Source organism: Netta rufina (assembly GCF_964035555.1).
Source record: "Netta rufina genome assembly, chromosome: 25".
Classification (NCBI taxonomy): domain Eukaryota; kingdom Metazoa; phylum Chordata; class Aves; order Anseriformes; family Anatidae; genus Netta; species Netta rufina.
The window spans coordinates 2,318,464-2,369,335 of NC_140149.1; the positions used below are offsets into that span (position 1 = coordinate 2,318,464).

At 43.2% G+C, this 50,872-nt stretch overlaps 1 protein-coding gene across 6 annotated transcripts; it reads right to left on the reverse strand.

The window, feature by feature from the left end:
- Positions 1-3,350: 3,350 nt before the first annotated feature.
- On the reverse strand, positions 3,351-44,783 carry ZBTB44 (zinc finger and BTB domain containing 44). 6 transcript variants are annotated; one of them, XM_084301611.1, is made up of 6 exons: positions 44,678-44,783; positions 24,859-25,928; positions 20,196-20,280; positions 14,362-14,471; positions 11,752-12,052; positions 3,351-9,636 (listed from the first exon to the last, which is right to left on the reverse strand). In XM_084301611.1, the coding sequence occupies exons 2-6, from the start codon at positions 25,874-25,876 to the stop codon at positions 9,354-9,356; spliced, it is 1,797 nt and encodes a 598-aa protein (XP_084157737.1). In that variant the 5' UTR covers positions 25,877-25,928; positions 44,678-44,783; the 3' UTR covers positions 3,351-9,353. The 6 variants fall into 6 exon arrangements, with proteins under 6 accessions (XP_084157737.1, XP_084157736.1, XP_084157733.1 ...); XM_084301610.1 differs by having other exon boundaries at positions 14,362-14,474; XM_084301607.1 differs by having other exon boundaries at positions 14,362-14,525.
- Between the last annotated feature and the right edge of the window lie 6,089 nt (positions 44,784-50,872).

The window sequence follows — 50,872 nt, forward strand, 5'->3', positions numbered from 1 at the left end:
TGCACCCCAGTAATACACAGGATATAAAATACACTGTGCTGAGTCAGAGAAGCAACTACCAGAAGTTCACAAAATGGGTAAGCTGTTAAGGGACAATTTAAACACATTTCTGGAAAGGCCGAATATTTAAATGCTTAAGTGGACTGGGACTGTAATTTACCTTGCTCTTCTGAAGCCAGTGGACTGTTACCCTTCAGCAATGTAGTAGCAGACCCTGAGGCATTGTTTCTTCTTCTATGCATGTCAAAATGCCTTCTTCATTTACCTACATAAAAATTATCCTGGAATTGAGTCATCTTCACTTGCCTGTAAACACAGCATAGTATCCTTGCTCCTCTCCCAACACTTCTGTTCATTCTTTGACTCGGAGGTGTACTTACCTGGGAGACGTCTCCCCTGTCTGCAAAGAATTCAGATGATCCATTTTACCACTAGTTTTCTGTTTTTCTAGAGATTTGAGTGTCAGGGACATACTCACAGATATCTTGGGTTCAAGATAGTTTGAAAGCTATACTGCACTGCAGTCTATCAAATAATTTAGGACTGTATTTTTTTTAGTGTAAATGAATACTGCCCGTATTTATTTGATGTTACTTCATGCTTAACAGTAATCTGTAATTGACATTGGCTTTTCTTAGAAATGGTCTGGAAAATGTCAGTCTACGTGAAGAAAAAAATAAAGAGAAAACTATACTGAAGTGCCATTCACATTCCCCTCCTCCAAAATAAAAATATCTCAAGACCACAAAATATGTCTGCTCCCTTACGATGAATATCTTGGCCATAAGTCCTGCCTTTCTGTTTAGGGATGAGCACAGGATCACATGAAACCATGCCTCTGCTTTTCACCCCAAACGCAAGAGAAGTGTGTAAGGACCAAGAGAAAAGCGAAGCGAGGTTCTTGTGGAGTGTCAGGCTAGTAACCTGTTCCAGCCAACTGAGAATCAACCAAGAAAAGCATAGCAATACCGGCTGTAGGGAAGCAGCAAGGAAAGAGTTGGTCAATCGATGTTTTTATATGCTTCTTGTTCAAAATTCTTTCTGAATGAGCACATACAGATTGTGCGTGCGCGCGCGTGCGTGTACAGGGGAACAAGCAGTACTTTGTGGGAAAAAAACTGTTATCTTCTAAATGATGGAAGTATTACAAAACACAGGACCTAAGCATCTAGTTTTATACAAGCATATGGAAGACTGGGAATGCAGTTGAGCCAGATGCAGCGGATGTATTCTCAGAGATACTCCCACGTAAATCCAATCAGAACTATGAAGAACAGTTGTATCCAAAACAACAGGGGATCTAAGAGTCGGTGACAGCAGCATAGCCACACAAATTAACATACAGTTGGGCAAAGGAGCTCTCTTATGCTGAGATTGCTAACTTCAAAATTCTGATAGAAGGTTTAAGTGAGATATACAAATAGATGCCCCATGAGCTGCTCTCATAGCTTCACCAGGAGACTGACTGAGATGAAGACAGCTCAGGATCAAAGATAAATGCAAGCCTTTAGAGTAGTTTTTGAACATATGGTTTTCACTGGGAGTTTGTGGCGCGTTTCTAAAGGATTTGTGAAAGGCAAATACAAAAATCAGGGCTACTATCAGTAAGTGCTTGTTGGCTATACAAGTGGATCCATATCTTCCCTGAAAAGTGTTAACATATCCAAAAATCAGAATAATTGAAAAACTACTCAGAAGAGTTCTGAGCTGTAACTGATGTACACACTTACCCCTGCTCTGCTAGCTCATGGTCTCACAGCAATCTGCGCTCTAAGAATGGTGATGACAGACTTCTGCTCTGAACTCTGGAGATGCTGCATGCACGAGCAGCTTGGGAAAAGCGCTTTATACATGGTCCAAGGCAGGTTCCTCTAAGCAGCTCCATTTTCACCAGGGTATCACATACGTAGGAATGGTGCAGTAAGCCCTGGGAGAGCGCTGTTCCCTGCTCTACTACGTTCTCAGTAGCTATGAATTCAATCTCATCTCAGCTGCTTTCCTTTGTGCAAAAGAAAGGGTACTTCATTACTGTCAGGAACAAAATGCTTAAATGCTGTAAGTAATCCACAGAAAATCTTTGATAGTGTACACTTGCTTTGTTAAGGATCTCTAAAAGATGCTTCATGCTAAACTTAAACATATGGCTGTGCTTTGCAAAAATCCACTTCAGTCATCAGGCTGAACCTCGATATCCATCAAAGGCATGCGGTTTAACAGTCCTGCCTTAGCTTTATGACAGTGTATGTTCATATACAGTCATACAGGCTTTAGATTTGTAATGGTCTGCTAAACATCACTGCATACTCCGAACTGCAGGCTGTCTTCAAAGCAAATGAATTCTTTCTTTTGCGGGAGAACAACGGAGTCAAAGCCTGTACATTTCAAACTTTAATTCTCTCCAAAGCTTTCTCCAGATACATTCCCTCTTCCAATTATGCTTTTGATAAAATACTTCTGTCCCTATACAAGGTCCTGAGGAACGCGAGAAATTGGAATTTATAACTCTCAACCCTCTCTATCCAAGGTTCACTGTGGCTGCTTACGCTGCTCTGTGGAATGCTTTTCCATTATTGATTTATTTATTTATTTTCACTCCCATGTCAGATGCTGAACACAATTTGACTCCTAGCGCATTAATCATGTCAGCCTGCTTGTTATTCATATAGGTTAATGGGCAGAGTTATAATCATTTCAGCCAAGTAATTACAAAACTTCCATTTTCCTACCTGTGCCCTAGCTATGTGTTGATCCAGCCGGCATTCCTGCTCGGTCAGACAGGTGGGTCTGTAGGAGGCAAATTAATTTAATTGCAAGGGTTGCCAGAAACAGCAGAGGTATATTTTAAATCCCATGACTCTTGGCTGTTTTATGACTATTTTGAAGCGCATGGCTGTGATCACGATGACTCTGTCTACTGTCCTTTTTAAACATCTTCTCCTTTGACTAATTTGATTAGCCTCATTCTTGGCTGGCTTTCCATCAATAAAGCCCCGCTCAAAAGATGGCCCCACCGCTTTTGCAGAATGCAGCCTAAAAGAGAACATTAACAAAAGGAAATGTAATAGACAATGGAAAATTAAACAATATTTACTTTACTCTTAATACTCTTTACTCATATAACTCCTCCAATCGTTTATTAATGCTTGGTCTGTTTTAAACTACCTTTCCTCCAAAGACAGCTTGAGCAACTGTGAGTTCTCCTCATATTCAACTATTTTGAGACTAATTATAAGCAAAAGTTATGAGAGAATGTAGCTCTAGCAACAGGACTGCACCTTCTTACACAGGGTCAAGCCTTTTGTACTATAAGACAAAGTCTGGTGTAGTTAAAGAACGACACAAAGCAAAGATTTACTCCATAAAACATTAATATTTTAATGAAAAATCTTAGCTTCATGTTTCTATCCAAAGACACTCAAAACTAGTTTTTCTCCCCCCTTAATTTTGACCTATAATGGGACCAGTTTGGATAATTTTTTTTTGTATTTTAGAACATTTTTTTTTAAAGATTAAACAACCAGGCTAGCAAAAAGGTACCCAATACATACTTTTCTTATATCAAACAAGCTAGTATTTCAATACAATGTAACTATACAGAATATATACAGTACACATATGATCACAAAGCAAACACTACAGGCTCAGAACAGATTTGAAAAAACATGATATTCACATTGATTACAATAACTCTAAAAATGATTGTAACGTTGAAACGGCACTTAGTTTACAAAAAAAGTCACAAAAATATATATAGCCACCAAGAACTATGGTTCCTGAAAAATACTAATAGCCAGATAGTATTATATAAAATGTGAAGTGTATTTAAACATCGTATACATTAAAAAACAAAACCAAAACCAAAAAACAATTCTGTTAAGTCAATAAACATGCCAAGTAATCTAGCTGTGGCCAGCATCAACAAGAGAAGCTGTACTGTGGATGAGATGACGACTGGATATACGGCTGGTGACCGGAGACTGGCACAGTTAAGGGGGTTTCACTGTTACTAAAATGCACAAAGAAGCCCAACAATAATTTAATTCACATTTTTCCTCCAGCTTTACTCTTTCCCTCTTCGGGGTTTCACCACAGGGCAGCACCTAGAGCAAAGGCACTGCAGGAACAGGGCAAAGAAGCTGTCCAAGAAATTTGTGTAGCCAGGGCTATAAGTCAGAATATCAAAAGCATGCATCAGCGAAATGAATGGTTAAACAAAATCACTCCTCTGGGGACTTCAGCAACCCTCAGGAAGACTGTAGGTACAGTTGCCACACAGGCTGGCAGCACCAGAAACTAATTCGGCTCTTTTTTATTTATTTTTTTTTAGTGCAACCAGATTTGTAGTAGAGACCTGTGGGGCACTGAATTACTGTGATAGCACACATTGAGTTAACAAAAACCCAGAGCAGTAAGTACTGTTGCATTAAAAAAATTTCACATTTGCTTTTTATGGTACATTTCCTCAAATACTCTGAACCGACTCTCCTCACTAGGGACCTCTGATGTGGCTGAGGCACAGTCTGGCCTTGAACCCTCTTATCTGTCATCAAGATGCTATGGAATTTATTATGTCCGTAATTGGAGATGAGAACCCTCCGAAGCTGGGTTTCACCTTGTACGCAAAATTCGAACTTAATCGAGCTGAATGAAAATTAGCTATTTTCCTTATTCTGATGGTGTGGAAGTTGCAATGGATCCAGGAGCAACGGGCGCTCCCACATCTGCATTTTCTCCATCCCTGCAGGGTGCACAAAGCTCCCGTTCTATTTGCATATAAAATGCTTCATGGTGCGTCTCAGAGAGAGACTGGCAATAGTCTCAGTGCTCTTATATCCTGGGGCTGGAGGGGGAAGCCAGCAACCAAGAAGCAACTGAAGCCCTCATATAAAAACTTTAAACCATAGCTTAAAAACAATAAAATTTTATCCCGTAAGGGACATATAGGGATCATAGTCTTATAAAATATATTTTACTGCATTGGCAGCTAGTACTTTTTAAAAAAGTTTAAATTCACACCTTTTAGACTCAAGATACATGTGAACCCAGAACCATTTTCAATAACCTAGTCTACTAATCTCTCAGTATGAGAGACTTGACTACACTATCTGCGAGCCTGACAACTGAACTCAAACTGTAGCAAGACAGACAAACCATCAGGAACACACATCTTTTTTTAATGTGGTGTAAGAAAAGTGACAAGCAGTTCTGACAGGGAGCTTAATTTGCTGAATGTGAAGGCATCCCCATGGATTTCCAGGGGAGTTGTGCTATATGTCTGCATCAAAAAACAAAACAAACCCTTACAATTTGGCCAAATCTCCCACACAGCTAAAATCGCACTTCTTTTTTCTTCTGCTTATTGTGGGGAAAGAGATAGCTTCTGAATGTTATCCCCTCTCCTGAAACACCACATTCAGTCAGCAAAAAAAAAACAAAAACAACACAACTTTCCCCTGCTTTCCCGTTGTTCTCATCAGACATACTGCACAGTATGCAAGGGATAAAGATCCCGATCAGACTCCAAGAACACGGGACCCCAGCACACGGCAGAATCTTGCTAGTTCTGTGGTAGTGAAGGCACTCTACTTGCAAAATAAATGGGTGAGGAAAGGATTTTCCACTGAGTGCAAAGAATGGTGCTGCATAGAAGGATACACAGAAGTAAAACACATTTACGTCATTGTGAATGAACGTGGAGACAACTCACTGGGGCAGAAAGTGCCGCAATGGGTCTTACAGGTGGGTTTTTGGAAGAAATTCTCAACCACTTAGAAGGGATGGGAAGATGGTGAAAGGATCGGAGCATCTCGCAATACACGCTGGGAGAGCTGGGACTGTTTTGAACAGAAGGCTCGGGGGACCTTACCGATGTGTCTAACTAATGGATAGGAGGATGAAAAAAAGATGGAGCCAGACTTTTCTCAGTGGGCACAAGCTGAAATACAATAAATTCCATTTAAACACGAGAACATTTTTAAAGTGACGGTGGTCAATCAGTGGAATAGACTGCCCAGAGAAATCACGGAGTCTCCATCTCTGGAGACATTCAGAACCTGACTGGACAAGGTCCTGAGCAACCTGTCCTTGCTGTCTGCTGCTCTGAGCAGGGGGTCTGGACCAGAATATCTCTAGAGGTCCTTTCCAATCTTCCAATCTCAACTATTCTGTGATCCCAGTCATGCACACCTATAAACGCAAACTGAATAACTTAGGGTAGGTTTTTTTTTTTTTTTGAGGGTGGGGGTAGATGGGGGGAGTGATATGAAAATGCAGTCCAGGGTTCAAAATGCTCTGATAATGTATTGAAAGAACCTTTAGGATTAATCCCAAGTGCAGTTTAAGGCAAGTTTCTTCTAGTTTAGTTAGATATCTTTCTAATTGGAATCCAAGTATTAGCAACAGAGCTTGTTTTATGATGTCCTATGTTTTTACATCTCTCCTGTGAAGAACACCAGCATTCCAAAGAACTGAACACTTCCAACAAGTTAGGGAGGAGAAATAAAAGGGTATTTGTATTTAATTTGTGGTAAGTTCTATGGAGAAAAGAGATATTAACAAGAAACAATTACAAACAGGGAAGTTAACAAATAAGCCTAAAACAAACAAACAAACCTGCTAAGAACTCTATTGCCCCTGCAGTGAAATGAGATTGAAAAGTGAGAAAAAAAATATCAGATGTTACACAGAGATTACAAGGCTGAAAAGATAATGTGTAACACTGCAATGGAAAACAAAACCCAACACTTGTCTTGTACCAAGGTGTTAACAGTTAATGATACTCATTTCTTCTCAAGGAAGAACAGATTAGAGCTACAAAGTTGTTTTTCGTTCTTTTTTTTTTTTTTTTTTTTTTTAAACTTTTAAATTTTCTCTTTGGTATTCAGAAGGCAGTTTGCCTTCTGACACAAAAATTTAAGTCTTTTAAAAATCCAATATCCAGATATGTCTGTTCTGTATTAGCACATCTCCTCACCAACAAATTTCTTAGCAAAGTAATGGGTGAAAATTACCATATTCTAATAGAAGATTATGCCCATCTACATCTGACCTTTGAATATTACACCTAAACAGTCTGAAACTGTTTTCGTGTAAGTATTTCTTGCTACAAGAATTGCAAAGGATTCTTATATACCTGGAAAGATGAATAACACTTATCACAAAAAAGAAAACCCTATATTTGAGTTCAGTGTCATAGCCCTATAAGTCAAGAGAAAACTCAGAAAAAGGCATCTCCTTGTCTCACTGGCTTTTCAGTTACAGAAATCAGAAGTGGAAGAGAACTGGTCTTTAAGTTCAGCCCATCAAAAAGACACTGGACCGACTCACAGTACAGTATCCCTAAAAAACAATTTCTCTTTCAAGCCCTTTAAAGAGGTACAAAAGGTAGACAGCAAAACTGAATTGTAGCAGAGAACTTCTTTGCAGCATGTTTATAAAACACCCTTCGAATCTGGTGGTGAAACTTCACTCCAGTAACTTGGAAAGGATTGAAATCCTGACTGTTTTCCCTCTATTTAACTAGTATGTTTTGTACCTAAAACACAGCAGAGAAGATTTGTTAAAGTCACTGAAACCCTTTAAGCTCTTTCCAAAGGGCAATAAGCTTTTTTCTTTACAAAAGCTGGCTATTAGTAGAAACAACTCAGACCTACAGAGTATCAGAGCCACCTAAGCTAACTGAATACAAATTGATCTTGCAAGATAATATGACTTTTGTGTCTTCTGTTTCTTCAGGAGCAACCTTTCTCTATCGGTTTCATTTCCTCCTCGTGTTTGCATAAAGCAAACCCAGATAGAAAACAGTAATTTAAAGTCAAGATTCAAAACTAAAGGAGTATATCATGCCTTTGGAATACTAAGATCAAGTAATACCTACTCTCTCAGCATGTCATCTGTAGGCTATAGGCATTTGGCATCAAACACCGATTTCAGAAGCAATTAAAAAAATCAAAAACCTCCTAATGTATTTCCTAATTTAGCTTTCAAAGCAGTACTATAGCCCGAACAGCCTCAACAAACAAGAATCACTGCTCTGAAAATCCCACACCCTAAATTTGAAGCTTTTTCTAAATATGGAAAAAATGAAATTGCAAATCTTTCAATTTATTGCTTACTTGAGCTGTGTATGTAGCTGGAGTAATGGCCTTTAATAAACTGAGTTGGCAAGGATTTAAAATATTTTGAAACAGGAACAATTCATCACCACTATATAGGCTTTCTGTAAACAACCCCCTGTTGGGTTAGAAAGTTGGCCTCTGAAGAGAATAAATTGCTTGTTTTGTCCAAAAACAGACTAATAAAAATCTCAGAAACTATACATGCATATGTATAAACAAAAAATGTGCAATAATGCACAAAAGAGCTCATTTTTTTCCCCATCTGTAAACTCCCTCTAGTTAGCTTTTGGAGATTAGTAAAAATACAGTATTTATGACAGGGGGAAGTGACCAGAACTGCAAACAATCTGGCCAAGATTTAAGAATTTCACTTCGGGAAAACCTTCATTTTCATGCATGGTTTCCCTTCTACAGAAAGATACAGTCATGAGATATTTGTCAGGCTTGTGTGGATATACACTTCTCTATCCTCCTCAGTTCATTATGCATCACTAGAATTTTCCTGGCCATAGTATTTCCATGCCTAACCTGAAACAGGCAAATCCAGACAGGCTATTTGATCAAGCAGTTTCTAAAAGGACTGGAATATAAGAAGTAGGAATACCTGGCATGACATCACTTGGTTTGTTAAAACTGATTTATCTGAGATGAAAAGGGACAATGTGTTTTTAAGAAGTGTGTGACTGTTAGTTTCAAAAATGCTTACCATTTCCAAGAAAAGGGTTACAGTAAGCGCTTTGAAAAACAGCAGACACAGTGATAGGAAGTGTCATTTTTTATGCAGAAGATTAAAGCATCCACTCAAAACTAGTCAAAGATGTTCAATAATGATTTCCAATGCATCCTTTTGTTTGTCACTTTAAAAAGGTTTCCTCTGATTTCTTTCCCTTAACCAGAGGGTCTGCAGAAGCAAGAGAAACTTAATGAGCTGTTCTAACTGTGGAAGAAGAAATAGTTAAAGTGATCTGAATCAGTTGTTCTTCTTTAGAAGTGTATCACAGCTTCCATGATGTTCTGACAAGATCTTTTTGTGCATTCAGTCTTAAATATTTTCACAGAAGTGATCATTCAGTCATGAAAAATAATGTAACATCTGTTGCAGTTTTCTGTTTAAAGCGTAGCTTACAAAGTAAAAAAGGGAAAATCTCCCCACTTTTGTTTAAAAAAATTAAATTAAAATGTACAGGACCAAACACAGGCACTTTCCAAAGAACAAAAATGAAACCAAACCATGAATTATTCAATAGTAATAGATGACAGCTCCGGTTTCGGAGGGTCACCTGCGGTTGCCTCAGCAGTGGCGTTAGTCTTTGGCTGCTCTGGCACATCTTCTTCCTTCTCTGCCAACCCACCCAGAGACCCCAAGGGGAAAGTGCTTTCACAATTCTGAGTTGACGAGACCTGTGAAATGACAGGCATTTGGACAGAAGAGTTGCTTTCAAAGCCATGCTCCCCTAGCTCATACTGCCCGAGGGTCTCTTCTTGTTCCTGGTTTAAGTAGTCCGGTACTAGGAAGTCACTAGAAGAGGGGCAAAGGACAGAAGAGAAACGTCACTTCTCACACAAACATTGGAGGTATCAGTTTCTTTGCATCAGTTACATCACACAAGCTACATACTGCATTTAATAGAGAGCAAATACTCATTTCACACTGTTCTAAGATCATCACAGCATACTTCACTAAGCACTATAACCTGGCTCTCATTAAAACACACAGAAAATTTTATTCAACAGCATCTATTTTGCATCGCTGTGCATCTGTATTTCTTACACGGTAACTTATTATGTAGGTTGTACCACCTTGATGAGAATGAAAGTTAATGACTGGAACATCAAATGGCACTAAAAAGATCACTGAAAAAAGGGAGCACTCAACCTTAAAAAATAGAAACAAAAATGAGTTCAGCACTGGCAAAAATGTGGGCCTTTTCCACCCCTGAGATAAGATCCACCCAAGAAACAGTAGGAGCACTCAAGAGTGGACAGGCTATAAACAAAAGTTTGAGGCAAGGAAGCACAGGGTCTGCTGCAGGTACAAGGAGGCTTCCAACTACAGTGGTGTTTTGTGACATGGACACATCATACTAGTGTGAAAAGAAAAAGAACTTCATTTCCTCCCCTGATCCACACCATTTTAGTTCCTTCTGGACAACAATTCTAAAACTTACTCTTACCAACTGCTGGTTGAGTGTATCCAAAATCTACCAAACTCTTAAGTAGTATTTGCAGAGCACGAGCAATAAGGAAAATAAATTTTCTTTTCAAATGTTCAGCACTAGAAATGTAACTTTCTACTGAAGCAAGTTATTTTTTTTATATCTATATATGCATTTGTATGCTTTGCTTCCTTTTTGTAATCCATTTAAAAGCAGTAAACTTATTTCAGTGGCAGCAGCATTCACTGCTTCAAATCCAAATTAACAATCAACTATGCTAACTCTAGTGTTTGTAAATTCAAACTAAAGGCAGGCCTACAGACAACTAAAAAGCTTGTACTTCTCATCTGTTTGATGGCAGCAATAAAGTGCTTACCACAATCATGGCATCATCTCTTAAGAGTTTTCACTCTAGTTTTGGCACAAGCCCTATGAACAAGAACTGCGTAAACCCACAGATTTGAAGCACTTGTACTTTTAAACATTGTGCTGGAAAAACAGTGACTGGCTTTCCTGGTTTGTTTTGTAATTCTTTCATCTTACATCACTTCTAAGATAATCAAATAGGAAAAAAATGCTGAAATGTTTTGTAGTGGAAAAAGCATAATGTCTAGAAATCATGAGGGATAGCCTTGTAGATGCTGTAATGTTTACAATATATTTCCTTTGCACTTCTGAAGACAGATGACTCACACACAAAGCTGCACCTTCTCTATAAATTTAAGGGCTATCTTGATCCAATTCCCTCATCCACTCTCCTGTTTTGCTATATCAAATTCCAGTGGTTACAAACATTTATTTAAATAGGAGAGCACAATGCTAGCCTGATATCACAGAACACAGGTAGCACTTTTTAATAGTCCTTAGTGAAGTGCATTTATGAAGCATGCCAAGTCTTCTGGGCCCTGATAAACAATAAATATATAATTGGCTTTTACTATTTCAAGACATCACACCCTGTTATTCTGTTCATTTAGCAATATGTTACCTAGAAAATGAAAAATATAAGAGAAGGTATGGAGTCATGCAATCTTTCCACAATACCTACCAGCAAACAAATACTTAAAATGAAGTCACAGGTCTATTTCTTATGTAAACAAACAGGCTGTGTACAAGACTTTGGATATTACATCATTTACAGAACTCCACAGATAGCAAAGGATAAAATACTGTGGCTTAACACCATTAGCCTGTCCATAGATACTACTGAAAAGAGACATTAAGTAGCCTAGAAGCAGCTTCTGCATATCACTGGATTCTTCAATGCCCTCCCATAGAGTTTATACACTGTAAAACAGATCAGATATAACAGATAGTAGTGCAAGAAATAATGTGACTGGAATTAGCTGACAACCTGATGAGAGGCACAGCAGGCTGCCCTGAAAGCAGGAAAAGATGATTTAGGAAAAAAAGGAAAAAGAAAAAAAAAAAAAAAAAAAAAGCAAGTTTCCCTGTTAGGTTTTTGCTGTGCACCTCACCTGCTCTGGAAGTAGTTTGCTAGCTCTGATGCTTCATGGTTCAAGCTCCTCAGGTGAACGATTAAATTTCCAGAGTTGGTGAACATGGCGCCACATGTTTTGCACTCGTAAATCCGAGGCTTGCGGATAATATGCCGGGAAACCCGCATGTGGTGTTTATATTCCCCGAAGGAAGTGAAAGTGGCACTACATATCTGGCACCGGAAACAGCGTTTACCTTCGTGCTTCAGGCGATGCATCTTTAGCGAGTAAGCTCGGGTGAACTTTTTCCCACAGCGGTCACACTGAAATGGTTTAATGCCTGCAGAAGAGAAAGAAAAAGATGTTCACCTTTTGTAATGAGAGGTCACTGGAAAAATCCTTCCAGATTTCTAACAGCAAAAGGACGGCAACTGTGGCCAGTCACAGAGAAGTACTGGTTTAGGAAGAAACACTCTGGTTAACTTTAAAATGACAAAACAATTAGCACATAGCTGCAATTTCTCAGAACCAGTTGCCAATATATTTCATAACACTGTAACCTGTCTTTAACGGTTACATTTCTTCTTTTTCACACTTTAAAATGAACATAAGCTTCCATGGTCTGGACTATGGCTAAGATCCTGAGCCGTAGCCAAAAAGTATCTGATGCAGCAGTCACCTCAAACCATCTCTGAGTTCCTTTGATCTTGGGAGATTCTTGTGCCAGACTGGTTCCCAACAATGCAATTATCAGACTACCCTTAATTGCAATGTCTTTTTCTTGCTGCCTCTGGCCTCAGAGAAGCGTTCTGGCAGGGGGGACTTTGTGCACAGGGATGCCCCTGTAATGGTGATAAAAGGGTAAAGTAGCAGCCTTTATATTGTGTGGGAACCCTTATATACAAGAATTTTCAGCAACTTTGCATGACAGAGAACTCTCTACGATGGTTTAAGTTCATGCCTCGCTTTTTTGTTTTTTCTTGTTTTAATTTAGACATTCTGATACTAGTTCACTTTTCATTTAGTACAGGCACTAATACAACCCTAAGCCATGAGCTCTGCAACATGCTGCAGTGCCAGAGAGTACGTAATCACACCCAAACACAATTATTACAACATAAGACTGAATCACCAAAAAGTTAAGTTTAATAAAAAGTCTGAACTCCAGAAAGTGTAGAAATCCAAACGTGAGGTCAAGAATCTGGAATATGGAGCTCTATTCATAATAGGGCTGTCAAGGAATAAAAAAGGTTTTTTCAAAGGGCTGAATGTGCATCAGTCCGGGCTGCTAATTCCACCAGTCTTTCACTCTGCTTTCCTTATGTTCAAAGTGGGAGCTGAACTTTTAATTGGGGCTTTTATACTGAGAAAGCTGTAGTTAAGGTTACACTGAAACTCCCTGTTAAGCATGTGAAAACAAGTTAATATTCTAGAATATCGTCTTGTGGAGCTGAAACTTTTCATGCTTTTATACTGTTCAAGGGCATCTATTTTCTCAGATAGTTTGAGGAAAATCTCTTCGGCCATTTTGCTTATGTGAAAACACTTTTAATGCTTCCAAGGTCTGAGAGCTTCTTTTGCACACTAATTACTCTAAAACAGCTATTCAAATCTTTTCCAGCTTTGTGCAGGGGCTGCCAATTGACAGGTCAGCCAGAGATGCTTTGCTGAAGCTGTCTGCTGTCAATTATGACTTTAGCAACCTTCTTCAGATAATTTCACAACTGATATGCTCACACAGTTTGCTTTTTTAAATATTAAATGCATATTATTACTGCTAGCCTAAACACAGTCTGGTCATTTTGCCTGACGGTATTTGAAAAATAACTACCAACAGTGAAAAGATTATGTCTTGACATTTGTGGTTGCTCTGCCCTAAAATGGTACAGCATCTGAGTGCAGGTAAGTGTCAATCTCAAACTAGGAGATGCTAAACTGTTTAGTGCAATAACCCTTTAATACTCCCTCCATTCACTAAAATATCAATGCTCTTGATGGACACCGCTGAAAAGTCTTGAAAAATACTGATAGCAAAGACATTAAGTGTTCATAAAAAAAGAATGTAACTGTTTGAGGATCAAAACTCAGAGGAGACATCCATATGCTACCTACTACTACTATCTGTGGTAACTGTATTGGTTATCAAACCAATTCAATTGTCCTGCAATCCTTCCAAAAGTTCTGAGATCCAAAAGCATATGACATTCTTTCAATGCAAAGACATGAGATGGTTCATATTTTTAATGGCTGCAAGTCTTCTCTACAACACAGCAGACAATTATGACATCTAAGAGGAAAAAAATCAATCTACGTCACTTCTTTAGTATAATAAGAAAGCCAAGTATACTTTGAGATTTCACCTCAAATCTTTATAATGAAAATAATTTATTCTGATGACTTTCAGGCAATCAGATTTCTTTCAGTCCACACAAATGCTAATTATCCATGAGCACAGCTATCGGTCAGATCAGATGTATCAAAACAAGCATTCAATGAGACATACCTCTCTACCCAATCTTTCTGAAATCAATTCTCTAGCACCTGGCAGGTGATTAAAAAAAAGAATTTCATTACTGTATTTGCTGCACAGAGAGCAAACCTCTGTGAGTCTATAAATTAGCGATTCTTGCAAGCAGAAACATTTCTTACCTGAGTGGATAAGCATGTGTTGTTTTAAGTTCTGAATGCGAGTGAACCGGACCCCGCAGGTTGGACACTGAAAAGGTCTATCTGGACCATTTGGGCTGGGTCTCTCTGTGCTGCTGGTAGAAGGAGCAATGTAGAGTTGGTAGGGATACTGAACGTTCTCCAAACTACAAAGAAAAAATTCACTGATTTATAAGCAAGCTATAGAAAAAATTAAGAACCCTTGTCCATGGAAATCTGAACCTTGAACATTTGAGAAGGAAAAAAAAAATTGTCCTTTTGTATTTCTGTGGAGATTTATATTTACATCGAAAATGTCTTCCTCTAAAGGGACATGTCTGATCTGCATCTTAAGTTTTATATACACTGACTTTGAAAATCTGAACAGACACAGAGTAACTTCTGTTTCTTTAGGCAACAGGTCTCAACAACAGCTGCAAACTGAATATAATTTTCCAGGCATGGGCATTTTATCACGCATATCGATGATTTACAAGAAGCCAACAGTCCCTGAGGAAGAATTTAAAGAACTGAGTAAATCGGAAAGAAAAGGATTATTTTGCAGTTTCAGTAATATTTACAAAGGAAATTAAAGCTGATTCATTTTTCATTTCAATTCAAGTTCCATGAACAAACATTAGTATCCACAATTACATATTTCTAAGTTTAAAATATTCATCTAATTAATCAATACGTGCTCCTTGTCTGATTCAATCAGCTCTACCACAATAACTCAAGCGTTGTACTTTAAAAAAAAAAAAAAAAGAGCACAGACTATATTAAAGGAACAATTTAACTTTCAAAGTAATTCATTTAAAACTGACTAATTGCTCCTACAGAGCCTCTAGCTGCAAACTGTGTTATAATACAAGTCCTCTGGCAAGACATTTGTTTCACCAAAGGGCATAGAGAAATAAAAACAAACGGGCTGGTACAAACAGGGTAACAATAGGAGTTTGTATTTACCTGGGATTCCCCTTTCTTGAGCTTTATGGTCTCTATTTTTTGTCAAATAGACATTTCAGCTTGCTCACAGCCTGATGGCAGATCAGACGTCACTGGCAGCAGGGATCTGCTCTGACCCTGAATCTTCCCTGCTGGTGACAGCTAGCATGGCCAGAACAATGCAATTTTACTCAACTCTTATGTCTTAAACGCGTGGTGAATAAAGAACAATGTCTCCCATTGAAGACAGGCAGAAGGTCTCCCTAGCTGAACTAATCCTTTGGCTGGTACTTCCATCTCCAGCCCACATCACTGGTTTCTCGGCTCAGTTGAATTTGTGGACTTGTAACACACACTGGAACCAAGTGCACAGTTTGCACAACTACATCTGCTTATCTGCCACACAAAAATCTACACGATCTAGGATCCTTTCTTTAAAATCAACACCCTAACTGTAGGTACTCTGGAAGTAAGTGTCAGTACAGCTGTAAGAAATGGGTATCTGTATTCTGAGTACAAATGAGGGGTTTCAGCAGCAAAAGTTCCAGTTATAAATTTGTCTGGTGAGAGAGAGCATCAAGCATCTCTTGACATACACAAGATAAGAGCTTGTTGTGGAGTTTGGTAACAGTTTGTAAAACCAATGAGGATTTCTGGCCTTGCATGGAACTGGAGTAATATTCACTCTGAAACTCAGTACCGGGGATTTTTACAGAATTTTCCCCACACGTGAGGAGAATATTACCCCAAAAGCTGTATCTTATCCACAATAATGGAAAAGCTGGGACCAGGGAGCACAAACCAGACACACCAGGTCACCTCATGTATGGTGAGGGCTGAGTAGGCCCCGCGAATGGGCCAAGCCTTCTGGGCAGGCCTGGGCTGCACACACACGGCACATTTCTGCTCTAACACAGACTGCCCACCCTGTTATTACAAGCCTCCTGAGAGCTGGGCTATTTTATTTTTTTAAACTGGACAAGTAATTTCATTGTCCTTCACTTCTTTTTATACACAGTTGTGTCCAAAAGAGCTGTGGAAAAGACAGATACTGGCAAACTTGTTGATCTCTGCTCAAGGGAATATTTACAAGAGGGAAATTGCCAGCTCATATCCTAGGCCTGACAGAATATAGTTCACTGCCACTCAGGGGTCCAAAAATGATGCCTCACCACATGCATTTGCAACAAAGGAGGTTATTTTCAGGCATAGGTTCTGATTCGTCTAGCCAAATTTCTGCCATAAGCACTGGCACTCCTGCTCCTCTTTGTGGGCACTAGAAAAAGGACAGATTTTACTCAGATGTGGAAACACTGTTTTTACCTCCAGAGCTGGTACAACCATACGCTTTCCATTTTACCTATGGAAGCTCTATCAGCATACATAATCAAATAGCCAAACTGATTTGGGCCCAAGATGGACAACTTTCCCCTCATCTGATATTTGACAAATATCATGCAATTTGGCTAAGGGGTAAATCCCTTCAAAAAAGGTTTCCTTGTGCTCAGCTGATTGGAGAACTCATAATTAATATTTACACAGCTACGTGCCAACAGAAGTGACAGCTGTGATGCACAGGGCTGCAAAAGGGATCACTAGATGGGCAGCAAGAACTCTTGCTCTTAAATGTACATACAGGTATACACATGTAGTGTGCTCAAACAAGAATTAGGTTTTGTTCTTTGCAACAATATTTAAGCTGCTTTACAGAGAACTTCAACTTCTAGTGACGTGTTTCTCAGGTCCTTCCTCCCTCATTGTGGCCAAACACGCTTGTGAAGAGGCAAAAGTACATTGTGCTCCTAGAGCTTTCTAGGGAGATACTCAAACACTGCAGAAATTAGGAGCCACTGCTCTCCCTTTGTTTTCAGCTTTCTCGGGCCAGCTCATCCTCAAAGCCTGTACTGGTGCCAGCTTCTCTGCCACTGAAACAGAAACGAGATGTGCTATGGGGACAATCTTCCTAGAAGAAATTTAAAATAAAGATTTGGTTTTCTATTTAAAAACTTCTTAATGAGAAAGGCTGGTTAAAGCAGATAAAAGGCTCTCCAGCTACCAGTGACTGGCATGTTTTTTTTTCCATTCTCACACTGCAAGCAGCTGAAATACCTATCAGTCACATAAGAGTGGACCTTAGCACAATGAAGAAATTACATTTAAAACACAATCACATTTTGTCTCCCCTGCTTCTTTTTCCTCATATACACTCAATTTTCCATGACTTTCAATTTGTGATAATGTGGCATTTAACAGCTGAGATTTATCTAACATCTGACAGAATTCCTGTAAGAGCTGAATTAAAAGATAGGTTTAGAATGTTTTAGCTGTAACGCTAAAAGATACGACCTGCAAGTTTTTCTTCTTTTCAGCAACAGATTATACACATATTCAACAATGTAGAACTAAACGCTGATAAATGTAAATGCTGGGATGCTCAGTGAGCCTAAAAATGTCCTCTATTTGTAAATAACAAGTGCTTTAGGAAAATGGGAGTTCTCATTATAATGGATCTCAGAGATCTTTTATAATTGAGCCTTTGCAACTCCTTTGTAAATGCAGCCACAAACTGATACAGAGACTATCTGTTAAATCAGCCAAGGCTGTGTTAGGCATCTTTATTAGAGAAGTGTGTTACAACCCAGAAGTGAAATATCTGAGAAAGAACATAACACATCACTGTGAAACAGTAGCTTTAATATTTACCAGATTCCTGCCTGTCTATTAAACTGACTACAACTGCACGTGACCTGCTGTTTAAAAAACACTGGTTATGGAGGAGAACCGATTTATTATGTTTGTTATGTAACAAAGAAAGTCAAGAGATAAAACATCCTAAAGTCTGAAATATTTACAAGTGTTTCCACAGTGATAAGGACAGTGTATTGGAAGACTTTTAGATTGACTAATCTTTTGCTTTGCTTTATGAAAATAAAATACATACAAACTCAAATATGTATATTTCAATATAAACTCGCATTGTCTAATCACAACTGATTTTGACACTATGAGAGTCTCCACTCATAAAACAATGTACAACAACTGGACTTAAAAGTAAAGGTCCATTAAAAAGCTACCAAACAGCAAGTGAGGAATTTTTTCTCCATTTGTATGTTTTATTGATCACGTTTCCATTTGATTCAGCTAGAGTTACATGTTTGATTATATTAAGAATTCTGTAGTATCTCATTTTATGCACCCAAAACTGTGCACCCGAATTGCTGCACAGTGAATGACAGGCCGTATTTATCTGTTGATATGCCCATCCTGTGCTTGAAATGGGAATTCAGGAGTCCCTTGCTTGAAGGGCTGGCACTGCATTTCGCACGTACATATGAAAGAAAACTTCTTATGACTTTGAAAGCCTCATTTTACCCATTTAACTGATTCACAAATTAGGTAAAGTCTTGGAACTTTCATTTGAATTTATAAAATAAATCACTTGGCAGAAAATCTTAATTCCGCAGTCTAAAATTTTCATAAATTCCCATAACTATTAGTTCCCTTACTGTTATATAAACAACGTGCAAACTCTAGTTCATTTTGCTGATGGTTCTGTTACCCTGAGATTAATTAATTTCAAACTTGAGCGTAAGCTAAGGCAAATATTCTTTCCTTTTCAGCATGAAACAGACCTTTTTTGCAGAATTTTTCAGTGTGTTAAAGAGATTATATGTATATTGAATTTTCTGTGCAGATTGGGTAGAGTTCTGTAATGTTATGGGAATATTCTGAAATAATCCACTGCTGAAAATATGTATGCCACTTGGTTTTAGAATTATAGCTTTAAAAAGGAAGGGATTAGTTCTAATGCAACATGTGCTCCTACTACCAATTCAAACCCAAAGTGCTGGTTATTATTTTTACACTAAGATTTTCTAGCAGATGGATAAAATCTTCTCTGTCATACACAAAATCTTTTACAGGCAGTTATTTTCCCTTCAAATTTAATCCTACAATGGGACAGGTTTCAGATGGAAATGGCAGGAAAGATTTTATGAGCTATGAAAGCGCAGCTCTTCATAGTTATCTCTACAGGGAGTTTCACTTGACACAGTTTCTGGAACAACTCCCAAAGATTCACACTTCTTCCTCAGACCCACTTGTCTAACAAAACACTATGCAAAAGCTAGCTTGTCAATACTTTAAAACTTTTCCTGAGGAACAGAATAGCTATCTATACACCATACTTGACACAAACCACAAAAGCAAAGAAATAAAAGTCAAACCAATCGCGTGCACCCTTGTAAACATCTTGCAGGTGCGTTGCTTTGCTCCAACAGAACTACCATAGAGCTTCGAGCAAACAGACCCATCTGAGCTCTGCTTTCTTTGCCAGCCTTCCCTTTCAAGGGATTCCCATAATAAAACACTCATCTCAACACAGCAAAATTCTACTACACGTCTACAATTACCAACACACAGCGTCTTGGTGAAAAGCTACGTAGGAAGTTTGGGAGAAAAGACAGAAGGCTGCTCTGTGGCTTAGGACAACAGTAATGTCAGGGGAAGCCACAGCCAGCTATCTCATCTTATTGCTTTTGTGGCTTTACGTCAGCTTCGGCACGCATGCAACCACACCTGTTTCACAACAAAGACTTTTTTTTATTTGTGAATAAAGAGCAGTGATGAAGAAACAGTAAAAACATGAGTATCTTTCTTCACCAGTGTAGCCTGGAAATAAGACAGGAAATGAAAAGCAACAAGTAAGCAAATTCTGACTTTCATCACCTACATTCTTCTAAAGCATCTGATCCTTCAGGCACTGATTGTACTTTGATCAACACAGAGAATTATACGTACAAACAGCTAAACATTCTGGGATTAAGGCTGGGTAGGTTAATTACAACATACCACTTGCTGCAGAACAGTTTGCACACTACGTTGGTACATACCGATCATCATCATCTGCATGAGCGTTAGTGCCAGAGGTACTTTGGAGTGTGGGTAATCCCTCCGTAACCCCCTCATCTATTGAGCCTAGGCAAAGAAAAAAGGGCAACTTAATGCAAATACGTGTTCAAAAAGGGTTTGGGGGGGGCAGGTAAATACACATACAGCTTGCTTTCCCAAATCTCGGAGAGACACTGCTTCCTGGGTGATGAGATATTAAAATTGTCTTGGGAAAATCATTTAGAAAACCCAGAAGCAACGTGTTCCAATTCAATTTCTCCTCTGCACCGATTAGCTAGTAAACGGACAACTCAATAAAGGGCAAATATTTGGCACACCTAGAAAATGAAAAGAATCTATGTTAAATGCAGCCAGAGTTTATAAAACACATCCAGTACTAACACTGCAAAGCAGAAATGTTACTTTCACCTAAAGGGCATATTTCATCAGATTTCAAGACTTCATGAGCAATACAGTTCAGTTTTTCTACTTTACATGGCTTTTGTGTTCCAAATCTTCCACATACGTATCTATTCAATTGATAATGCCTTCATTTATTGATAAGATGCTGAGACGGGAAGAGCCCCCTGAGAAATTACAAATGCAACACAAAGGAGCCTAAACATCTGTCTGTACGAGAGATGTACACACAAAACCATTGAGAAATTCTGTTCAGAGCACCAACATTTGGACAAGTGGGTTTTAGAAACAGAACCTAAGGTAAATGCAGCACTAAACCAAACCTTTATGACTTTATTCACCTGAAGTGTCTGTTGCTCAGACAGGCCTCTCTCACCACCACTTGAAGTCTGGCATTCAAACCTCGTTTAGGCAAACTAAGCAAGGACATTTGGGCCTGATGTCACCATAACATACAGGGAATTTGGCAGTATAACATTCAAACATTTCTAAGAACTTGTAGATTCCTCCCCCAGACATACCCTTTGATAAAACCATCCTCTGGTTTGGTTATGTGCGCTCATTTAGATAAACCGCGTTTTGTTCTCCTGTAAGCTGCGTGCAGGAAGCAGGCTGGATCTCCTCACGTTCCTCCTATTCCTCTGACAATGTCTATGCGTGCAATGCGAGGTGAGAAAACTAAATGACTGAACTCCACCAAATTTCAAAAGGATCAGGGCTGCTGTCATTCCTCTCCAAAACAGGGATTCCCACATTTATGATCAGTAACGTGTAATAACTTGGGAGCGATGCAGAAGAAAATTCGTCTTGCCTCCTCTTCCCTCTGTTGAGACAGAATACTAAGCACTGCTCGAACTTTTCTGAAGCCAAGCAGCCTTTGGGTCTCTACCACTGAATCCCTCTGAGATGACAACAGATGGGAAGGAGATTTTGCTCTTTGCACCTAGGTTCTGAGAATGAGCACAGCTTAGGATAGTGCTCAGAGCTGCTCTTGCTGCTAGGGTAGCTCCAAGACAGAGGTTCATGAGCAGTCTGAATTCGGGAACCCTTCTCTAAAAGCACACTAGGAAAATAAAGCATCATTAGGTCTACAATGACAAGTGTCAGACAAAATGGAAAACTGAAAAGAAACAAAAGCATGGAAAGAAAAGCAGCAAACATGTTTATTTTATCAAAAAGAATGAGAGTACTTTCTCCAGAAAAGGCTCTCCTCCCTATAAAGGACAGAGTGTTCTACAAAACCTTACTGAAGTAAAAGATGATTGTCTTAAAGTACCCAGTGTTATGGCACCAGTGATGGGAGGAAACAAGCATCTCTAGCAGTTTCAAAATAACACTAATAGAATCAAAAATTTTAATTTTGCTATGAACTGACAAACTAGGGTTGGGAAATTTGCAACTCTGCAATCTGTGAAGTTACAAGAGTTAATCCCATTTTGATTGATCCTTCTTTCTCATGCTACGCTTAACTGAAAGTCTACCAAAAAAATAATCCCAATTGCTCCTCGGTTTAATTTTATGCCTTCACCTCTCAAATGGAAACTGTGCTAATAACTTAGAAAAATATCTTCTCATACATAGCTATTGTTGTTACTGTAATGACTTATTTATCGAGGCCCTGCTTCACGTCTCCTTCTGTATTATAAAGTGCCTCCAAATATAATAAATTGCAAATGAATGATTCTGAAATTGTCCAAAGAGTGAAGAAGAGCTTTTTGCAATATCAGAAATAAAGGCAAGAATGCTTTTATACAAATGCGCTATAAAACACGGAGATAAATATATGCAATTATACAAGAAAAATATCTTCAGGAAAGAGAAAGCTGTACTTTAACATATCTTTCTGCCTTCATTTGCTGTTCCTATATTACTGCATGAAGAAATACATCTCTGGGAGGTAAAAAGTGCTCTCTGAGCTACAAAGCATGCCTTATCATATATTTGGTACATAGGAACTGTGCAAAAAATGAGAGCATTGTTTCTCTTTATAGGAAAATGTGAATAAAAACTATTATCAGGATAGTTAATAATGTTATGCAAAGAGCAGTACACATTAATTCAAACATATTCAAGGACAAAGAACAGATTTGCACTTTGAGGATTTGGGGCTGGCTAGTATACTGTTTTTCTCTACGTAGCCCTTTAAGGAAGAACATGCTGTGCTAATATCCTCAGTAACAGACATTTCAAGTTTAAACATTATCATCACTAAGATCCTCTGCTCCATGCTGTACAAATGGTCAGCTCATGACCTTCGTGGTACAAAAACTAGAATAGGAACTAGAAAATGGAAGATTTTCCATCAAATGTCACGCAGCTTCCAAACAGAAACCTCTTGAAGATGGATGTGCAAAGTTGCTTGTCAACAGAAATCATTTCACAGCTGAGGAAACTGGCTAAAGCAATCTTCAGCAAGAGGAAGATGCAGCAAGGTGCCTGGGTATTACATACAGCATGTTTCAAAAGGAGATTTTATAGCATTGTGGCACCTCTCTTTCTACAACCGATTTCTAATCTCCCATTCTCAGGTCCCAATTCATCCAAACCCATTCTGTGCAGTTTTGCTGACATTTCAAACTCCAAGAGACGCCCTCTGAAAACTTCTGTAGATAATATGCTACTCATTTGTAATGTAGTTCATTCATTTGATCTGCTTGGATATGATATTTATAGTCTCCTTTCACTTGATATGCTGTTTGTAACTTGCCCTTATCATTATTTGTACTTGTTCTGTTTTGTCTGGGATGGTACAATTATGTTGATGTAATAATTTGCATCTCCGATCATTTGGCCATAACAAGTTCTCCCCTAAGTTCCTACTAAAACGAGTTAAAATCAGAGTCAAATTAAACCTGCTTGAACAAGGACCACTTTTCCTGGAAGCTGCCCAGCAAGCAAACTGTTGCTTTTAATCTGTGCACTATTTTGGCAAACTACATCCAAAGATTTAGAGGTCCTTAAGTTAAGTTGGCTCCTCAGAAAAGGCAAATGGCATTGCCTTTGGTAAATAAAACATTTTCATTTGGAAAAAGAATTAATGATGCATGATATCAACACATGAACTCTATAAACTGATGAACAGAAACAACAACATCAAGTCTTAAAGGGCTGGACACAGGGAAGATATTTTCATTTCTTTTTAGTGAGTATTACCCAAGATACTTTAACAACACAGACCGTATCTACTGTAAACTTAAAATGGCCAGACCCACTTTCTGCAGAGAAGAAAGTGATACACCGAGCAAAGAAAAAAAAAATTGTGCAGGCTACTAGGCTACATTTATTTACTTTGTTTTAGTTTATTTACTTAATTAACTGACGTAGCCTTTCATGTATACATTACGTGAATGAAGCAGGCCAGCACATTCTTCATTCTTATGGTTTTCAAATAAACCAGGCTTTATTAAAAATCTTTCAGTAAACAAACTCTACCAAACACAGGTCAAGCCACTTAACTGAAGGCAAAATAGCTGACTAGGGCAAAATTTTGGTAATTAAACTAGAAATATTGCAAATTGCTGGCCTTCTGACTTACTAAAAGCCATTCAATACATTATGTGCAAAGAGAAAAAAACAACCTTTAAATATTAGCTATTAATAAGCAACAGCCTGCTAGAAAAACCCAAAACTGGCTTCAAATTGTCCTTTACGGAAAAGGTTTCTCTCAGCAATTGGCAGCATTTGAAGAAGCAACTTGAGAACCAAGCCTCACAGAAATGGAAAGATTCTCAGTATTATGACTGTGTGGTTTTGCCTTCGTCTGGGACATTAAGATGACAGTGTTCCACCACTTATTTTGCAAATCTTCTTACAAAGGCTCTCTGTCATGGTTATACAAGATTTTATGTCTGATGCAAAGTACCATTCTGTCCCTCTGTGGCTACAAGCCATAAGTCTTTCAGATTTGGTGTTACAGCGTAACTGGGATCGTGCCTTTTGACACTACTGAAAACAGAATTATTTTTCCCAGCCAAGCAACCAGAAGTAAAAAGGGGCTATCAATCCCTTCTGAATAATCAGGAGGTCTACCAGCAGGCCTACCTTCCTCAGTTGCGTTCCAGTTGTTTAAATAGCTCCAAGTCCTGTCCCTTCACCAGGGTTTATATGTAACATTTCATTAAACAGGAAAAAAAAAAAAAAAAAAAAGCAGTTCCACAAAAATAAAACACAAACGCATTTCCTCCAGTAAAATCATGAGTGCACACACATGCACTTGCACATCTATAACCCCAGAAACGGCCATACCTATAGAGGAAGACTGTGGGCTGATCAGGAGATCTTCCTGAACTTGCTCGCTTCCTGGGACCGTCTGCTGATCGCTCAGGGAGCTCTGGGACGCGCTAACAGGCTGCGATACCTCCTCATGAACCTCCTCATCACTTAACCTCTCCACTTTGACACGCACGTCTTCCTCGATCACGAGGGGCGAGCTGGCTTTCGTGCTCTCACACGTCACGTAGTCTGCAATTCTTCTGTTGGACTCCGAGGGCCCAGGCATTTCCAAAGTCCTAGAGTTCTCCACCTGCTTCACCTTCTCAGACTGAAGCCTTCGATCAATTCCAAAAGGAAAAGTCCAGGGAAAAGCTAAGGAGGAGTCTACAGGCTGATTTCTGGACTCCGGGTAAGAAGTTGAAGGATTCAGCACTTGAGGGGAACTTGTTTGCGTGTTACACTTGAGGGGGCTCTCAGGAGACATGACGATGTAACTTTTGCGCTTTCTTCGTGACTCTCGGCACACGGGAATGGTTCTTTCCACCACGCTGCACTCCGAAGACACCGGAGACAGGCTGCCGTCTCGCGAAGTGAAATTGCAGTTTGCGCTGTTCTCCTGGCCTGCATCTAGCACCTTCTCTTGCTGGCTGTTGGGCGTATTCCATAAAATGCTCGACTTCATGAACTCCGAGCACGTGCTAGCCACGCTGAACATTTGCATGTAGCTGGCTGCGGCCAACACGTCAATAATGTTTTCGGTATTGATGGACAGTGTTGCCGTGTAAGCGTATTCCAGTAGGGGTATAAAACCAGTCACTGTCACGTGGTGCAGGTCTAACACGCTCTTGCTCTCGTCTTCTGCTTGGCCGACGAGTTTGGATCGGAAGAAGTCGCTGCAGGCTGCCAAAACCACCTTGTGCGCCCTGAAGATTTTGTCCTGGACGCGAATGGTGATGTCACAGAAATGTCCGTCGTTGCGAAGCATGTTCAGCTTTCCAAGCATCTCCTGACTGTGAGCAGGGGAATTATGAGTGAATGTTTTAACACCCATTTTTTCACCTTTCTGCTAGCGTTCCTTCCACATACGAGAGATCACAGGTATCCTAAAACAAAGAGAAGAGCCATCATTTTCATCTCAAAAAGCAAAAGCGAAGTGGTTTTATTTCAGATCCTGCTTGAAGAAAATGCACTGGAATCCTCTAGGGCCTGGTTTGTTATTTTATTTTTTAGGATCCAGACTGTGCAATGGATTAACTATACAAAAATGCAATTACTCAGTTGTAATTTTCAAAAATGCAGACCAAATTGTTTGCAGTCTATCACTAATATCGTCTCCCACATTTCTGCTATTGTCCGCTCAGAACAAATTTCCAACACAGTTTAGAGAAAAACAAGTGCCTGTAACACTACAAAGAAAGCATTTTTGAAACCATCATCTGTGTAAGAAACCTCGATTTTTTATTTTCTGGGCTCAGGAAACTATTGCTCATGGCTCTTAAGCCTGAGGGACTTTGTCGAATGATCCTTTTAAGTGGAATAGACATTTTCTTGGATCCACTTATGAGCGTGCAGGAGCAGGCAAATATCCCAGAGAAGGCATTTAATACCAGAAGTTTTAGAGAAACTACAACATGAATTTTCAGAGGGCAGAGTTCAAGCTAGTAAACACAAAATAATAGTTGCCAATAGCTCTGCTTTACTGCTGTAGTGCAGGTACTGATTGCCTAAAGCTGCTTTTAATAAATAATTTTGGACTAGGATGAGAACTTATTGAAAATTTCTTCAAAAACACAGTGGATTACAAACCTCAAAGTGAAGTTTGGATTTAAATCAAATAGACACAAATTGATTTTATACATGTGATAAATAATGCAAATAGTGCAACTTTTTCTTACAAAAAATACACACTGCCTTCTCGGGGACCAGTTCTCTTCTACGTGTAGGAACAAACGCATGTTTTCTGTGCAAGGTCCTGAAGGACTAGAGGGGACCGTATGTCCCACACTGTCTGGCAGCTGTAAAGACCATCTCCAAAAGAAAAAATATATAAAATTGGTTCCCGTGTTTGCTCAAACTCTTTCTGAATTATTCCACCACAGAGGGAAAATAAGCTGTAATGTTACACCTTCTTATGGCCCCCCAAGCTTCCATGTAAAGTCTTCTGTGTTCTACATGAGTCACGTAATTAACATGATACAGAAACATCATCTGGTAAAGTTGGCAGTTAAACATCAATAACATAATTGGATCTGATTATTTCCTGGAGTCAGTCAGCTTCTTCACATCACCCTTTGCCTCTTCATTACACATACCCAGAACCATACCACTCCTGCAAATTGTGCATGTGAAGCTTCCCAGATACAGAGCTCGCTGTAGTTTGGAACAACTTACCACCAGTCTCACAAGTCTTAGCACATATTTAAATGGCAGCTGTCAGAGCCTATCCTGTTCTACAGGCATCTGCACTCGGCTTCTTCTTGTCCTCTGATTTCACTTTTGGTACTGCAAACCCTTTCACACTGGAAAAACGTTTATTCTAGAGAAGAGACTAAGACTTAATACACATAAAGGCTGAGTGAAACTGTAAGTCCATTTGGATTTAAAATGAAATTTCACACTACTGCAGAAGAAGAAATTGAGCACAAGCAGAACGCTCCTCTTCAGTGAAAGAAAACATATCGACCTCAGGAGGCATCTGAAGATCCAGACTGTTTGTTCTCCAGCATGAATCAAATGAAAAGCATATTTAATTGATCTCAGACCAAAACTCTGCAGTAAAATCTTGTAACAGCATATTCTGAAATGGCCTTAGGATACCCTTCCTGCTGAATTCCCAGTAGCTGCAGCAGTTCCTTGGCACATCAGAAGCCCAGAACCCCTGTTCAGGAACTGGCTGCGAAAAGATGAATACATGCACAAGGACTATCAATAGTGTATCTGGTATTTAGAAACACCACTGATATAGAATGGTAAACAAAGAGAAAAACCTAGGCAAGCAATACTCCCAATACTTATATGCCCAGAAGACTAATCACAATCCTCCTTCTCCATTCATCTCAATGAGTAACGCTCACAATCCCTCCTGTCTATGAGAGATCTCTCCTGCTCACCTCCTTCAAACCCGCTTTTGAAGCACTGCTTGTCCTGCTTCCCCCTTCCTGCCTGCCTCTCCCCTCTTCTGGCTTCCTTTCCCCTTTCATCTTCTGCTTCCTTGACCTTGATCTGGTTACAGAATTTAAAATAAAATAGCGGAAGGCAGTGCAATAAATTTAAATGAATTTATTACATGAGAAGAGCGCCTGCCATGAACGTGGGACCTTGTTTTGTTGAGTCACTTCCATAACATGACTTTGTCCCTTGTTCCTCGGACACACCGCTGCTCAAACAAGCGGCTCCTACACAGGCTGAAAGATGTATGCACATGCATGCTGCTTTCAGTAAAATCAGAAGAGCTGGGCTGGGGAGGGGAAACAATACCAGTTATTTATAGTTAATAAGGTAGTAAAACTGTCAAATATTTTTAGAAGATAATTTAAACAGTATGGAAGTATTTTTTCACATGAAAAGATGGGGATGCTAAAGCTCAGACAGGTCCTAAAGCATTCAATTCTCTTTTTTAAATTTTCAGTGGCACAGGGCACTTTAATAGCTGCAGTAAGTCCTTGTGATAAAACAGAGTAAAGGACCAAGGCATTACAACCCCACCTCAAGTCTTTGGATTGTCAACATTTCAAAATGACTTTTTTTAAAGCTTATTTTCAATTATTAGATATAATTGATAGATATAATTATTAGCTTTATCCTGACAATAATCCAATTATTAAATACACCCTGACAGCAGTTGTTAGATGCTCAGGTATGTGGTACTACATTCGGGAGTGATTAAGAACCAAAAGCGAACTAAACGCACAATACATTGGGAGCATTTGGGGTCTGGAGATCAAGGCGTATCAAATGATAAATGAGTTGGAGCTGTAAATGTTGCCTTCAGCTTTAAGCCAAACACCATCAGCGGTTCTGTAAGCAGGTCCTGGGTTGGTGTCAAAGAAATGGGGGCCAGCTTTTCCTTCCCAGCTGCTGGCAGCACGACCCCTCTCTCCCAACCAGGGCACTCACGTCCACCTTGCCCTGTCCCACGCTACAGAGAAGTATTGCAGAGTTCAAGAGAAACAGAAGGAAATGTAAAGATACTTTCAGAAGTTGTTAAAATATTCTCAACGGGACACTTCAGCATGCATCAGAGTTGTTTTTAACTTTGCCTCAGACACTTGCAGCTCAAGCGAATGGTTTTTCCAGCGTGCATTCCCACACTGGAAACGTGTGGGAATTCACAACCTTGCCAAGGCGCTGATCCCAGGACAAGGTGAGAAGTCAGACAAGAGCACTTCAGGACTCCCAGAGAATTTTCTCCACTCCTGGGCAAAAGCAGTTTGAAGGCAAGTGCTACAGAACCAAAGACTTTGTACAATTAGTTTGAACATTAATTCAGGTCTGGGTGTTTTTTAATCCTACAAGCACTAATGTAGACCTGACCTTTAAGTAGTCAGAGCAACTTAGCTCATTCTTACTGTGTCAAGGCTAACAAAAAACAAGTTTTACCAAGTTATCAATTCACAAACGCTGTTTTGTGACAATGATTAAACATATGGCAAGCTTCTGTGCTTAGAAGCAGTAAATATGAAATTCTATACTATGCCCTGTAAATGGAAAAGAAATGGTAATGGTCGAAAAATTTGGCTTATGTGACCTGCCAGTTCCACATACGCAAAAGTTGCTTCTTCATCTCCTGACTAGCACTATGACTCAAATCAGTGTTTTTAAAACATAGTACCTAGAATGGTCTTGGTTTTTCTTCGAACAAGTCAGTGAAGCACACTCAGAGAACTGTTTGCATTCATTTTGTGACTTGGCAACATCATTTTACAACTCATTTTTAGCACCACAGAACTACCGCCCCACCTTTAAACTGTGTCCTGACCTGAGGACACTGACAAAATATGAAGACAACTTCTCTAAATACTAGAACCAACTGACTCCAGGTATGGAAATGCCATGTTAGCTCCAGTGCCAAAATGCACAGGAAATTCCCACCCTCCTGCTCCCCAGCCCCTTGTTCATTGAACTTTGAAGCCATGGTGTAAATGGGATCACTACAGCTACCTTTGGGGAAATTTACTCATAACCCAGACCGCTTCTTGGCCACTGGTTACAGCACCACCTCATACGCAGCGGCAGCAGCCCGGGGATCATCTGTGGGGAGAAATGCATGAACTGGAAAGTCTCCAATGGCTGAACTAGGAGCACTGCCCAACTACACCCTTAACTAAAATATTAGGCTGCTAACATAACTTTCACAACACACCTCATCTCTATTTCTTCTGTGCTCAAGAGGCAGCAATTGGCTGCTCTGAGCCACAGAGGTACAAAACCAGGATCTGCCAACATCCCCCTCTGCTGCACAGGTACCAGCACCCCCTTCTCCCTCAAAGTGCCTCACTGGTTAGTATAATTAAGTTTATAATTGAGTTAGAACAACTGCTCTGAGTGTGTACTTAACTTCAAGTTTGCTGTTTCTATTTCAGCCTTGAAACACTTGTCTATCTAAACACACATCTGTTTCCCCCAACAACACCAGCTGGCCTATTAAAAGGTACTATCTCCCACTACAAATCTTGCCTTGCTTCATTTGACAAAACTGCTGGCTGGAGCTCACAAACCGTTCCCGTTTCAAATGATTCAACAGCGCTTTCTAAACTTTGTTTGAAACAGCATTTTAGGTCAGCAAACCTAGTTTGAACTCAGCCTGCCATCGCCAAGCCTAGCGGTATTTATGAGAAGAGAAGGCAAACACAAGGTTCCTTTGCTCAAAATTACGTCAATGCACAGCATTCACTTTGGTGTCCTGGAATCTGAGGAATGCAAACCTGTAACCTTTAGCTGCAGTGGGTGAGCAGGCCAGGGAAATGAACCATCCAGAGAAGCACGCAGTGGTTGCAACTCCAATTTCCTCTAGGATAGCATACTTCAAATTGTAACTGCACAAAGGAGCTAGTGTTAAACTAGTTACTTCATAAACACACCGGTTGCGTTAAAACATGAAATAAACGCTGAGCTGCAGTCTATGAATGGGGTCTGAGGGGATACTGCTAGCCTGCAAAAGCTGTGACAGCATCCAGGCCTGGGGCTGACCCGGCCCTTGGTCTCTGGGCCTGGAACCAGGCCTTTACCCCCCAAACCATTCCCACTTCACTACCCCAAGACACTGAAATTCCTCAGGTGCCCTCTTCCTCCCAGCTTCACAGAAGAGGATGATTTTGAGGTGTTTTCCTTTGTAAGGAGTCTGTGGGGAGCTTCTGTTCTTGGACAGGGCTCTCTGGCAGGTCTGGCCGGCCTCCTGGAGGAGCGCTGGAAGCAAAGCCCGGCCTCAGAGCAGAGAATTGCTGACAGCAAGGTACCAACCTCTGGAAAGCTCCACCTGGGAGCTTTATTTGTAGAGTAATTCCACATCCGAAGCTGAAGCCTAGAAATGCTACAATCCATCTATTTATTGTTAGCAGTAACATTCCCTTTCACAGCAGAACACAGACGAAAGTATGTTTTTCTTTTTGAACACTCTCCGCAAGTGCTGAATTTGATAATGTCATTTCTTTCGTAAAAGAGTGGTTTTGGCTCACCACTTTTGACAACCTCATACACCAGAGGTTTTGAGGCCATTGACTCCATCTACAATTACTGTCATTTATAAAAAGCATTTCTTAGCTTCTCTGTATTCACAGAGAAGTTTATACCTATATATTGCCACTTCATCTTTTTTCTTTGAAGGAATCCTTTCCAAAGATGCTATGGCTGCAAGTTGCTCCCCAAACAGTCACCTCTTCCTCTGAAAAAGGTCCAGCAGAGACTTCCCAAAGAAAGACCTTCCCAAATTTCAACTACATACCAGCAGGCGCTGGTGCAGAGGGTGGCAGGAGGTATTTCAGAACTTGCATTCATAGAGGTGGACTAAAACATCAGCAGTCAACAGCTGCTTCAAACGTTTAAGTGCACACAAATAATTCTACGTTGATTCAAGCCTATGTAAACAGCCTACATAATTTTCAGATTAAAGATGAACTCCATGCACCCAGGCCTGTTTAACACTTGTTGAAGCCACGCTATGGCAATGACCACCACCAACAACCCCACATCTTCAAGAAATCACTAAGGATCCAGCTAAGCTCCTCACAAATCCTATAACTCCTGAGTTTTACAAAGCCTAAGTACCAAGGCTGCGACCCCATCACAATAACTTGCTGAAAAGATTTTCACATCTGGAAAGCCTGAGCTGTGCCAGGATATGATAACTTTACTTGCTTGGCACCAACCAAGGTAAGTCTCTTCAGTACAGGATACTGAGATGCAGGTGCAAAAGCACTCATTATTCCTTTACTCTAAGTTCACTGACAGACTAGAAATAGTATTTACCTGCAAAGCACAAGGAGGAAAAGCACCTGATAGCTCCTCTACCCAAATAATTACTTGGAAACATCAAGTGCCCACAAAATATCTGGTTCATATTCCTAACACATCCCTTAAGTTTTCTCAAAATTATAAGAATGGAAAAGCCGTAACTGTAACATGCCACGAGAACAGAGAAGATGTTTGAGGGCATGGCAAAATCTCTGATGGCAGTTACAGCACTGACTCACATTATCACTGCTATTGAAAACATTAATCTTTAATGTGGATAGCAAAAAAAACAACACAGCTGACAGAAAAGTAGATTTGCGTGACACAAAGCTGGTAGGTGCATTTTAATTCTCAGAGCTGCTGAAAGCATTGAGACCAGTGCTGGGGTGCCAGAAACAGCAGTTTATTCTACAAAACAGTTTTATTGTAAATTGAGATGGTAGGTCAGCTGCAACAGAACAGTTCTGAGAGAATAAAATTAGAAAGCATTTACATACACATTTTGAAGGAAAGTTGAGCACGTAATTTTTGAAGTAACAACAGACGCCTTTCCCCTCACTTGTGGCAGCAGAGTACAGGCTGTCTTAGGTTTGCATGACTGGAACTTCAGCTTCAAGTTCAACTTAAGTGCTGATACTCCTCCTGTGTAAGATGCCACGGCTCCCACTCATTTATCACCCTTGCAGTTTATCATTCAAAACCCAGGTACTGTTTTTGGCAACCGTGCTTTAATTGCTGTTGTTTCTAATCCATCCAATTTACTCTTGAGGTGCATTACCAAACAAGAGGGAAAATGAGCAAAACATCCACCTCTTCAGGATTTCAGCTTTAACTGTTTATACAGGCATCAAGGTGTAAGCTTTGATCAGAAACCAGTGCTGCTGCCAAATGCACTGAACTTGAGCTCTCCATGTCCTGGAACACGCAGTTTACTCTGTGGTGAGGAAATTGATACACAACTTGTATGAAGCTAACAAAAGAACTCACATTTCTGTGCAAATTCCTACAAATAATTTTTAGAAAATTTTCAGCTCTCTCCTCAGTTTTTGTCACGGTGAGCCCAGGGCCTGCTCACCACACTCTTTTATCACCCTTACTCAGTGCCTGGTAGTGGGTTCCAAAGCTTTGGCTGAGCAGGGCATGCTCCTGCCATATTCTGTCAATGTCCATGCTCTGTCAAAGCTCCAGGAGCCAGTCCCTTAACCACCACTGCTCCCAGAAGCATCCACTTAGCACGGCTGTCTTGACTCAGAGCTGATCTGTACAGAACTGAAGGGGCCTGCGAGAGAAGCCAAAGCATCTTGTTAGGGACCTGGGTAACACCGTATTACCAAACCTCCCCACAAGGCGGGATGGGAAAGGCACTGCTTTTGCAATCTACTTCTGCTCGTTCCTGTTACACGGTTTCAGCCTTGTTCACCATAAGAGGTGCAGCTTGCTATTCTGTCTCTTCCTCAGTTTTGCAGAAGTTTTTGTTTTTGTTTTTTTACACCATGGATATTTAACAACTAAACAGCACAATACCTTCTGTTAAAGCAATCCAAACCAAGAATAAATGGGATAATATTTACTTGGTTCCAAACATTTCAGTTATACTGATTCTAAACAATGCTCCAAGTAAAAAGTGTACAGAAGTTAGAGTGAGAGGACCAAAGTCTTCCTCACGCTACAAGACTGCCTCTGGGTGTAAAAGCAGCATGTTTGCTGGATATGTGAAAAAAGCAACGTTTACTGTAATGAAAAACAAGGGAACATGTCTATTGCTTAAATCCCAAGTAATTTAGAATATTCAAAACAACATAAAACACATCACAGAGATGCTGTTCTTGTAACACGAGGTCTTAACAAAGAAAAGGCTATAAACCATTAGTTAAACCATTATTTTTCAGGAGTTGCTGTTTCTACACATACTGTGAAGCACAGTATGTCAATTTTTTTCTAGATCATTCATTTGCAAAGTCAAGAAGTCGAATGCAAAAATTCAGCAGTCCTATTCCAATAATGTGGCAGGAGATATTAGATAAAGGCAGTCTGGATGCAGGCTGACAGAAAGAACTACTACAGCCTAATCAGTAGCCTACATTAGAGTCCAGCACAAGGCAGGGGATGGAAATGCAAATACCCAAACGAAGGTGGATCGGTCAATAAAAGTGCCTTTATAAACCTTTGAAAATTTCCCAGTGATGAAATGGAACACGACATGGAACTTACCAATTTGGGCTGACACATCCTCCAGCACATCCTTTGCAGACTGTATCTGCTCAGAAGCCCCAAACATGTCCTGAAACTCAAAGGAGCTCTGTTCCAACCCCTGCATCTGGCAGAATTAAGAAGTCATCTGTCTGAATGTAACAGATTACAGATGCCAAGGCCATCCTCATTAAGCTTACCAGCAGCCACACACTTGCAACAGACTCTTGTGCAGCTCCATCTTGTCATTTCCTTGTGAAAGTGACACTTCCAGATTTATTCATGTCCTTTATCATCCCGTATACGTGACCTAAAGGAAGCAGCCTACAAGACTTCCTCCTGACCCACCTCAAGTTGGCAAGAGGATTTTGTCTTACTGTAAGCCTTTCTTTTCATTTCTACAGAGACACTCTGCTCATGTCTCGGGCAAAGAGAAAAATGAGCTTTGGTCTCCGCAGCTGACAAACTTATGTCTGCCATGAGGCAGCTTCACAGCAGATAGTAATTTCCCCATTTATCTGTGAATCGGTTAACTGTGGAAGGTGTCACAGAGTTGGACTTCAAGTCATATACAGTGAAATGCAACCTGCTAAATGGTTTTGGTCCCACTGGCTTTGGGCAATGAAAATGAATCTGCACAGCACTGCAAACGGCCATGGCCAAGAGCAGACCCTTCTGACTGATGGGAGAAGCTGCGAGCTGACAGAAGTTTGTAACCAAAACACCCTGGGAACCACTGACAGGCAATTGAGAGCTCTGTATGTGGGCACTCAGTGTGCTAGATTACTACAGCAAGATTAAAGCATAGCTACAACTCCAAGGCTAGATAAAACTTGAAGATTAAAGATCACGTTGTAGGTGTGTAAAACACGTTGCCACTCCTTTCATTAGAAGTCAATCTAAAAATGTTTCCATTAGACACCGCTCTGTGATTATAAACATGCAATCTGATAGTTTAGTTTTCAAGAAAAGGTGCTACTGTACTAGGAGAAGAGGCAAGACTGTTCAAAGATTGTCTTATTGTGTGGCACACACCTGCCAGAAGGCTTGGCAACATTACCACAGTGTTAATTCAATCTCTCAAATATTTAGTGCCAAAGCTCCGGTTATTTAAAAACATAAAGATGTTTTCATCTCTCAAAGATCAGCAGTGATATATGATTAGGTGTTTGTATACAACTGCAGAACCTGGCTGAATGAAAACAATATGAAGAAAAGAAGAACAGAAAATAAGAAACCAAACGGAAAATGAGACACCACCTGTGTTTACTGAAGCTGAAGTATGTCACACTAACTCGATAATGCATTTTTCAGAAGAAAAAAAACAGAAATGCCACAGAAGATGAGGACTACATTAAAATGTTTGAATAACGTGACATGCAGAATTATTAGCAAAAACAAGATGAATAGACAAACTACAAGTCAGCTAAGGAGCTGGTTAAAAAGACGTAATTTGTGTACTTGAAATGACAGGTTAAAGAATTTACCTGTGAAGTGCCATAAGGAGTTGTTTTAGCAATAATCTCCAAGTGTTTCCGTAGAGACACAGGCTCAAAAAAAAATGCTGATGAAAAGGCTTAGATGTACCATCAGCACAAAGCGTAAAAACAAATGACTTAACTCGAGTCCTAGGAACAGAAGGAAATTCACTGGAAATCCAACAGTATGAAATTAAAAACCCACCATTATATACTAGGGACCTACTAATAGAGCTGAGCTACAATCTGGAAGCTAATTAGTTAAAAGTGACTTTGGAGAAAAGATCTCCATAGCATTTAATTAAATTGAGCAGCTAACTGAAAGGCCCACAGAATAACCAGACTATTTTAATACCTCATTTTTTTGTCAGGTGGTTGTCAGGATCTATTTTAGCCTCCCAAAAGGTTCTCAAGAGGATTTTTTGGTGCGTTCTTCTTCCCTGCATGTCTGCTGCTTACCTTGTCTCTAAAGTAAGCTATGCTTGGGTCTTCTCAGAGCACCTGACTTAACCAGACATTTCAGACAGCAACATGTACTAGCTAGAACCAACAGGGCATCCATTAAGTGCACTGATCAGCAAGACAGTGCTTAATCTCAGGATCTAATTAAAAGAAGAGATTACAATAATCAGGACAGTACTGGAGCGTGCGCCACACATGAATCGTTGGTCTGACGCCACTGAGTATTTTTTACGCAAGACCTAGAAGATGAGATGTGCCTTAAAACACTTACAGATACGTGGAGAAGATAGATGTTCTCTTAAAGGACTCCACACCTTTCGACATCACTGACGCTTGCTGGCTGCAACAAATGGCACACCTGATGCACCAGCTGAGCTCTTTTAAGATGCACCTGGTGAGAGCGGACAGCAGCAACTCGCAGCATTTTGGTGCAGAACGGGTGAAGAGCCTCGGGAACGGAGCCAGGTACAACACGCTGGCTGCTCCATCCCTAACAACACGCAAGCAACTCCACACATTTTCATATCCTGTGTTGTTTTTTTTTTTCTTTTTCTTTTTTTTTTCCAAGTCTTGTCTTCACGAGCCACGACAGTTTTTCAAGTTTTGGTGTGATCATTTGAAGTCAGCTCTTTCAGAGAACAGAATGTTACCATTCACTACTTCAAAGGACCCAGATTTAACTTGTTGCCTTTTTGAAGCTGCAGTGCAAAGTATAAACTTTATGTGCCTAATATAGCTTTCACATGGTTGAATAAGCAAACTCGATAAATGCCACTTTCCCCAGCCTCCAGCACTTTGAACTTTTCATTGTAGGAATCTCACATTAGTGCTCCATATAACACATAAAAGTACATTTTCAGGCTGTACTTAAAACTGAGGCTCATTTAGCAACGCGAGCAGTAACAGCTAAGAGGTCTTGCTATATATGCAATATTTATTTTCTTAATAAAAATTAATGTGCAAACTTCATTAGACGGAATGTATTGTGATACATCACACATTCATTGCCCTGCAACTGTTTTTTCACCAATTCTCTGAAAAAGCCCACAACCAAACTCTTACACGGCGAGTTTAACAGCCGTTCGCCCTGAAAGCGCGTGCTGGAGATGCTCGTACCACCAGCACACAAGCAAACCTGTTTGTTTTGTTTTGTTTTCCTAGAATAAAAGCAACAAATGAATTTGCAGTATCGTCATGCAGGCAAGCCCCAGAACATAATGAGATTATACCGAGCGGACTGATGTTACATCCCTGAGGCACACATTCAAATTCAACCACTCTTTCCACAACAGCGTCATTTTAACGCGCTCTAAACACTTTCTTCAAAGTTCTCCCTTGTGCTAACTCCAATCTAGTTTGTCCCCGGCTTCCCAGTGTAGACAAGCCCCAGCACGACCTCTTCCCATGCTGCGTAACAAAGCACCAGGCTTCATTTTCCCCATCTCAGCGAGGAGCTCGAACTGAGACCCAGACCTGCCGGTACCCGCAGCCTCGCTGACCTGAGGTCGAGCACTTCTGAGTGTGTGGGGCAGGAAGCACTGGGTTAGGCAATTCTTCCGACTGAGCTGCGGGAATGCTACTAGTCTCAGAACAAATACTAGTCAAACATTAAATTCTACTAAATACTGTAAATTGCCCCCCAAAATCCATAAAGCGCTTTTATTTGTCACATGGCAGCAACCTTCTCATCTAAATGAACACCAGAAAGATAATTGTTCCTGTTGTACCACGGCTATCCACAGCATCGCAGTCTTTGCCCTCAGAAGCTCTGCAAGCATCTCAACAAACTTTGGAACAATGTACATCAAAGTCTGCTCACCCCAATCTCCCTCCCAAATTACTACCAAAAGCCCCAAGCCCTTTTTGGGGGTGCCATGGGAAAGAAGTGGGGAGAAAAATGGCATGGGCTTTGTATCCTCATGCCAAACTATTATATTCAAAGACTTTCTTGGTAGCTCTACTGCATTAGATCCATGGAAGAGTAAAAAGGTGAACCGAAAACCTCTGTGCTTCCTCACACACGTGTACGCCTCCTTACAGAGCACTGCCAAGCCTTACTACAGGACTTTGAGGAGAAAAGAGGGCACACGAGGCATGTTTCAGACAGAAGAGAGTCAATTTCAGACATCACTTTAATTGATGGTACAGCAAAAACCACCCTTGGAAATAAACCATCTCTTCTGTTCCTCCAGGACAAAACCTGGGTGTGTTATGCCCTGAGAGCCGCCAGCAGCAACACAATTTAGGGAGCTGAGGAATCCCTCCTCTCCCCACCCCGGTGCTGTCACCCCCAAGCACTGCCTCCTACCTGACTGTGTGCGAGGCTTTAATTTTTGTCACTTGCAAATGACAAAGCTGTCGCCTCATTTTGCAGAAACAAACGACTGTAACTGCACATCACAATCATTAGGTTTGTGACAGCCAAATTTGGCTAAGTGCTAGTTTTTACTGGTTCAGCACAAAGCTTACCTGTCAACTGATTTGTTGTTTGAAGTACTCAGTTTTATTACAAGAAATGACAGCTTTCCTTCCCCGACTTCAATTTCGGATTAGCAAGGAAGCATTACACCTTAATGAAATACACATTAACTGTAATAAATTAATTTTTCTGAGGCAGGAATGCAAATCTCAACCCTCCCCGAAGCGTGCTAGCCCCGTTCCTGCCAGAAGTACAAGAAGCCTGCGCTGACAAGCAACGCCACGGAGAACCTGCGGAAAGAGCAAAGGGGAGAGAGATCAAGGCGCAGCCACACGTCGGGCACAATCTCGAGAAGCAAAAAGGCATCGCCGACCCAGACGGCGTGGCCCAGGGCCAGCTAGTCGGGGTGTCACAGACACGGCAACAAGCAGCCGCCTCTCAGACGGAAGCGGCTATAAAGAATCCCCAACAAGTTGGAGCAAGGCAGGAATGCGGTTGTGTCATCGCCCTCTTAGCACTGTGTGTACCCTTTATTTTCCTAATGACTCAATTATGCAGGTAAAATTAAATGCCTAAAAGGAGCTCTTCCTGGCCCTGAAAACTCAAAATCCTGGTGTTTACCCAAAAAGCTGCTGTCAGGTGAGCAGCGGCAACGCAGGCTCTCTCGCTTTCTTGCCTTGTATGGCCAAACCTGGGCTGGGAGAACCAACCGCATGGCTCGGGCTGGGAATAAAGAGTTTTGTGCATTTTGTTTTCATCCATTAGCTGTTTTTTTTTTAAGCCTCCAGCATCTTTATTAACATCTCACAGAAACCTCTTGGAGTACATCATTCTTACCGTGGGTATATAGCCACTAAAATAAGCAACAACAACAAAACAAACAACAAAAGCTGAAAGAAACCTTCAGAAGCTGCTGGACCTGCAGCACTCCAACACCATGTAAATATCTGTCCCTAACGTGGGACCAACTCACACCATAACCACCAGGCATCTCCAGCACTTCTGGATCTCCGTAGGACACATCGTAATGCTTTCAAAACCCAGCAAAAGACTCACCTGTGACAAGTACCCACCATAAATTCACTTTTTTTCATAAGGTACTCTTAGTAATATCCAAATGCACTGTGCCACCTGTAACTAAACTTATAAACCAACATCTTCTCGAGTATCCCTAACTGTACCTCCAGCAACACAGCACAATGAGGACGTTCAGTTGTACTTCTGAACATAAAACACTGCACAACAAACGTTTATAACATTAGCACTGATGAGCTACAAAATGCCCTTTATGAGAAAGCCTCTCAGTGCTCTGGAAAAAATGCCTTTATTCAACCTTCTTGGGTAGAGCAGGCAAACAAATGTTGTGGTTGAATCACCTCAAAACAACGTGGCAGACCTCAAAGGGAAAAAAAAAAAAAAAGGTGATGTAGAACAGCCTCTGCAGACAGAGGTACTAAATAGCCTGGGACAATTCAGCTGGGGGGGAACAAAGAGAAAACTGAGAACACAGATCTATACAATTGCAAATGAGAAGGTGACTGGCAAAAAGATTCTTTATTCTTTCTGCTGCTACAGAAACTAGGCAGCACTCAATGAAATTACCATGCACCGGGTTTAAAAAAACACAACAGGAAATACATTTTCGCACAATTTGTGGAATTCACTGCACAGCGCACTGCAGAAGCTGAAGGTACGAACTGCTCGAAAGGTTTAGGCAAATCCACGGATGACGGGACCAAGAGGCACAACTGAGCAGGTTGTCTGCACGCACCTCCAGCTCAGGCCATCTCTAAATCCCCTGCCGCTGGTAGACGCGCTGAGGGATGATTACCATGCCACCTCTGTCTGCTCTGCTACTTTCCCCCTAATGATTTACTTCTGGCCACTGTCACCGACCGCACGCTGAGCTGCGCGCATTCTGCAGCCCTTATTATCCCAGCCCTCTCGCACTCTGATAAACCTGTTTGTCTGAAATCATTATTTCCCCGGCTCTAAATTGGAATATATTAAAAACACGCTGTCTACAAATAAAGCGTGGTTTAAGTCACTTCCTTAAATTGATTAAATGGAAATAAAGAACTAAATTAAATTCCCGGCCTTCCCAACTCCTCCCTCCCCATCACACACGTGAATGCCATTTTCCCAGGTCTGCAGCTCGCTCCCTACCACCACCATTTCATTTGTGCACCTTCTGCAAGCAGCACCAGACATTTGTTTTCATCCCGTGAAACCATTAGAAGAATCAATGTGACCTCCAAAGGAAGTTAAGAGTAATGGACTCCCGTGTTTACTTAGCAGTAAGTACACAACTATTTAATTAGATCTATCTGCTAAAAACTGCATCTTTCAAGGCAACAGCAGCAACCGCAAAGCGAGGAGCTTCAACTTCTTGCATAAACCAGTTTTCAGGGCTTTCTTGCTGCTTAATACTGCTGAAACAGTAATGGCCTGCTATCAAAGCGCTGCTACAGGTGAAGGCACATTTCCCACCCGGCCCTGTTCCTTTGTCAGAGCACCAGGTAATCGAGCTGCTGCCCCTTTTCAGCCGCACAATTCCGAGACTGATGTCATATTGCCAGCGACAGACTCAACGCGCCCTGCGACCGTAGCATTTAATTTCAGAGTCAGCACTTGACACGTTGAAGTATTTGAAATTCCTGAAGTCTGGCTGTCTGCACAGTTGCATAATTTGAGCAGGGATAACCTACTTCTAACCAGGCAGGAGAGATGCGTGTCAACAGACAATCCCTGCTACGTCAAGGGACATCTCCTTCCTCGTCACGTACCTGCACAAGCGTCGCTCGACGATTTGTCAGTTTGGTTTTCTTCTTGTTTAAGCAGTGAATTACGACGCCAAAAAAAAAAGCGAAGTTACACGTATCACCGCATCTTGTTACAGAAATAAACATCCCCAAAGATCGTTGAAAAATAAAGTTTATCAGATGCAACAGACAGCAGCAGTGAAGCACCAGATGAGAAGGAACCAACACGAGGGCAAAGGACCCGAGGTCTCCTTATCAGTGACAGGTGAGCGGTGTTTGTGCAACCTCACCTTATAGCAGACATCACACGGCCATTAAGGACACAAAAAGAAAAAGCCTCCTTCAAATGGGTCACGGGGTTCAACCAAAAATAATGCCGGGCCACTTGTTCAACTTCACACGCAGGGGAAGCTGGACTTGCTTTTGATCCTCTTGGCAAACAGCTGACCAGCCCCTCGGAGCAGCACGCATTTGCAACAGACACCACAGAACGAAACCACCCCTTTAAAAAGTTGCCAGAGTTTATGATTAACCTCCTGTTGCAACAAACATGGCAAGGATTCAGTTTCACTTGCCGACTACTTCTGTTACGTATTACAGAAGAATTACACAGAGACCCTCGCCCCCCAAAGCTCCCAGTCACAAACAGAAGAGTTCTCTCACCCTGTAAACAAAACCAGTGGGAAAGCTCCTGGGTGGGAAAGCAGGAGCGAGCCTCCCCTCCTCGCGAGCTAGCATCCGCGCAGCATCCACCTGGGGAGGCTGAAGGAGGGCTGGAAATTCCCTTCCCCTGGAAAGGGACTGCTCGGAGTGTTCGCACCAATTAAAGCCTCAGATTAAAACCAGCTGTTTAAATAGAAGGAGTCCCTCGGGAGACGCACTTACAGCATTATAACCAGTTTCTGGTATAAACAGCTTTACATCAATGGGAGTATTTACGTTGGTAGAGCTGCATCTCGGCTCGCAGGCTAACACTTGTTCAGCTCTATCTTCATAAACAGGAGCACTTAAACCCAGGCAAGGTCTCCAGGCGCATCAGGCCTCGGATCCGCGTTACGCACGGACATCGAGCTGCACGAAGAGAGCTCAGGGGCAGAAGAAAGGCACAGCACGTCTGGGATGCCCTGCAAGACTCCGGGACACCAGCCTGTGAGCCTCCAGAGCAACGCCATCCCTACCCGGTGCCGCCTTGCAGGGTTTGCAGAGCAGTACCACGAGCGTGACCTGCAGCTCAAAACCAGAAAGCACCTCAGGGGGGAAACTCCTCCACCTAAATAAAAGCTAAGAGTACCAGGCACCCAAAGGGCAAACAAAATTAAAATACAAGGAGAAAGGGAAAGTGCCATGCCAGGCGGGAGAAGCACAGAGAAAAAGCAGAGGCAAGCACCTAAGTGGGAAAGCTGAGAAGTTTCCCACGTGGGTAGGGCAAACCTAGGATGTGGTGTGAGGAGAATAATGAAAGCAGGAGACTTCTAGAAACATGCGAGAAAGATTCTGAGCTGGATGAGAACGGGAGGCTGACAAGATCAGGCAACTTCCAAACTACAGGTACCACTTGAAAAGAGAAATCCAATGAATTTCAGACCAGAGGTTTCCAGCTTGGGATCTGCAGACCCCCGGGAAGCACACAGACTGCTTCCAAGCAGCCTCTGGGACAGTAAATGGAAAAGAAAACCCAGGGCAGCCATGAAGTGCAGGGTAAGAACAGGTGACCCTTCTGGCATGTGTAGCGAGGAAGTGCCACGCTGCGGGGGCAGGCGCCAAAACAGCTGCCGCCGGGTGTCTGCGGGGACACAGGAGACATGGAAGGACACACGGGGAAACCTGCTGCCTGGGAGCATGTGGGACAAACACCCACATCCCGAAGGCTACCTGCGAAACTCTGCCTGTTCCTCTCCTGGTGTGTGCAAACGGGCACGACACGGGATGTGCCAGCAGCCTTTGGTAGCCAGGCGATGCGACACCCGTTGCACAAGGCCCTGGAGACAGACCCTCCCTCGCCAGCAGGTACAACGCGCTCGGCAGAGCCGTCTCTTCGCTTTGCTGGGAGATCCGTGCCTGCCTATTTGGCCGGAAAGCCTCAGCAGCTTTCTGCAGGCAGAGAGAAGCCTCCTGGGGTGCCTGCGCTTGAGCGGGCTGCGGCGGTCAAGCACGGAGGCATTCCCCAGCACAACCTGCGTACGGAAAGAGCATCGAGGCACTCGGGCGGGCAGCGGTGCCCCGCTTGGGGTGGGCACCTATAGGCGAGGAGGCGACAGCTCTTGGCGAGCCGGGAGCGTGGCACAGACCCCCCCAGCTCCCGCGTGTGCCAGTGTTGGTGCCGGTGTTTGTGTCTGCGCAGGGCAGGCCGGAGCCAAAATAACCGGGGAGAGGCGGAGGGGGAGCGGGGAGGCAGGGGAGACCCCAACGGGTGGGCAGAGGGGCGGGGGGTGCTGCAAGGGGTTGGGGGGGGCAATGCCGGGACACGGGGCTCTGCCTCGCAGCCCGGGGGGGCTCCCCTTCCTACATAAACACACGCGGCGGGGGGGAGAAATAAATAAATAAATACATAAATAAATAAATGAAATAAATAAATAAATGGAAGCAGCGGCAGGAGGCACAACTTCCCCAGCTGCTGCTTGCCCCGGGGGGGGGGGTCCCAACAGGCCCGGAGGAGGGGACGGGGACGGGGTTTAGCAGGGCTGGGGGGGGGGGGGACGAGGGGGCTCTGACAGAGCTGTGGGGGGCACGGAGGGGCTGAGGGGGGGACAAGGGGACCCCACAGGCCCGGGGGGGGGGGGCACAGGGGGCTCCTAAAGACCCGGGGGGGGGGCACAGGGTGCTCTGAGGGTGCTGTGGGGGCACAGGGGGCTGTGTCAGACCGGGGGGGGGGGCACAGCGGGGTCCATGCCAGGCGCTGCCCCCCCCCTTGTTTTTATTCCCCCCCCCCCCCCCCCCCTTCCCCACGCGGCGCTGCGGGGGGGCGCTGCCGGGGGCGGACCCGCGGTGCAGCAGCCAAAGCCCTCCCCCGGCACCCGTTGGTTCCCCCCCCCCCTCACCTCCCGTTCCTCCCCCCCCCCCCCTCATCACCCCCGTTCCCCCCCCCCCGTTACCTGCGGGGCCCGGGAGGAGGCCGAGCCCCCTACCGCGGCTGGGCCATGGCGGGGCGGCGGCGGCGGCAGGAGGAGGAGGAGGATGAGGAGGAGGAGGAGGAGGAGGAGGAGGAGGGGGGGGGGGCGGGAGGAAGGCGCCGCCGCCGCCGCCGCCTCCCCCTCAGGCGGGGAGGGGAGGGGAGGGGGGGGGGGGAGCGAGGAGGGGGGGGGGCGGCGGCGCGCGCGGGGCTGGGCGCGAGGAGGGAGGGAGGGGGAGGAGGGGGCGCGGGGCGCGGGGCGCCGTGTTTGTGTCCCACAGTGCTCCGCGCGGGGCGGGGCCGGGGGCGGGGCTAGGGGGGAGGGGGCGGGGTTAAGGGAGGGGGAGAGGGCGCAGGCGCGGGGAGAGCGCGGGGCTGGGGGCAGCCAATGCACCCCCCGTGCATGCACCCCACACGCCCCACTGCATGCACAGGTTGGGGCTGTGCACTTGGGATGCCCCCGTGCATGCACCCTTCTGGTGCGTGCACCTCAGTGGGTGCATGGATCAGGACCATGCACATGGGACTGCACGGTGTGTGCATGCACAGACTGGGACCATGCACATGGGATACCCACGTTCATGCATGCATGGACAGGACGGTGCACACAAGACACCTCCGGTGCATGCAACCCTCAGGACCATGTGCCCCAGACACCCCACTGCATGCACAGATTGAGGGACTGCTCATGGGATGCCCAGCTGCATGCATGCACGAACAGGACTGTGTACATGGAACACCCCGGTGCAAGCGCCCCCCAGAATCATGCACCCCAGCCACCCCAGTGTGTGCATGCACAGGCTGGGACTGTGCACACAGGACCCCCTGGTGTGTGCGCCCCCATGGATTGTGCACACAGGGCACCCCAATGCATGCATGGACCAGGACCGTGCACACCAAGCACTTTGCAGCATGTGTAGAAAGGAACTGTGCACACAGCACACCCACGTGTGTGCACCCCCAGACCATGCACACCCCCATGCATGCACCCCCAGGACCAGGCCCCTTTCCCAGCGGGTGCCCCCCAGGCAGCTGCCCCAGCACACAAAGCGCAGCCACACGTGGGAGCAGAATCCTCCAGTTTACATCTACCCCAATGGAGCTGGGAGTTAATGAGTCTCAAGTTAATCCAGCCCTGTAATTTGGTCCAAATCTGCACTAACTTGGGGTAAACGCAGTTTAATTTGAGGTGATTAGTGCGGCCATTTTCTCTGTGGTCACGTTATTTATTTATTTATTTATTTATTGCAATAAGTGCTCAGTAAATTGAGGCAGGAAACAGATTGAAAGGCCACCATCCAAGAACGTTAATCAGCGGTAAAATATTTTAAAGTGGTCCCTGGAAAACACCACACTGCTCCTCAAACAACAACAAAAACAACCAAAAAAACCCCACCACCAACAACAGAAAATAAGGCCAAACTCCTTGTGCTGGTGTAAAAACCCTGGGACTGTTTTTTTGCTGGTTACTTGCAAAACCAGGGGGAGAGCGGAACCCCTGCAGGGATCCTGCTCTCTGCTGCTTCACTCTCCTTTGGCTTCCTCTGGCTTTGCATTTGCGGGGAGCTGCAGGGTAAACCCGGTGCACTGCTCTTTTGCAAGTTACTTTGGTGAAAAGCAGGAGCACAACGGCACCGATTTGGGCAAATTGCACGTGTGTGCACACAGGTTGCTGCCACCTTTTTCAGCTGTTAAACAAGACATGATTTGCAAGGCAAGGAAGAATCTGGTCCTGTCCATCTGCGGTTTAATAAAGATTAATGAAAATCAGGGCTACCATCCCTGCCCCTCCAAATGCTACCCCAAAAAGTGCAGAGCTGAGGGCATTTTGTGGTGACACTGCTGCAGACCAAGTGGGTTCAGTGGACATGCAGCTGATGCTGTTTCCTGAAGGCGCTCGATGCAATTTGCATTTTCTTGCTGGCTGCAAACGCTTGTGCAGCGTATTGTGGCATTGCTTTGAAACACTGATTTGGGATAATTTTGTGTACAAAGCTTCAGGTTCGGGCAGTGGAGGTGACGGTGGGTCACTGCCCTTGCTTCTGTCCTGCCCAAGCCTGGCCTCGAGCAAGCTGTGGGCTTGGTGGGTGAGGGGCCAGCTCTGAACACCCAAATTCTCATTGGGAAGATTCAGCGTGGTACTCACGGTGCTGCAGCGAAATCACCAAACCCTACAAGTATCACATTTAAACCAACAGCTCCTGAACCTGCTGCGTGGATCCAAGACATAAATGAAACGAAATGAAAAGACATAAATGAAAAGATGCAATGAAACAACGCGTTGCCTTTATTTTTTTTGTAACTAATTCTTTACATTGCTGAGCATTGTCCCAAGAGTTGGGTGAGTGCATAACAGCACATCAACATCACCCCAACGAGATTTCAACCACAAAACACTGCAAGGAGGGTGAGCAAGGGGGACTTCTGGGTGCATGCACCCAAAAGCAGATGCATTAGCTCACCCAGCCATGACTGCAGCACCAGTGCTGCTAAACTGATCAGCCCAGATAATAAAATAAAATAAAATAAAATAAAATAAAATAAAATAAAATAAAATAAAATAAAATAAAATAAAATAAAATAAAATAAAATAAAATAAAATAAAATAAAATAAAATAAAACACACAAACAAAAAGAGCACCTTAATTTAATTTCTTCCCCTTTCTCCTTTTCCCACACAACCTCCCAGCTCCTGGCTGTGTTCTCCACCTGCCTCGTTAGGTTTCCAATTAGCAGCAGGGCATTGGGTGAGGGAATCGGGTGGGTCTGGCCGGCAGCAGGCTCTGCAGAGTATTGGAGGCTCCTTGCGTGGGACACTTGTGGGTTTGGGCATCAGCTGCCAACAAATCCTGGGCTACATCTGTGCTGGACCAAGCACAACTAGGATGCACGAGCAAGAGAAGGTGGGGCTCAGGGTACCGAACGGCACCCACAGCATTATCCAAAATACTTGCAACCCCAAATCCTTTGTAGAAATCTGCATGAATGCTCCATGGAAATCCACTCCAGGGATCACACTTAATAAATGAAATGTTCCAAGATGTGTAAAAGATCAGAGTCACAGCTTTCCCGTAAGAGGCAACCTGCTCTTAAGCACATTTTACAACATTGTGAACTCGAGTCATTGACACAGATGGAAAAATGTTGACATGAAACCTGAGTAATTCGGTGGTAAATCTGCTCTGTATCTACCAAGAGGGAGCCCACACTTGTTTATTTCTTGGGATTGTAGCTTGGCTGGGCTGGCTGCAGTTCCGCAGGTACAAACACCAGCGGGGAAATTAAGAGAAACCTTTGACAGCAACGCGGTGACTCCTGGCCTCCACCTGCAGCTTCTACACAAGATGCAAACTCCTGAAGCCTTGCCTCGTTTAACACACGAGAGCTGAGCATTTTGGAAAATGTTAGAGGCTTAAAGCCTGCAGCAAGAGCAGTGTCGGCAGTGCCAGCAGCTCCTAGGACAGCTCGGCCATCCGGGACAGCTTCCCTTTGTGGCAGCTCTGCTCTTCCTGCTGCTGAAACCTCCAGGACTGGGAATGTGTTTGACCTTCAGTGTTTGCAGGTCCAGCTCCGGTGTGCCGGCTGCATGCACAGGAATTGTCCCACCAGGAAGCTGCCCACGTGCTCGTGCCTCTCCTGATTGCCGCTGCTGCAAAAAAATGTGCTGCTCGGGCAGATTTCCTTGCTGCTTCCGTCTGTTTTGCACCGGGAGGTCTCAAAGCCCTGGTGGGACCCGCTGTTGGCTGCACAGCTTCCCTGCCCCAGGCAGGATGCAGAGGGCACTGATGCAGGATGCATTGGAGATGTGCTTAAAGATGCTCAGCTGCTCTCTGGGGGCTGGTCTCTTGCTTGGATCCTTGAATCTTTCCCCTCCTGGCTTGCTCACTGCCTGCAAGCTCCCAGAACGGGTGATCCCTGGCTGAGGGCTTTTTCACCCCTTTGCTGCAGCCTTTAGGAGAATTCTCCCTTTGCTTCAGCAGCCCTAGGAGCAGATCCCATACTCTTACAAGTCTGCCTTTCTGCTCCATGTGGGATGCTCCCTGTAGCACAGAAACCAGATGACACCTTCCTAGTGCCCTGTGCAGCCTCCCTGCATTGCTCCCACCCTCACAGAACCGCTGCCTTGTCCTTGCTTAGCACCCATGTGCAGGAACTGTCCCCTCCTTGCTCCTGCCTGCTGCGCTCCCTGGGGCTCAGTTAATCACCCCAATCCTGCCGAGCACTTTGGCAACCCCCAATTTTCTCCTGGTGTCCCCTCCTTTTGTGCAAGCACAGCTTTGGTGTTCATCCTGCAAAGGACACGATGTGCTCAGGGCTGCTGGCAGCTGCAGGGAAGGTAACTCTGTCATCAGGGGCCAGCTGCGAGCCCCCCGCGGGGTTTGGCTGTGCCAGCCCCAAGGCATCAGCTGTCCTTGTCGTGCAGGATCAGGCCTGGAGCTGGCACCCGAAAGGAAAACAGTGGGAGGTCAGGGGAAGAGCCTGGAAATGAGATGAGCCTGGGCGAGCGCTGCGGAGCAGGATGGGGATGTGGGGATGTTGTGCCAAGGACTGCAGCTGTGGGGGCATTGGGGCAGGATTTGGGGGTTTTGGCCTCTTTGGACCCAGGATCCTATCTTTGAGGTGTGCTGAATCGCAGCAGCCCGTCTGACATGCTGTCAGCCAGCACCTTTGGGAACCAGGCAGCTTGCTTGGGTGACTGAGTATGAATTTATCAGGCATCCGCATGGAGAAAGAGAGCTGGAAGAGCAGAGGGGCTGAAAGACCAGGATATGTCAGCTGAGCTGAAAATAACAGCCTAAACCAGACATAGTGGTCCGAGGACACACCAGGAAAGATGTTTCTGTCAGAAATGAGGAAGGATTCATGGCTGGAGCACCAGGTGCTGGCGTGACCTTGCTGGGACACGGTGTCTGCTTCTGCCCAGGGACAATAAATCCAGCCCTGCACGGAGCCCCTGCAGCACGAGGAGGGCACTTCGTGCCATGAGCCTGGCTGGATAAATTCAGCAAAACAAGGCTGAAAGAGCGTGCAGCTCCTGTCTGCTAACAGGAGGAGGAAAGGTTTAAACTGGGGAGAGAGGAAAGCAAAAGGAAAAAGGAAACCAAGGATCAGCATGAGCACAGCAGCACGTAGGGAGCAGCTATCCAGGAGTAACTCGGGTTGGGGAACCCAGCCCTTGCTGGGATGAGGTTCAGGAACACGAGCAAACCCCCTTTCAGCAGGTGCTTGTGATGTCTGTTCCTGTGGCACAGAACCCCCTCCCCATCCTGCATCCTCTGAGCGATGCCAGCTTTAAAGACGTCAGGGATGCTGGAGCCTGGCTTCTATCACCTCCTCGGCAGCTGGGCTGTGTTTCTCCATCAATCACAATCCTATTCAGAAAATCCTCTCTCCTGCTGTCCAGATAGCTCTTTTGTGCCATGCACCTCCAACACAACGTGGCAGGGTGCTGCATGCAAGCAGAGTGCCCTGCATCAAGGGGATGAAGCCAGTGGGGGCTGCACCGTGCCCAAAATGCTGCTGGATTTGGAGTGGAGCAGCGGCAGCTGGGCTTACCCTAATCGTTTCCCCCATTGAGGCCACAGAAGCATGTCTCTGCCCACCAATCCCCACTCTTTTTGGGGTGCCAGCATGGACACGGTTACTGGGAAGCTCCAGTAAGTTTCATTTTCTGATGCCCCTGTTCCTTTTTATCTCCATAACACCCAAATCGTAACGGTGCTCGGCTATGATTAATTAGGGGCTTTTTCCTACCCGTTAATATTCTGAAGCCTTTGGCATTGTTGGAAATCCCAATTATTTGACTCAAAGCCAATGATGACAATGAGACAAAAAGGAGGGGGACAAGACAGGGCAGGAGCTGGAGAACAGGACCCGGCTGTACGGGGGCCAAGGGAAGGCACCTGAAGCGAGCGTCCCACACGGTTATAAATAGGGTGTCACGCGTCCTGTGCCCAGGGCTGTAGTGACACATCCCAGGGCCAGATATCGCTGCCCACGCAGTCCAACAAAATAGCTGGCAGGTCTGCGCCGCCACGTGCCAGGTTTCAGCAGCCCTGCGTTTCAGAGGACAGCACTGCACACAGAGAAACAGCACCGAGGTCCCGCTGCAATGCAAAAAGGGAAGGAGCCAGCAACCCTCCTGTTTTAGCCCGAGGCTGTGTTTCCTCCCGGTAAG

What these genes read in the sequence shown, in the direction of transcription:
- ZBTB44 (XM_084301607.1), bottom strand. Translation starts at nt 25,876, where the DNA reads ATGGGTGTTAAAACATTCACTCATAATTCCCCTGCTCACAGTCAGGAG. An exon ending in CCCACAGTCTTCCTCTATAG is followed by an intron (nt 20,281 to 24,858) that starts GTATGGCCGTTT and finishes TTCTTTGCCTAG; the next exon opens with GCTCAATAGATGAGGGGGTT. An exon ending in CATGCAGATGATGATGATCG is followed by an intron (nt 14,526 to 20,195) that starts GTATGTACCAAC and finishes TTTTCTTTGTAG; the next exon opens with TTTGGAGAACGTTCAGTATC.